General features: G+C 37.9%; 11 protein-coding genes across 11 annotated transcripts; 6 read left to right on the plus strand and 5 right to left on the minus strand.

The window, feature by feature from the left end:
* Positions 1-2,386: 2,386 nt before the first annotated feature.
* CBG14797 lies at positions 2,387-2,629 on the minus strand (the record flags this gene model as incomplete). Its single annotated transcript, XM_002644736.1, has 2 exons — positions 2,387-2,506; positions 2,576-2,629. 2 exons carry the CDS (start codon positions 2,627-2,629, stop codon positions 2,387-2,389), a joined length of 174 nt encoding a protein of 57 aa, XP_002644782.1.
* Positions 2,630-5,624: 2,995 nt separating this feature from the next.
* Positions 5,625-5,848, minus strand: CBG14798 (the record flags this gene model as incomplete). The annotated part of the gene is made up of 2 exons (XM_002644737.1): positions 5,625-5,744; positions 5,795-5,848. 2 exons carry the CDS (start codon positions 5,846-5,848, stop codon positions 5,625-5,627), a joined length of 174 nt encoding a protein of 57 aa, XP_002644783.1.
* Positions 5,849-8,365: 2,517 nt separating this feature from the next.
* CBG14799 lies at positions 8,366-10,154 on the minus strand (the record flags this gene model as incomplete). Its single annotated transcript, XM_002644738.1, has 7 exons — positions 8,366-8,659; positions 8,734-9,038; positions 9,121-9,412; positions 9,461-9,710; positions 9,756-9,833; positions 9,880-10,025; positions 10,074-10,154. 7 exons carry the CDS (start codon positions 10,152-10,154, stop codon positions 8,366-8,368), a joined length of 1,446 nt encoding a protein of 481 aa, XP_002644784.1.
* Positions 10,155-11,455: 1,301 nt separating this feature from the next.
* Positions 11,456-23,766, minus strand: Cbr-lgx-1 (the record flags this gene model as incomplete). Its single annotated transcript, XM_045239782.1, has 29 exons — positions 11,456-11,644; positions 11,692-11,919; positions 11,968-12,231; positions 12,278-12,431; positions 12,477-12,720; positions 12,770-12,907; positions 12,956-13,090; positions 13,143-13,583; positions 13,637-13,822; positions 14,351-14,770; positions 14,921-15,031; positions 15,077-15,384; positions 15,438-15,559; positions 15,607-15,695; positions 15,926-16,393; positions 16,444-16,713; positions 16,760-16,840; positions 20,799-20,930; positions 20,986-21,129; positions 21,177-21,342; positions 21,390-21,490; positions 21,659-21,805; positions 21,888-22,025; positions 22,465-22,617; positions 22,714-23,098; positions 23,145-23,353; positions 23,400-23,515; positions 23,565-23,676; positions 23,721-23,766. The coding sequence occupies 29 exons, from the start codon at positions 23,764-23,766 to the stop codon at positions 11,456-11,458; spliced, it is 5,697 nt and encodes a 1,898-aa protein (XP_045095522.1).
* A 5,109-nt stretch (positions 23,767-28,875) lies between these two features.
* Positions 28,876-30,014, plus strand: CBG14803 (the record flags this gene model as incomplete). Its single annotated transcript, XM_045239783.1, has 6 exons — positions 28,876-28,971; positions 29,051-29,130; positions 29,251-29,414; positions 29,462-29,615; positions 29,670-29,771; positions 29,825-30,014. The coding sequence occupies 6 exons, from the start codon at positions 28,876-28,878 to the stop codon at positions 30,012-30,014; spliced, it is 786 nt and encodes a 261-aa protein (XP_045095523.1).
* Positions 30,015-30,163: 149 nt separating this feature from the next.
* Positions 30,164-35,402, minus strand: Cbr-ifta-1 (the record flags this gene model as incomplete). The annotated part of the gene is made up of 24 exons (XM_045239784.1): positions 30,164-30,313; positions 30,357-30,456; positions 30,507-30,636; positions 30,681-30,767; positions 30,814-30,949; positions 30,997-31,116; positions 31,173-31,255; positions 31,311-31,509; positions 31,560-31,836; positions 31,885-32,375; positions 32,422-32,522; positions 32,567-32,705; positions 32,754-32,810; positions 32,858-32,913; positions 32,958-33,147; positions 33,191-33,295; positions 33,344-33,427; positions 33,532-33,657; positions 33,705-33,850; positions 34,105-34,392; positions 34,436-34,493; positions 34,531-34,620; positions 34,672-35,012; positions 35,090-35,402. The coding sequence occupies 24 exons, from the start codon at positions 35,400-35,402 to the stop codon at positions 30,164-30,166; spliced, it is 3,867 nt and encodes a 1,288-aa protein (XP_045095524.1).
* Positions 35,403-39,078: 3,676 nt separating this feature from the next.
* On the plus strand, positions 39,079-42,223 carry CBG14805 (the record flags this gene model as incomplete). The annotated part of the gene is made up of 6 exons (XM_002644743.1): positions 39,079-39,189; positions 39,731-39,901; positions 41,218-41,318; positions 41,467-41,577; positions 41,629-41,812; positions 42,095-42,223. The coding sequence occupies 6 exons, from the start codon at positions 39,079-39,081 to the stop codon at positions 42,221-42,223; spliced, it is 807 nt and encodes a 268-aa protein (XP_002644789.1).
* A 6,040-nt stretch (positions 42,224-48,263) lies between these two features.
* CBG14806 lies at positions 48,264-48,934 on the plus strand (the record flags this gene model as incomplete). Its single annotated transcript, XM_002644744.1, has 3 exons — positions 48,264-48,491; positions 48,638-48,731; positions 48,789-48,934. The coding sequence occupies 3 exons, from the start codon at positions 48,264-48,266 to the stop codon at positions 48,932-48,934; spliced, it is 468 nt and encodes a 155-aa protein (XP_002644790.1).
* A 3,657-nt stretch (positions 48,935-52,591) lies between these two features.
* Positions 52,592-52,861, plus strand: CBG14807 (the record flags this gene model as incomplete). The annotated part of the gene is made up of 1 exon (XM_002644745.1): positions 52,592-52,861. One exon carries the CDS (start codon positions 52,592-52,594, stop codon positions 52,859-52,861), a length of 270 nt encoding a protein of 89 aa, XP_002644791.1.
* Positions 52,862-55,845: 2,984 nt separating this feature from the next.
* CBG14808 lies at positions 55,846-58,433 on the plus strand (the record flags this gene model as incomplete). The annotated part of the gene is made up of 3 exons (XM_002644746.1): positions 55,846-56,055; positions 56,129-56,234; positions 58,264-58,433. The coding sequence occupies 3 exons, from the start codon at positions 55,846-55,848 to the stop codon at positions 58,431-58,433; spliced, it is 486 nt and encodes a 161-aa protein (XP_002644792.1).
* A 4,712-nt stretch (positions 58,434-63,145) lies between these two features.
* Positions 63,146-64,688, plus strand: Cbr-mec-2 (the record flags this gene model as incomplete). Its single annotated transcript, XM_045239786.1, has 8 exons — positions 63,146-63,242; positions 63,367-63,470; positions 63,518-63,590; positions 63,720-63,877; positions 63,975-64,103; positions 64,153-64,406; positions 64,456-64,536; positions 64,631-64,688. The coding sequence occupies 8 exons, from the start codon at positions 63,146-63,148 to the stop codon at positions 64,686-64,688; spliced, it is 954 nt and encodes a 317-aa protein (XP_045095525.1).
* Positions 64,689-65,665: the final 977 nt, after the last annotated feature.

Consider the following 65,665-nt stretch of genomic DNA (forward strand, 5'->3'; position numbering starts at 1 on the left):
TTTTTACAGATTTGAAAATAATTGAGTGAGAAAATCATTGAATAAAAAGTTGAGCTTTTTTTTCGTTTGGGAAATTTCGAAAATTGATTCATTAAAAATTATTTCCGAAAAAAATGTTTTCAGCAATTATGAACTCTCTTAGGAAAAAGAACATTTCAACTCCCAAAAAATTAATGATTTTATTTTCCAAAAAAGAACTTAGTTTTTGAAGAATACTGAAAATATCAACTAACAAGATTCGTTATTGCAAAAAAAGCGAGATAAAACGCGCCACCGCCAGGTTCACACGCAACAATGATAACAAATTGATAAACTCTGTGATGGGTGTTTTTTAAAATAATTCCTACACCAGTACACAGTTCTTTGTATAACAGTAACTTTTTGGTAAACAAGAAACTGGAAAACAGTAGAAAAGGGAAGGATGAAAGTAAATAGAAAGATACACACAGAAGAAAAGTCGTCAAAAGTTATGATGTGCATATAAGGGGAAAGCGAGTGTATTTTTTTCCGAGACGTTCTAGAAATGCAGAGAAAAACAGGCGACGTCATTCAACAAAAGAGCGAAACGAAATTTTCAAAAAACCGACGGGATAGTTCAAGCACGACTACAGTTTGACTAGTAATTCGAGCAGTAATCGTAGTGTCATGTCGATCGGGAGTAGCACAGTGTTGTGCCCCGTGGCTAATGCCGTGACAACTGGTGCGACGCGGAGAAAAACGAGACATGTACGTGGCGGTCCTTTCTTCTTTTTCTTCTTCATCAGAGCAGAGCTTCTGTGAGAAACCCCGAGGCACCAGCCACCCCGAAACATTCTTTAAACATTGGGACGGATCACCCAGACTCTCCTCATTCGTTAAAGCGAGATGAGGCCTCAACTCGTGTGTGACTTTTTTATGACGAGCGGATAGGGGGTTCGAAGAGAGAAATGAAAAAAATGGACTGTTGCAGTTTCGGGCGGTTTTTTGATAAATGTGAATTCTGCGTCTACAACTGGGGTATAGTGACACCACAGAAAAGCGGAAATAGGATAGATCGGTTTTCCGACCACCCGATGGCAATTCTATTAGGTTTTGTCTAAAAACCACAAAAAATTCGACGAGAAAGATTACCAGTGTAATTAAACTTTTGGGAGGGTTTTGCTTCGAAGAGCGAGAATTCGAAAATTATTCCAGCTAACATGTGAATAATTGAATTTGAACTTCTATTTTTTGCGCTAGAGTCGTTCGCTGTGTGGAATTAATTGATCCAGGGTTCAAGCTGTACTGGCTCAGTGCACTGTCAGTAACAGGAAAAAAGTGTCACAGTTTTATGAAGAACGCCGAACAAGGTGAACTAAGTACTTTGAGCTAAATTGCTCTGAAAATAAACTAAAAAAAGGTGCAAAAAACATTTAGCCAGAGTCTATCAATAAAAAAACAACCGTAACCAATTGAAATGAAGCTAGTAGATCTTTTTGTTATAAATTTCTACAAAAAATTAACATTGAAGGTACTATGCGATTTATATGAAGTAGGGTTAGGAAATGTTCCAAAAAACTCGAAAAATGCAAAAAATCAATAGAAATGCCGCCTGATTCTAGAATCCGCATGCTTAGAAGCCAACTGAAATTGTTGTGACCAGTGATCGAGGATGAAAAAATTGTGGATGGTCGAAAAGATCGAGAACCCGTCAGAACAGTTGTCAGGTGAGAGTGGACATGTTTTCAAGATGAGTTATTGGGTAATAATGTCTGATGAGTTTGCACAGAGAGTCGCTTTACGCTTCGATAAAAGATTAAAATTTTTTTACTGATTTAAGAATGAATCAAATTGAGCGAAAAATGTTTTTTTTTGACACTTGAATGTTCAAAATTTCAGGAAAAACGCTCAAACAAAGATCACCTGTAAAAAAATCTTTAGTAAACTTTTCAAAAAATTTCTGATCTGTTTTGATAAATTTATCTCTTGAAATTGTGGGGAAAACATTTTTTTTTGTTTTTCGGACGACAGTCTTTTTATTATTTTTTTCTCAATAAATGTATAGCGTGAACACTCTTATATAACGACCTGTTAATTTTTAGCTCGCATATCTCATTACCGGAAAAAGATTAAAAAGTGGTCTACTGAACAAACTTTTATAGCAATGTCAAGCATATTTTGTCAGTTTCCTTCAGTGGCTTACATCATTAACGGCGCTTCCTTCAGTGGCTTAAATCATTAACTAGGTGCACTTTTCAAAATAACTTTTTCTAAATCCGATTTTTTATATTTCCGATTCCGTGAAATTGAGAAAAAAATATATGCGTTCAATCATCCCAAATTTTATTGATTTAAAATTATATTATACATGGAAACATGGAAAGCAGTGTTAGGACGTCAATTATGACAGAAAAGCATTTTTCATCGTTTAATAGGCGAGGATGACGTAGCAAGCGTAGATGATTCCTGGAATGTATCCGAGAATGGTGAGAAGGATGCAGATGGCAAGATGGTAGTCGCATCCCTTCTCTAAGAAGACTCCAACTGGCTGAAAATTCAAAATATGTACTTGTTATAGTTTTCACGGTGACTATAAATAAATAAAACTAAAACTTACTGGAAGAAGAACAGCGCAGATGAACTTTGGAATGTCGGTGCAGGTAAGAGCCATGGCGAACAGTAGTTTTCAGAAGTTTTAAGAAACTGAAAAACTCAAATTTGAAAAAATTACAAAGAGAAACAAGCTATTTTTCAGAGAAAAAGATGCAAAGGTGAAGGGAAATGGAAGAAATGAAAGTGGAGGACTAAGCGAGGCGGAGAAGATGTATCCATGGGAATGTCCCGAAAACAAAATCACTATGGGTTACTGTGCATCAAGCGGAAAAAAGGTCATGCGAATTTTGTGACATGTGGCCAATTTTTGTGACATGTGGCTAGATCCACAGAGTTTGGAAATTTGTCGCATGAACTTCAACGACTTTTTATTTTACGATTTTTCTATGACTTTGAAAGTTGGAATTTGAAAAAGAGATATGTTCGAAACCCGAGTGTCATTGAAATATGAGTCAATAATACTCATTTTTCAAATAGGTATTGAAAAGGAAAATGCGTTTGGATCAGTGAGAAGAGAGGAAATCTATGAAAGAGGAACGAAAACCACCGGCGGGTCGAGTGGTGACTGACTGGTTCGAAAATGGGTGGAGTATGCCGAAAGAGGACGGCAATGTTTGCGGGAAAACATTGAAAGTGAGGAAACGATAAGAGGGAATAGTGAAGAGGACACAATGTTTCCATAGAAATGCATGACGGTTGGCAGCGGCTACCGTTAAAAGGGAAATAGTATTTTGTACTTTTGCGTATAGGAGAAATTGAGGTATTTCGTTTATAGGGGGGTTTGATTTCAGAAGACATGTGCGTATTTTAGAAACATTGTGTTCCTCTTAAAAAGAGAGAGACTGGAGTCATAGATCACAGGTCATGCATGAAACTGTTCATGTATTGAGAAGTTGCACAGATCAAGATTACTGTTGAAAATATTCGAATTTCAAATCTGTAGTGTTTCAGACTCAAATACAAATTGCCGCATTTGTTGTGATACTTTCGCTTACACAATTACCGTATTTCCACTGATTGCAGCCCCTGAAACTATCAACTTTGAGCTCAGTTATCCCGATTTTTGTGGAAGCTATAAAAAGGTTGCCAGTTGATAAAATGTTGGTAATTTTACAAAACTGTTTTATCAATAAACAAAGTTTTGATATCATTTACAGGAGTCGAAAGAAGTTAGCTCAAAGTAGACGCTTTTAACAGGCTTATACTAGAGGAAATACGGTAATTTTGTAAATGAAACGATCAGAAAAAACCTTACATTAGAAGTTGCAAAAAGTAAATTATTGAAATTAATTTGCATCAGTTCTTCATTATATGAGAAATCCCGAAGTTTAAATTTTTCGAGAAACTGTTCTAGACATCATGCAGACTTTTTTCGCATTTTGTGTTCATGGTTTTTCGTATTTTCTTCTCAGAATCAAGTTCCTTATTGTCTATTCTACCAGAGCCGTTTTTCAAATTTCCTATTTGCTTTGTTGTCCAAAAAAAACAAAAGCTCCTCGGAGTTAATTTTCTAAGAATACATTCTACCACGCTAACAGCCGTTGAATTATTCACAACAACCACAAAAAAGCAGAAGATCGAAAAGTCAAATTTTGGAAATGGAAAACGAGGAAGAAATAATTTTTCTGTAGGTTGTTGAAGACCGAAGTATGAAAACTTTCCTTGAAATTTCCCATCCAATCCTATTTATATGTTTGTGACAGGAGAAAAATCGCTGGCATAGGGATGAAAACAAGAGAAAAGAAAACAGAGAGTCAGAAGGCACCATTTCTTTTCTCATATGTGCGCTCAGCAAACACTACTGTTTCTCTAACACTGAGTAATACCTTGAAAGTAGCCGTAATTTCACAATATGTGTAGTCTCTTCTGACTGACTCACGCCTGGTTTACTGGTTCTGAAATTTTTGTTAAGAACGCAAAAGACATGGCAAGGCTGATGGGAAACGGAAAACAATTACTGAGTAACTGGACAACGCAGTTAAGATGGATGTCGACCCGGTCCTAAAAATGAAAATTTTTGGAGTTGGAAGGAAGAAAAACGAAGAATGGGCAGAGAAGAAGACAACAATAAATAAAAGACCATCGGTCAAGTGACTGGTTGTGGGAAAAGGGGCGGACTTTCTGTCCTCAGGGTCCCATGGAGTAATCTTTGATGCATGAGTTGTCATTGGTACATAGAAGTATCACACAAACGGAGTAACCATCAATAATTTCATTTCGCTGGGAACAAATCGAACCAACAAGAAAGCATACTGGTGTCTGAAACAGAAATGTCTTGTTTTTTAGGGAAAAACAAACAGTGGAAAAACGTATTTTGTTGAGTGGTCCTGGTCCCCATTCATTTTTAGCAATTTGTGAGCCATACTTGAGTAGATTGAAACCGTAAAACCGGGAAAAGGGTTTTGGCAGCCATACAAGCAATTTTGTGATCAAGGATTATAAAATAATTGTCAATGTAGTACCTTGTACGTTACTAATCTGACCAGTCCCGCAGACGAACAGTTCCCTATTTTCAGAAGTAAACAAAACTTCGAACTTTGTTCATTTGGGGAAAGATCGAACTGAAATTCTAAATTTGATAACAGCATTATTTTTCTTTTTTCAATACTCTTCAAACATCAAGCAAACTTCTTCTAGAAATTATATTTTTTCAGAGCTAATTCATTTAGTTCATTGAAACAGGCAAATTGGGGGTGTTCGAGAATTCTACTATTTCTCAATCCTCGAAAATTGACGTCCAAACTAAACAGTCAGCAGCAAACTCTTTTTCATTCCACCCCATTCATCTTCAGAAACCATTTCATTCTTACGGTTCATTTCCTGACACCTCATCTTCTTTTCTGAGTCATATTGTGGTTTCTTTTTGCTCCTTTATTCATACAAAACTGTTCACATCAACATAAAAGTGACAGAATCACATCGAGAAGATTGAAAGATGCCAATACTTTGAATAATTGGAGAGGGGAGATGATTTTTGTTGGAAAAGTAATTTTTAAAAGATGTTTGTGGTTATGGCGTCATTATGTCAAGAATTTGTGAGTTCCAAAGCAGATTTAGTAGGCGAGGATGACGTAGCAAGCGTGGATGATTCCTGGGATGTATCCGAGAATGGTGAGCAGGATGTTGATGGCCAAGTGGTAGGTGCATCCCTTCTCCATCCAGACTCCGATTGGCTAGAATACCATAACTTTAGAATCAACCACTATGTTTTAATTCAACCTACCGGAAGGAGCAGAGCGCAGAGAAACTTTGGAATGTCGGTGCAAGTGAGAGCCATAGTTGTCGAGATGAGCTGTTCTGGAATACTTCTTTTGAAAACTCGTTTGGGGTGTGGTTGAGAATAACAATATAATGAGGGCGAACGAATGAGATTAGAACCGAATGCATTATTCGGTGTCGAACTGAAGGATTTATGAGAGTGAGTGGATTGGGTATATATTATTCTGGTGGAGGGCCAGCCAGATGGGCAAAGGCGAAAAAAAAAATATATATATATATATACAGAACAGATGCATGAAGAATAAGGACGCTTCTTCTCCTTTCACAATACTGACTCACTTTTCTCAAACGAAATGTTCTGAAAGTTTTTCGCAAAGTTTTGAATCCTATGATTCAGCAAATTGAAAAGTTTTAAGAATTTCGTAATTGTAAGAACAACTAAAACATGACTACTGGAAGAAACTTTGCCAAAGACTGCTGGTTTTATATCCAAAATCCTAGAAATAAAAATAAGTGGGCGTTTCGTTTCTTGAACAATCCACAAAACGATTTTTTCGGAAATGATCTGTGACTTAAAGGCTCATTTCTGAATCCTTAAAAATCACAATTATGTCACATCTTGTATATTTATATTTGTCATGAGAAAGAGCGAGAGATGTCGCGCAAACAACTCAACAAATGGTTCATGTTTGTATTTGAAATTTGCTACCAGCAGAAGCAGCAGCAGAAATGAAGCTTCACACATACTAGACAATCGTTTGGGATTGTGTACTGCAAACAGAACGGGTAACATGAGGCCTCAAGAAGACACTTGGATTTTTAGAAACATCTTTATGTAAAAAAATGAGTTGTGCGAAATCTACCAACGTCAAAAAATGGATAGCAGAATATGCAGCAAGAAACCGATGGGAGGTAGATGACAAAGGTCGAAATTTGCCATGATCGAGTGAGGAGAGAGAGACGAAAAATCGGGTAGCGAAGATGCCAAAAAATTGTTTACAACGACAGGAAGGTACTTGAAAATCTGACCTTCTTGCAAACTTGAATTTCATAGAAAGTTGAAACAATGAATCAGCATGATTGTTTAGCATCTGAGGTTCAAAAGTCCAAAGTTGTTTCAGTGAGGTTCACAAAAGAAGAAGCTTCCAGTGTTTGAGGGTTTTCTTTCCACAGTTAATGATTTCCCTAGAGAGTTTTTGCTTAGAACTCAGGCTATGCGTCTACCCGTTTTCTCAAAACTTCTAAATATTATAACCTAACCATCACATCGTTCTGAAGTATTAACTAAATGTAAATAAGCTACATAGTCTGATTTATCAATACGTTTCTTGTAACACTAATTCCTGCATTCATAAATTTACATTGAGAATTCAAAAGATTTAAATTTCCGGTAATGCCAAAAGGAAATTGTATTTGTATTCCAGGAAGTCTGCTAGCCAGTGTGCGCGTGATGGGAAATGGATAATCCATCAAATGCATACTAATGAAAAACGAAAGAAAGAGCAAAAGGACACGAGACGCCAGACGCATCTAAAGAACCGAATAACACAAAAGCGAACGGTGGAGAAATGATGTATAGTGCCTCAAAGACCGACCAGGGGTCACCCAAAACCGAGGTCAACACAAATCCGTCCGTCACGTGGTGTGTGTGTCTAGAGAGGGCCCAACACAAGTAGGTCTGTGGGATAGAGGAGAGAGAAGAATCATCTTGTTTTTCACGCCAAATGGTGTGCTCGTCCTTCTCTCTTTTTTTTCTGCGAAATTCGATCATCTCTAAGACATCAGAGCTCGAATTTAGAAGAAGAAGATGCCTTTTCTGGAAAGCTGTTTTTTTTGAAGGGCGGAAAAAAAGAAAGAGAGGAAAGAGGAACACAAAAATAATAACAGGAAAGAAAGACAAAACGATGAACTTTTCCAGACATCAAATATTAGGGATTAGCAATACCTGATATTCTCAGGATCTTCAAATTTCCATGACATGGGTACGAAATATAATACAACCTGGTACTAGAAGTCATTTCAGTTGTAGTTCATTCTTTATACATTCATTTATTCATCAAAATTGTCACAATGTCAATAAAGAAAGTCAATTGGTGTATTTCTGAGCAGTACAAATTTAAACAAAAGAATTTTCAGCCAATGACTTCTTAGGGTTCATTTCAAAAATATTTATTCAACCAGAATCTAAAAATTCCGGATTTCAAGAAATTTTCGATTTCAATGAACTTCGAAGTGATCGCAATAGGAAATTTTTTAACTGAGAAAAGAATTCGGGAACATTCCGGTTGAAATATTAAATTTTTTGAAGTTCCGAATTCCGTTCCACACATCCCTGCATTCAACACTTCAACGAAATAGTTTATTCAGCAGGAAAAGAGACTGTAATGTACAATAATTCATCAGAAACTGCATATTGTGTAGATTTCTTTCACCGACACTTTCACACGTTCCAGATGGATGGCGGGGAACAAAAAGCGAAATAGTATAACAAAACATAAATATAAAGTTGGATACCGGTCAACAAACGAAAAAGGAATAAAAAAGCCGATTGAAACCAGCTTCGCAAAAATATGAATTATTCCTGCTTGAGTGGTTTGTCAGATATGATCTCCGGCTTCTTTTCAGAAACTGGTACTGGCTTTTTGAGTGGTTTGAAAAACTTTGGCAGGGCAAAAATGACGGCAAAAGCGACGATGTGTGGAATAAAGTAGACTCTCCACAGAACATCATAAGCTGGATACAAATGCATTGTTACGAAGGAGTAGGTAGCGTAGGCCAGAGCAATCTTGCTGATGATGAACGAGAAGATGTCGTAGGCGAACTTTTTGTTGGCATCGTCCAAGAATCGCCAGCGCATGCAGCGTCGGAACTGAAAAAAAATTCGATAATTATTGGGAAAACGATTTTTGGATTCTAAATTATATCAAAGGGTGAAAAACGCACAGTCTGAGCAGCAACAGTGAACAATCCACAGGTGAAGAAAGCCATGTAATATCCAATAGAAACTCCATGCCAGACGGCGGACAAAGTGTACGTGGCGACAGTGCGAATGGATTTTGGAGCACGCTCATATCCAACTTTTCTCAGCCAGAATCCGGTTTGGATGTTCCATCCGTCAAGGGTTTCCTTCAAACTTTGAGCCATTTCAACTTGGTATGGGAGTACATTGGTGCAGAGCTTCCATTCAGCGTTTCCTTCTTTGTCGTATCCACTGAAGCCGAATCCAGACATGTTGCAGATGGCGTCAGCTGAAATGAAGAGTTAAAGGAATCTTTGAATTTCGCATTAGCGATGACTAGTTTTCGTTGGAATTGTCGATCAAACACTTACCAAACACCCATGCGAAGTAGTAAGCACATCGAATGAAGAAAATGGTAATGAACCACCAGAAGAACCATTGCCACATTGGAAGTTTGAAGTATTCTGGAGTTCCGACGTCTTCTACTTTGTAGCTAGCTCCAAGGGTCACAACAATGGCAAGGAATCCAAGAGCTTGACAGAATTTCTTCATAGCAACTCCGGTAGAAGATGGAAGTTTTCCATGTTTGTTAGCTACGAGGTGCTTCTCATCCAGGAAATTGATGTAGTCATAGTAGTTGTTGGCTGGACCGGTCAGCACAGTCTGAAAAGATTTGTTTCTTAGAATTAGCTACTTAAAATGGCTTCTCACCTGGAAGTTGAACATGAAGGACATGTACTCAAGAAGCGATGGAATCTCTTTCAATGACTCTTTCTTTTGTTCATCAGTCAGTTTCGATTGATCCTTAGCTTTTCCATCTTTCAAATTAAACGCCATCATTGTCACTTTCTCAACAGCAACCATAATCGGCCCAGTGACGTCTAAACTGTAGGTGTCGAGAATGACCCAGCGATAGGAGTGAATGAAGAAAAGATATCCCATGGAGAACAGCAAGACTAGCCTGGAAAAATATTGTAACCATTAAATATTTGAAGAAAATACATACTTATGAACTTGAGTAGGTGGCGCGAAATACATGATGGCGTAACTTCCAAGAGCGTTTGCAAGTAGATGTTTGATGGCTCTGAAATTGTTGATTTTTAGCATCTCTTTGGTTTTTGGGATCTTACCTTCCAAAACAGAAAAACAACAATGTGATTCCAACCACTGCAGGTATTACTGTCCTCACTTGTCGATTCACTTGTTTCAGAGAGCATGTCTTTTTGTAGATGTACGAAATTCCAAAACTGGCAAACAAGCTGAGCACGAAGTTGACCTAAAAAACCGAATTTTGTTTCACAGACCTAAAAAAGAAAGAACTCACTCGATCCACTTCCAAACCAATTGATTCAGCAAGAGGTTCCAAAATTTTAGATCCATCGTAAAATGTGTGTATTCCCGGCATTTGAAAGCTGAAAAAACCAACAAATAATTATGATTAGCAAAAAGTAGACGACTATCTAGCGGAAAAAAGACTAGATAATAAATCAAAACATATTGCTTAGAAAAAAATACATAAATTTCAATGTCCTTTCCCATGATTGATGGTGATAATGAAAAAGAAATTTATCGCAAATCAGGATAAAAAACGTTTCGTCAAAGATGAGCTACTTCTGATAAGAAACAGATAGGGATGGTGAATGTCGAGAAAGAGTGGAAAAGAAAAAAAAAGACAATTGGTTGGCCTGCGAGGAGTATCACGCCACCAGCGGCGCGTTTGTGTCGTGCCTTTGGAAAAAAAACGCACTGCCGGTCAAGGTCTAATTTGAAGTCACCGACTCCTCTTCCGGAGACGACACATTTCACTCTAGTTATTCTACCAGCCTGGTTTTTCTTGTATTCGACACGCAACAACAACAATAGCACGCGGAAAAACTGTTGAGAGGAATGAAAATTTAGGAGAGAAATAGAGAAAAAGAGACATACAACATGAACTCCGCAGTTTTTCGACTGTTTACTTTTTCGAGCTGAAGGGTCACGCGGTATAATTTTGGTTAAACTGTCCGCGGAACTGTTTTTTTTTTCGAAAAGTAGAAAAAACGAGTGAAAGGGAAAAAAAGAAGGGCCACAACGCAACAATCAATAACGCAACAAAGCAATAACAATGAGTGATGACCCCTCGTTGTGTATTCAAACATTCTCTTTCATAATAGAGCGCATTTACTTCGCCTCGTACGGTTTTCCTTTGGGAAACTTGCCCATTCAACCGTTCCCGGATTCTTCACTAAATCTAACTGTGGCTGATAAGGTTTATAATGCGGGTAAAGTACACTCACGCCGATAATTATCAATAGAAAAAAGAATTCCACGAGGTTTTTCTTGTGTTTCTTTCATTAAGAAAAATGTTGCGAGAACGAAAAAAGACACACTTTGCAAAAGAGGTCATGACGCAAAAAATTGAATATGCAAAAAAAAGAAAAAGAGTGCTTTTCCCTTCTTGTTGAGAATGTTGAGTGGGTCAAAAATTTCGAAAAAAAGAAGAAACGAAAAAAAATGCATAACGTTCATTTCATAAATAAAAAGAAAACTATGAGGTTTGAAAACTACTTTTAAGTAGACGGAGGTTTCAATTCCAGTAGTATACATACACGTGAAAGACATGGTTATTATGATTTTTCGGGGATGAGAAATAGAGAAACAATAAAATAGGTATATGAAGTCATGAATAAATAAGAGAAAAATAGATTAAATAGGTTTATTAAATAATTAAACGATACCACCGGCTGGGTTTTCTAACCAAGGATACATTGTTGGACATGGCAAGCATGTCAAGAACTGATGCTCTTGGCTAGATAACGACGGCGTACTGTAGAGACATTTGTTAGGTTTGTCGCAAGTGGATAATGATGGATTGCGGTTGAAGGACAGTGTGATTGGGCAGCCAACTGCTTTGGACTGAAAGTCCAAAATTGATAAAAACAATGAAAGTCCAGGTAACTTACAGCTTTCATTTGGCTAATTGAAACTGGCCGTTTCATCCAGTCAATAAGCTGCTTGATAGTCACAATGTATACATCCTTATTAGCTGACATCTTATTCAAGAACCTCTGCACTGCCTTCATTCCCTTATTTTGTCCACCAAGTTGCAGGAAGTCAGCATTCAATGACAACACATATGGCGCTCGGTTTGCGGAGTAGCTTCGTTCGAAATTTCGCATTATGATCTCTTCCTAAAACCCTAATAATTAGTAAAAACTATTTTTTCAATGATTTGTCACCAATTCATCAACAGTATTATTCAAATCAACAGCGGCGCGAAGCATACTAGATCTTCTGAAGCTGTCGATTTGTCTCATATAGGAACCGTAGAACTGGTTCAAAGGAACAGTCCAAATTCCGGGGAATGAGCTCTTCGGGCATGATTCCTCATGACAATCCCATGCCACTTGGTAGTCCATGGTTTGAGGCCAGAATGGTTCTCCATGGATTCCCGGGTTCGCTGACATTGAGTTGTCCCACAGGAATTCAGCTCCAGACATCATCTGAATATTGTCACATTCAATAAATTAGAACATCAATAATGAAAACCTCAAACTGATTATCACCACCTAGTGCCAGCTGTGGGGAGCGAATGCCGACAATTTGCTCTTCTGGAGCACCACCAAATTTAGCCAAAATTCTTCGCTGTCCATCCATCTCGTTCAACCATCTATTCGTGTTTTCATGCTCTAATGACTCGTGACTAAAAAGATCGAATTGTCAAATGTAGTCCTTCATAAATACTCACGAAATGGAGTTTGAAGCGATTTCCATATTTTTCTGAACAAGCCAGTTAACGGCGTCATAGTTGGTCCATTCGTGGGAAATGAAGAATGTTGCTTTCACATCACAGCCGTTTGGATTTTTCAATACATCATTTTCAAATAATTTTTTGTAATCTGGGAACGTTTTTCCGTTCACAGCATCATCAAACGTCAAAACTACAAACTGTGGAGTCTCATTAGGACGGAGTCCTCCAGGAGCTTGTCTTCCTGGAAATTACATATCTTGTTTTTTTTTTCAATTATGTATGGTCTCCACCATCATCACTGCAGAAACAATTAGGAAGTTTACACTCTGCTGTATTACACGGCTGGGCTCTCTGTCTGTTTGGTACTTGCATTGATGAGAACCTCAATCCGGCTCCATTCACGAACTGCACTTTCGAACTGCGCGCTTCTGTAAACAACCGGTGCTATTTTTGAAGTGATGTCAGGAATTACTCACCAATCGGTCTACAGTAACCGTCCTCAGCAAAATGGTGATCATCGCATTGACACATTCCTTCCACACATATTGCTCCGCCGGTACACTTTTCACGCATGCTGCAAGTGTCTCCTGGAGCGGCGAAAGCCGGAGCAGCTGGAATAATTTTATATGGTGATAAGGCAGCGACAAAAAAGAGATTGTTCACATTTTTGTTTACAAATTCCTCGGATTGCCACATGCTGTGCAGCACAGATGCATCGTTTTCTGTCATAATCACAAATTGAACCGCCAGCACAGATTTCTCCATTCTTGCATGTTTCTCCAACCTTGGCAACTTTGTGTTTGCTCTCAGCTGTAAAAATATGCCTACACAACTGTTCTTTGGTTTCTCTAGTCTTACTAGAAATACATTGACCATTTTGACGAATGTAACCTTTTGGGCAATGACAGAATCCATTTGTGCAAACGCTCTCTCCAAGACAAATATCAATTGACCGACAAGCTGATCCAACAGCAGCAACTTTTGGTACTGGCTTGGTTGTTCTTCTGTCAGGAAATCCGAAAATATTGGATGGGGGAGTTGGGAAAGAATTGTCTGTGATAATTTGTTGTTGAACTGGAGCACTTGTAGTGGTTGTGGTGATCACTGAAATTTCTAGAGATTGCTGAAAAGACACTCATCGTTTTTAAAATTCGTACCATTTTGCTTTTTGGTTTGAACAACACGGTTAGCTTTTGTTGGTGGCGTTGTTTCAACTGATTGCTTATTCATCTCGATTGCCTTTGCCAAATCAAACCCTTCACACCATCCATTTGGCGCCAAAAGGAATCCTGGCGAGCACTTGCAGATCTTATCGATACACTTTGCTCCATTGATACATTTGTCTTGATAGCGATCGCAAGCCTGACCGTATTTTAACGATCTTCCTCGAATACCTTTGAACATATTTATTTATAATTCACAAAATGAAAAGAACAAACAAACGTTTTAGTGAGAAAATTCTGTGACAGAATACATGAATCCACACGTGTAATACAATTAGTGATGTGGTGGTGGTTGGGGAAAACGGAAGGAAATAAATGGGCAAAATAGGGGAAGACATTTTGAGTAGAATAAGTTCGAAACATTGAATTATATATATATATATAAAATTACAGTTAATGTTTTTTTTTAATCACCAGTCAGATTTTGAAGAAAATGAAAATAGTTGAAAAACGTAAGGGTTGGGGGAGGGATGAAAGACAAAGAGTCTCAATATAGAACATCTGGGTATTTTTCAATAAATTAGTGACACTCTGACACTCTTTTTGTGGTGGGGAAGATAACGAACATTTCTATTACCAGAAAATGCTCATTAAAAATATGGTCATGAATAACTTGTTAACTATACAAAAATATCTACCACGACTTGCAGCAGTTATACTCCTCGGTAGCGAAACCGCCAGAAGTGATATAACAGTAGGACCTAGGCGGGCAGTTGGGTTCAAGACCATTGCAGATGATTAGTTTTCCACTGTCATCTCTGGTTGGCTCATTGCCAGGCGGACAGTTTGCATTTCCGCTTCCAGTCTTGTAGCTTCTCGATCCACCACTTCCACCACTGCCTCCTCCGGATCCTCCACTATTCTTATTCTTTGGTCTTGGTCGCCGGATTGGTGGCCCCACGATTCTCGGCTTCTGCGTGATGGTTTCTTGTCTGGCTGGTGTTGCAACTGTGACAGGTTCAATGTTAGAAATTTCAATTTGCTCTCTGGGTAACATTCTTTCAGACAGAGTGGCAACCTTGTGTTTAGCATACGAGACTGGAATGGGTCGCTCGATGACGTCGATGTCTGAAATGCTCAGTTAGTACACACGGGTAGGATGAACAACAACAACAACAACAACAGCAACACTTCACAAAAAACGTGGTTGGTTTTGATAATTTTTGGGAAAGAAAGATATAAAACCACACACAAGTTGCTAGGTTCGGTTTTTCTCACCTTCCAATGGTTCACAAGTTCCGGAATTATCAACAAATCCCGGTCTACATTTGCACTTCCCAGAGACACAAATCTTGTTCTCTCCACAATTGGCATCCTGTTCACAGTCAGCTGGAAAATCAAATTTTCAAAAACATCTAAATTTCGAAAACTCACTAGAATGCAATGGTCTTAGTGTGACAACTGGAGCAGCTTTGGTTGGTACAGTAACCCGGGTGGTCAACTGTGGCTGTGTTGGTGGTGGCATACATTGCACATTGAACACAATTTGTCCTGGTGGGCACATACAAATTCCAGTGTCATAATCACAACTAGATCCTCCTTCGCAAACTTCTCCACTCTCGCAACTTTCTAATGGTTTCGCCACCACTTTCATTTTTGGAGTGGTTGACATCGGAAGGGCAACACAGTTTCCAGAAACTGCGATGTATCCAGGTTGACAACGACAGAGCCCGCTTTCACAGCTGGATATTGGTTTTTATTTAGTGAGACGTTCCAAAAGAATTCTCTAACTTACGTGCTTCCTTTAGTACATTGAGTGTTGGCATTACAGGATGCTCCTGGTACAGCTTCCATTTTTTTCGGGGTCACACATTGTCCTTGAGAAATTTCAGACTTGTCTTGTGGGCATTCACAGAGCTAGAATAACAAAAACGATTAATTAGCAATTTAAAAACATTGAAAACCTTTCTGAACGAGCAATTACTTCCACCAACACACGTTTGTCCTTGTGTACAAGCCTCACCTGGTTTCGAGTATACTCTAGCGGTTGTGGCTGAAAACAATGATGTCTAATATGGTCATTCAAATGGTGAATGGTTTTAAAAGTGCGAGCAAATAATCGGGCTCTTTGTGCTATAAGCAGCAAGTGGAGGTGTACTTTTTGAGACTTTTTGAACTTTCTAAAAACACTGCAAATTCAACCACGCAAATACACACCAAGCAGTTATGATAATACAGAAGAATAAAACTCGTCATCCATGTTTTTGTTGTCAATTTTCAAACCTTCATGTCGTGCTTTCCCACGAGCTTTTCGCCGTGCCGCCTCTTCAGGTGAGACACATCCGTCGTGATGTAGTACATAATTCTCGGGACACTGGCAGGATTTGTTTAAACACACGGTGTTACCCTTGCAAATCAGACCAATCGCCGTGCACTCATCGTCGGTCTGTATAGCAGTGGTGGTTAGAGGAACATGCGTTGGAATTTCGATGAAAGCAGGCTGTCGGCGGGTGCTCAACAAGTCGGCAATTGTAAATGAGAACACGCTAGTTGTGGCTGGTGGCGGTGCTGGCGTTGTGGTGTACGTGGTACCTTGGGTTGTCATGGTGGTCGACGGCAAAGTGGTCTGTCTCGAGGTGGACGTGGTTGTGAACTTTCCACAACGTCCGTTGTTGCTGGGCTGTTGACCCGCTGGACACAGACATAACCCTTCTATGCAGTTACTCCCACCCACACAAACATCAATAGGTCCTAGAAACAAAGGAAAGTTAATGATAGAACAGAGAAGAGACACTTCAAACCACATCTTCCTCCAGGTACGACTTTCTTGCCTTGTGGTGGGGCTTCGGTGACGAATGGTTGAGCTTTTGTGATGGTGACCTGTGGAACATGAACAGAAATTGGAAGTTGTGGTGGCAATGGAACATGGGGGATCGACGTCTGTAAATTTTGTGGGTTACAAGGAGCACAAAAAACTGTTAATACTCTTGGAGGCAATGTTGGTTTTGGTCCGGACTGGATGCAAATTCCACGGTTGACAATCATAGATGGATCTGGGCAAATGCACCATCCTGGAATATCTTGGTGAATTTAGTAAATATTGTTTTGTTTTGTTACCTTCTCTGCAAACAGATCCTCCAGTGCACTCACGGAGATTGGAGCAAGAGCCTCCCGGTGGAGATGTGATTGGCTCATTGGCTGTAATAGACTGCTTGTGTTAGAAAGTAAGTTCTGAAGATCTAGTTAATTATAATAAACGGTTAAAGGGATTCATGCTAGTAGTTAGAAAGGGGGAAATCCACTTACGATTACATTTCAAATCACCAAACTTGCACATGCAAATTCCACCAAGACATGTTAGATCCTCACGACACCTTGTCACATTACTACACTGAGAACCAAATCCGATATGCCAGTCACGAGAAACACACTGGTCATTTTCAGGCTGGTCTTCGTAACTGCACACGCAATAGTTTTTGTAGCAAATCGAATCGTTTCCACATTTCCGATTCTTGTCACATCCACTTCCCGGAGTGACTGATTCACGGAGATCCACTATGGATTCCAGGCAGTTTTCAGTGTTTCCGTCACAGACGCACACGTATTCAAGACACTTGAAATTCGGTTGGCATTCAGAATCATTAGCACAGTCGATAGAAGCAAGTTCTCGTCTGACTAGGCTTCTCAAGCTGGGCTCGTCGTCATTACTTTGTTCTTCTTCTAGATTCACAAAGTTTTGAGTTTCTTCTTCTTCCTCTTCTTCTTTCTCATTTAGCAAGAATTTATTAGAAGTTGACGTCACACAATTGCCATTATCATTTCTTGTGCCATCCGGACACTCGCAGTTCGAATCACCACAAATCGAGCCATTAATACACACCTCTCCATTTTCACATGATGTTTCTGGAAGGGCGCCAATGACACAGATGCCAAGAATCAGACGCTTATCATCCCCACATTTACACTTTCCAGAAACACACTCGCTACCAGAAAGACACATGGATTCTTGATCACAGGATCCATCAATTGGGATCAATGAATACGAGTCTTCAATTGCCAAACATTCCCCATTCCAAAGTACGGTATCTTCGACGCACTGGCAAATAAGTCCCAAACCAAGAATACTTTGACAAGTGGAATTGTTTTCACATGTCTCCTCATTCTGACAGTTTTCCAGTGGTAGAGAACTAGTTCTTCTCATTTCGATCTTTTTTCCTTGACTGAATCGAAACTCTCTGCCTAGAGGTTGTAGTCCGAGAACTCGGAGATCATCCACTTGTGGTGGACAGATACCATTTTCAGCTGCCACATCTTGAAGGCATCTACAGAAATGGTTCTCACAAACTGAGTTGCCTAGGCACACTTCTCCATTCCCACAATATTCCCCAGGAAACGCAATCTTATACTTCATCGTGCTATTGTTCTCTTCTTCGGCAACAGTTTTGGCACCGTAAGCAATGGGAAAACTGGAAAAGATTTGAGGAAAATTGGAGTTAGGTTGGTTAGTCTCGGGTGGAGGAGGGATCATTGTAAAGGAGAGAATCTCTGGAAACTTGGTAGTTGTGTGGAATAATCCATCGTTGCTCACTTCTTGAAGTCCTCGAAATTCGTTTTTCAGCGAGTTTTGAAGTGGAGTATTCTCACCGATGTTCTTGTCAAAGGGGAGAATACTGAAACTTTTGTATTCCGGAGGACTATTGAAACACATGTTATCAGCAATCTTGTGACCGTTTTTGCAGACACAATAACCATTGTCACAGTAACTGGACTTTTGACAGTTTCTTGAAGTGACGCAGTCTTTTCCAATCGACTCAAAAGTGTTTTCACATTTTTTTCCTTTTGTTGCCATACCAGATGGACATTCACAAACACCACTCATTAAACTACAGTAGCTGTTGTAACTGCAAACTGTTTTCACAGATGTGCAGTCTTCCCCAGGATGAGCCATTTTGGTATTTTTGCAATTTGCACCGGTACAAGTGCAGATTCCAAAAACACATTCTGAGTTATCAAAGCATTGATTGGAAGTGACACACGGCTCTCCAACAGCAATCGCTGGTTCACAAATTCCAGATGTTGCTCGGAATCCTGCCATACAGTTGCATGAGTTGGCAAAGCAGAATGAGAAGGATGGGCATTCGGAGTTTTGAGTGCATTGATGACCAGCAAGAATTGATGTGAATGGTCTGTGAACTGCTGGAGGTGTCATATCTGTTGGTATGGAGTTTTTGAATTCCATTTCCATTTTCTCAAGCTCGTCAATTTTCTGTTGTACATAATTATTATCCAGTGTAGTTGTGTAGACAGTGGTTGTTGTCGTTGGTGGAGCTGTTGTAGCTATCGGCTTGATTTTATTGAAGACAGAAATAACTGAATGTTTCTTAACGCACTTCTTGTTCACATCTGCCACCTCGTCATTTGGACAACGACATATTCCATCTTTGGCACAATACGATCCTCCACCACATGGCTCACCGTTAGCACACGATTTTCTAGGAATGACTAAAAGCGCCAAATGGATCGGAACACATTTCTGACCATCGCTAACAAGTCGTCGTTGACATTTACAAACTCCATACTGACAAATAGATTCTCCTACGCAGTCATATCCATTTGAAGGATCGCATGTCAATCCAGGCAAGATATGATGTATTGCTGATCGACAGGTAGATTCGATGATGGTCTCTCCTTTCTTGCACCGGCATACTCCATCAATACATTTAGTACGGAAAGAACATTCAGAAGTCGATGTGCATTGTGATCCGGGAATAGATTTACCGGGGTGAGAAGAGAAGGAAATTTTCTCTTTCTGACAGATGTCATTGTTCAGTTTGAAGCCTGGAAAGCAAATGCATTGTCCATCAACGCATTTCCCATTTACCGGGCAGAAGTCATCGGATGTGCAATCATTGTTTTTGGGAAGCGTTTCAATGCTGCCAGTGGATGAAGTGGATTCTTGAGTTGTGAGAATTGAGCACCTATCATTTTCTAGTACCAAGTCCGCATCACAAAGACAAACTCCATCCCTGCAAATCGATCCTGCCAGACAAGTGTCTTCCGGTGAACATGGCATTCCTGGTGTTTTATCCTCTCCAACAATTTTGTTATCCGATACGCTTGTTGCAACTGCATCATCTCCATTCACACATCTACCAAGTACCGCAACGGTTTTTGATACACACAAGCACATACCAAACCGACATGCGGCTCCATTCACACATGTCTGTCCCCGACGACAAGTTGATCCGATTGGCACCGCTGTTTGAACACATCTTTGGTTGTCGAGTGTACGCGAGGGATCACATCGGCATTTGCCTAGATAGCAGCTACTGCCACCGGAACACATCTCGCCGTTTGAACAATGACCGCCGGGGAACTGTTTGCATTTGCCGGTGATCTCGACAGCTCCGTCGACACATTGGCATAGCGCGTCTTTGCATTTTGATCCGCCGGCACATCGATCCTTTGACGTGCATTGATTGTTGATGTTTTTGAAGGCGCCATAGAAATGCATCGGTTGACAGTTACCATTCTAAAACGCTTCGCCGTTGAAATGTGAAATGAAACAATGTAACTTACAATGTCGAACTCTTCCGATTCACATTGACACCTTCCATTCTCACAGGAATAATGAACTGGACAGTTAGCAGAACTAGTGCAATTTGAGTCTCTTAATCTAACATCCAAGTTTTCAGGGACACAAATCCCATTCTTCTCTTGAAAGCTTGGTGGGCACTGGCAAATCCCCTCTATGCAGATTGCATTTCTACTTTTACAGATTCCTGGATTCTCCATACATCCATCAGCTTGTCTTCTGGTTCTTTTCGATTGTGGCCATGATTTGGTAATAAGGTTCACACAGTCAATATTATCAGGACAGATACAAACGTCGGTAACACAAGCATATGGGTAGAAGCATGCTTTGGAGCACTCGGTAGGCTTGGGGAAGAAGATGTCACAAGACTGGGAAGACAAGTTATAGGTATAACGATCAGGACAAATACACAGGTTTTGGTAGCACACACTTTGGTTTGAGCAAGGATTAGCCGATGAGAATCCGCAAGGTTGATTAGGGGATGAAGTACCTGGAGTTTAATTGGGAAGGTGTTATTTTCTACAATCATAGGGTTGACAGAATTGAAATTAAAGAAGTAACCTGAGACACAAGTCTGATCAATCGCTTTTTGTCCCTCCGGGCATACACAAATCCGATCGATACAGTGGGTACCGCTGTGGGCGGCATGACATTGCAAATCACTACGGCAACCAACTTGTCCCGGATAGATAACTAGAAGGAGAAGAGAACAGAAGAATAGAGAATAGAGGTTGGCCCAATCACTTACCTTTCTCACACCTTCCTTCAATGTTCACATGGGTAGAAAGGCATTGGCAAGATGGTGGATTGGTATTTCCGTTACAGTAGGCTCCAATCATACAATCTGTGTTGAGAGAGCAACGGACACCGACTCCGGCTTGTTTGCTTCCTCCTGAACGATCAAAATGTTAACTCAGCGATGTTTTTTTGTTCACTTACCAATCTTCAATGGGTTGATCTTGATGGAACTCTTTGGAATCTGTGGTGGAGCTGTGTAGATTTGTTTTGGAATGAATGGAGTTGTTGGCTGAGTGGTCATGTATGTTGGTCTTGGTGGTGCTGTGGTTTGGAAGAACACTGGCTGGGCTGGGGTCTGGATTGGTGGCTGAAACTCGCGGAATTCATTTCAAAGGGCGTTGCGGGGGGAGTTACCTGAGTTTGTTGAACTGGCGGTGGTGGTGGACGAGTCTGTGGGGGCAGAGTTTGAACTGGAACTTGGACTGGTGGGAGGGTTGGTGGTGTCATAATTTTGACTGAAAAAGAAGAGGTTAGTTTTTATATGAAAATGAATTTGAATAATGTTTTTGAACAGTTTTTTTTGACAGACAGGATTATAAAAACCACGCTTTGTATGAATATTGGAAAACTGGATTACAGCATTTCGGAACAATTGCAAATGGAGAAAAGAAACTTGTACAAACCAGGTTGTGTTGTTTGGGCGGAAGACACAGAAATGCATTCTCCGTTATTGAGATCAGTATGAGCTGGGCACACACAAACGGGAATCATCACGTCACAAACGCTTCCTTTTCCACAAATTTCGCCGTTATCGCAAAGTTCGCCAGGTCCTAAAATTGTTAAAAAAGGCATTCCAAAATGCATTCGAAATGTGAATATGAAGATCATTACAATTCTCAGAGATGGACTCACCGACAAACTTTTGTTGTTGACGGAGCACACATTTTCCTTCATGCTGGACAAGTGGAGAAACGCATGTACATCTTCCCATAACACAGGAACTTCCATGGTCGCACTCGGCAAGATCGGAGCAAAGAGCACCGATTCCGACTGGAATAGGTTTTTTTATAAATGAGAAGTTAGTGGAAGGAAATGCACGCGGAAAATTGGATTTGTGGCTCTGGGAAACCGAGTTTTTGAAGTTACTGTATTTTTCAAACAGAAGTCGCCTAAACCTTCAATTTTTAGCTTAATTATCTCGATATTTGTGAGAGACAACCCGAATTGGTCAACTGATGAAATGCTCATCATAATATCCCCAATTATTCATCATCCCCCATTATTTCTCAGTTGACAATATTCGATATCTTTCACAGGAATCGAGATAAATGTTCTCAAATTCAACCGTTTGGATAAGCTTCTATTCGAAAAAATACGTTATAGTCAACATAGTTTTGAAAACTTAAAAAGAACGAAACAGTTCAGAAATAGAAGAACCGAGGAAAAAAAAGAAAAATATAATTTTGAAAATAAGTAAAATAAAAGAGACCCTTTTGAACAGAGATAGTCGAAGCGGCAGGCAAAACACATTCTCCATCACGAGCTTCAAGATCACCAGGACAGAGACAGATGCCAATTGGAAGTGTACAAATTGAACCACCAACACAAATCTCGTTGGACTTACACGAAGCACCAGGAATAGCTAGAAAATTAAGAAGGAAACCAAAAGATACCAAAAAAAAGAGAGAAATCATAGAAAATAGGGGGTGCAAGAGAAAATGGAGTTGGTGTGACTTACCAAGTGTGGCAACTTTTGGTTTGACTTCAGGAACGTTTTGGTTATTGTTGTTATTCATATTATTCATATTATTATTGTTGTTCATGTTTCCTCCTTGGTTCTTGTTGAAATTGAAAACAAACTTTTGATTTGGATTTGGCTGGAATGGGTTGAATTCTGAGGATCCTCCGTTGTTATTGTTATTATTATTGTTCATGTTGTTCATCGGAGCTTGTTTGTTATTGTTCCAGTTGAAATTTGGATTCCAGTTGAAGTCGGAGTTTCCATTATTGTTTCCAAAGTTGTTATTGTTCTGCTGATTGTTTCCAAACTTGAAGTTATTGTTCGGTTGGAAATCTGGAACCTCTGGCTGCTGTGGGAATGGGACGAATCCATTGTTGTTTCTCTGAAAAATCCCAATTTATTAACTTGAGCTGAATCCAGCAACTAACATTTCCTTGGGCGCCATTGAACGAGTTAAAAAATTGCGCTGGCGGTCCGTCAACAGTGGCAGAGACAAATGGCGGTTGCGATGATTCACAAGACAGCGTATCCAGTTTTGGAGTCGTCCCGTATGGACACATGCATCTGAGGGTGTCCAAGTCGCACACAGAACCTCCGATACAAGTTTCTCCGTTTGCACAACTGTTGTTGAGGATGGCTGGAACAATTTTCTTGAATAGAAATGCCTTAGATAGACTACCCACCAATACTCAATGTTTGTTGTTTACGTGCTTTTTTCTTCTGCTCCTTGCATTGTTGGTTGATGAAGTCAAATACCATGTTATTCGGACACAATTTTCGCTCCCAGAAACCAATTGTTCTGAAAAAAAGCCATGAAATCAAATGATCAATTTTTGAAAAACACTCACCCTACACCAACACCCTGACAACTCATGAAAGCACGCTCGTCGCCATCCGGATCCGCTGTGAGCAGTCCATCTAGTTCTTTATTGCATGGAACATTGATTCCCACTTGTTGAGCTACAGTAATCCAATTTTTTGAAATAGAATGAAAAAACACTTACCTATAGTTGTGTGATAGATAACTGAAATAGCGAGAAGAACTCGCATCGTGTATTGGTGAAGCTGATTGTTCCCGCTAGATCTTCTGTCGTTGGCGAGCCTTAATTTTTTTTTAAATGATGAATTTCATAAAGGTCAAAATCAAATGAGTTTAATACGGAAGTGAACACAGAGCACAACTTTGAGAGGGGTGCATGGAATATCAAGTACTATTGAAGTCAATTTACGGTGGTGGGGGGTACTCAACATGTTTACAAATCTCGGTTTGAGGTCTCAAGACTTGTACTTGTGTGGAAATTTAGTGCGGATGGATTCACATTAAAAATAAAGTGCTGGTCAGTTGACTCTCCGAGAATTATGAATCATTTCAGAGGAATATCGAAGAATGTGGTATTGAAATAAAAAATAATGGATAAGATGGTGACAGCAAAAAAGAGTATCCACTGTAGGACTCTAAGATCTACCGAACAAATGTTCAAAGTCCATCTGGACCAAAACCAAATTTGTCTGAACAAGTAACACGAAAGAGCTATGACCACTTCAAAAATCGGTGTCATCATTTGTCCAGTCTCCGCAGACCCCCGAGTGATATCAATAGAGAGGATAAGAGGAATGCGAACAGAAAGAGGTGTTCTTTTTTTCGTCCATCTCCCCGATGGGTTATCGGTTTTTTCTCTAGTCTTCGATTTTAGCACCCAGTGGGGTTGGTCAACTCGGAGGAGACCTGTTGACTCAACGTAGACTCTTTTCCACAATGTCGCTGACCATATACCGGGCGACGACAAAAGTTTGGGAGAAGTGAGATAGAATGAGGGAGGGAGGAGGGTGCGTGATGTTATGACAAGGAGATTCGGGTTGAGTCTCTCTCATTCAATCTGAAGAAATGGGTGGGCTCGGTTTCGTCTCGGGTTTGCTTTTTTGGAAGCCGACAACAAGTGTTGAACTAAAGGATTAGGAACCTATACAGGTGGTTTTTCGAAACGAGGTGTGAATTTCATAGTGCAAGAGCGATTGCTTAGAATAAAAAACAATGGAGTGAACATGACTGCATTCCGAAGAAGGTTCCGGAAACCTTGGAAGGAACAACAACCCTAGAAAAATCACGATGATGACATCAGAGGGATTGGCTTCAAAAAGAACTACTCGAACTAAAATTCGTAGATCAGCACGGGATACGGATGTAAAAACTATATAGTCGTCTCAAAAGATTTGGAACATCCAGTCGGAAGGCTTGTTGAACATCTCAATTACAGGAAAACGAACGCCGACCGGTGGTCAAACAGAGAGCATACAAAACGAGTTACCCGGAGGATTTCTAAAAAGAGAAAGGGGGAAAATAAGGGGAAATCGGTAGGGCATCAAAATGCTCGAGTCGTCTCGAATTTCCAACCGATCGAACACAGGCTGCGAGCCGTTTGTCTACAAAAATTCACGCGTCTAGCATATAAGCTGCTTTTGATGATGACCGCACGCCGCGGTTATATTAATCAGCGATATAATTCGCACACGATTGGAGAGAAAAATTATAATGAGCAAAGAGTGGAGAAAGCTAGAGATGAGGAAAGTTTTTTTTGGGTTTCAAAATACTATGGGGAAAGGAATGAGAGCTGTTGAAACCATTTTACAAGTCTCAAAGCATATAAAATGTAGCCAACTTACTAAAAAGAAAGATAATGTTTAAAAAAATGATGTTAAAATATATCGTTATCTAGCTAGGGCTCACCGAAACCCCTTCTAAAGCCATAAATATAAACACAGGCCGTTTTGGGGGCGAGCACACGGCCACGGCGAGCCACTTCCAAAAAGACTTGTTTGATTGTGTATATACCCGAAATTCTTTATCTTATCCACCTCTTTGCTGACCAGCTCTCGTTGAAAGCCTGCCCTCTCCATCGGAGGTGGAGCTCGGGGAAAGCCTGTATCGGAGGCCGAAAAGCATGAGTACAAAAAATGACTAAATTTAGTGCGCGAGAGAGACAATGTGAATGAGGAAGATCAAGGAGGATATAGATATCGGAGAAATCAACCCGTTACTATATGTTTGTCAGGAGCTGCTTGCTCAAACCTGGAATGATCAAATGATCTTCTGGCAAACATGAAAATGGGATTGGCACGCGTCAAGAAAGGTTATTAAAATCTTATACAAATAAAGACAATGTCCTTATTTTGACATGTGTCAAAAGACAACTGCGCCCTTTTATCCGGGTATGTGGGTGGCAAAAGTGCAGAATGTCTCATTTTGAGATTAACAAGCTCAGTTTCTTTGGAGATTATTTTCAGGGAAAAATCAGGGGCCAAAAATCTGAGAATTGTATACTTTCCATTTTTTATTGCTGTCTACACACATTTTTACGTAACCATCTTTGTGACTGTTATAAATAAATCAATACGCAGTAAATGAATAAATCTGTCAATTTACAACAAAATGCTTCCTGAAAAGAGACTTTAGCGAGAGACTTTCTACTTTCCCACAGACTATATAATATAGATAAGAATTGATTGTTGCTCTTTGTCACAGAACTGGTCAGAACTAGTCCACTCGCGGCGTGGAAAAGTGCTCTTCTAATTTTTTCCCGTCAAAACCATGACACTTGAGATAATCATGTATTTTTCTTTTGGTCATGTTCTCGTTAACATCTTTTTTCATATTCCACCGCCACGACTCTTCCAGTTTTTGCACTGCCCAGGTCAAGCCAAAGTATTAGCGTGATAAGCATACAAGTGGATATGGCGGGAAAGGGGGGAGTAGCCCCTCTCGCCGGCTCGTCACTGAAGAGAGACGAGTAGTGTGCGGAAGATCTGGATGGAGACATATGTTGAATTGTCGTGAGCGCGCAACACTTGTTGCTGAACAGTCCGTGCTCGAGCCTATGCCCTTCTGCAACGGGATAAAGCTGTGTTTCGAAACAAAAACAAGCGCGACTGTCTGAACAAGTCTTCTCCTTCTTCTTCTTTTTCTTCATTTTTCTTCTTGTTAGATTTTGAAGGATGGATTTCGAAAATGAAGTTGACACATAACAAATGACGGAGAAGAAGCAAGTGCGGGTAAGATTTGCACTGAAAATAGAAACGAAACGAACGCACACTTGAGTGGCATAGCTCGGGTTTCAATATTAAACTATTCACAATGTGTTTGGTGGATATACGGACTGACGAATCGTGTAGATCTTATAAGGGAATGGTTTGGTATGCAGCGCCAGGCATAGCCGGAGCAATCTAAAATACCAACTCACGAAGTTTCAGTTTTAAAAAGTGCCAACATTCAAGAAAAGTTTCCAGAAAACTGTATTCATCATATTCATTGTGCCTAGCTTGAGTTACAACAGTTGTCTTTTTTCTTTTTTGTAAAAAAGCAATTTAAACCCGATCACAAATAATGATTTCAAAAACAAACGGAACAACCAAATAAATTAAAAAAATGCTATATCAAATTTTTTCCAAAAATGGAAGAAATATATGTATAAAAATTAGAAAGCTCTCACAAGGCAGTTTTTCCAAAAATTAGCACTTTTCGAGTTTTCGAGAAATTCACATTGAGTCATTTTGTTATGTAGAATTGGGAGGAAATATAGATCGTCATGAAATGGAAAGTGGCTCCGATGGGATTTCAAAAACTGAACTTATCATGAAATCTTCAATTTTAATAGAGAAAAAATTCTATTAAAATGGGAGTCCAAACTAATAGATACGGTAAATTCCGGAATGATTTTCAATATTAGCCGCAGACGAGTTCCAGATCCTCCGTTTTCCCTTTAAACTTTTCAGACTCACTTTTCATATTTTTTTAGATGGTATTTCAGAGTTCTCCGTCAATCACAGATTCATTACAAACAGCAGTGTATAATCAATTTGAAAATATATATTTCAAAACTTTGATATTGAATTGAGTTGACATGTTCGTACATTTTCTAGTCTGACTTCTTCTTCGCAACATATTTTTCCAAATACATGTTTTACAGAATCAATTTAGGTTTTACTCTAAATTAACAAAACGATTCTCATAGTTTTCTGTTTTGGAGTTTTTTTTCCCAAATGATGAATCTTATTAGTTTACTCAAACAGTTTTTCATTAATATGAGAAAAAAGATTTTACATTTTTTGTACGAAATCGTTCATCAATGTTAGTTTTTTCCAAGTTTGCCTAATTTCAAGCATTCCTTGACTATCCTTCTAATTGCGCCAATAATTTTCATTTTGCCTTCCATCTGCAAATAACAAATGGAACGTGTTGTTCGATTCTTTATTTCCGGAACGAGTTGCTGCTTGGCTATGTTCTTCTCTGTTTTATCCTTTGCTCGACCTCTTCCTACCCAGCTCTGACCATGCAATTAATTTGAATATTCAGTCGGTTTTTCCGGGAAGCGAAGACATCGCTGAGTGAGTGACAGGTCTCGACCCCGAAAACTTGACTAATTTTACTTTCTTCTTTTGCTGTGATGTTCTGTGCCTCACCTTCAAGCTCTGGGCACCACTGACTTCTTTTTTTTTTCTTCTTCTCGCTCTCCAACCCCTTCCATCTTCCCTTCCTCATTCATTTTTTTGGGATGGAGCAGCACTCACCACCATCACCAAACCCACCCCAAATACGCCCAATGCTTTCGACTTTTTGACTTCAATCATATATTACCCAAGATTTAGGGGGAAGCACAAGGTTGCGTGTGATAAATTATCAAGAATCTCGTTTCCGGACTGACCACTGCCGAATACTATTTATGGATACGTGTTTTTGGGATAGAATGCAATGTGCATCTGTGTCTTCTTCTTCTGTTTATGTGTTGGGCTGCGGTGCTTCAAAGTTTTTTTTCCACACTACTCGTCCTAACCCGGGGTGGCTCGACCCTTTGCGCGTGCTCCCTAAAACTTCAAGTTCCCGCTAATTGTTCCCCTGAGCATCAGATTCAATTGTGCTCCTCATGCTTATTCACAACATTCTATTCTTTCCACTTCTTCTTCTTCCCTCTTTATTTTTTCCACTCCGTGTTCAAATTTCAATTTTGTTCATAACGTTTTTTCTTCAAGAAAATTTTTCCATTTTTTCTGTTGGGTTGTCCCAAACAGTCAACAAACCGATTAACTTTATTACTTGTATCCATCGGTTCCGAATATGTGGTTTTCCAACCGAACGCTTTTGAAAACACCTTTTTTTGGTTCCAGAGTATGAAGTTGGAACTGGGTATATCTGTGATCCTCTCAATTCTCAATCTCAGTGATGAGCTCCAAGAACCTTGTTTCTTAAAGTGCAAAGACAATTATGTGAGTGCTTTAGAAAATAGAAGATTCTTTTATAATATATTGGAGCAATTTCAACAATTCTAAAATTAGACATTTTTAGATGAATGGAATGCAGTTTGATATGGGAGATTATCACGAGTGGTCAGTGGATATGGTCACACCTATGAACAGTCTTTTGAAGTGAGTTATATATATATATATTGTTTTTGTTGTTATATTCTCATTTGAAATTCATTCATTATATACTTTTTCTTTTTTTCATGAGTTTTCTTTTCACTTTAATTTTTTATTGTTTTTCAGATTTGCACATGGAAAAATGGCACTAAGATTGACGCGAGCTTGCAAGAGAAATGACGAGTATCATAGTTGCTTACAAAAGTGTCCCAATGTTCCAGCAAAGGATATCTTGATCAAGGGGCAAAATGTGTGGATGATTTTGTGTCATGATTTTAGAAACGATACTGGTTAGATATAGCATGACAACAGATTAATCAATCGATTTTTTTTTCAGATTTCCGTGTAAACATTGTGCCATGTTGGTCAGATTACGGCCATCAAATATCTACAAGATGCGAAAACCTCGCCACATTTTTGCAATCCGAGGTTCTCCAGCTCCTTCAAGGTGGTCCCACTGGAATTCAAGAGTCACTGGATAGTTTATGCAAGTAGGCCAAAAAAAAAACTCAAAAGGTTTGCCGTTTTGCATATTCTTATTCCAGAAGCGTTTACGACTACGACAAATGCTTTGTCAATGAGAACTACGACTTTTGTGGGTCTTCAGCGGCTCGGTTCCTTGTAAAACTCAACCATCAAACATCACAGCGAGTTTTTTGAGATTTCCTTCTCGAAAACCAACTTTATTTGTGTTTTTCAGTACAATTTTGGAACTATTGGACCAGACGAATACAATCGGCAAGTTGCCAAAAAGTTGCAAAGATTGGCTAAACCAAAAAGGAATGACTGGGTGGCAGAAAACAAAAACCGTGCAACGAAAATTACGAAATTGTGCGCAACTTCCATTTTTTGCTTTTTCACTGATAGCCGCGTTTTTTGTGAGGACTTGAGTTATTTTTTCACTTTTTGAATTTTTTTATTTTTCGAAACTCAACTTTCAGATTGAACATAACTGTGCTTTCATTGTTTACGTGTATAAATTTATTTATTTTTCTTTAAACTTTTTTTTCAAAAATAAAGTAAGAAATGTCTTGAGTAGCTAGTTTGATTTAAACGATTCGGTATCATGACACAACGGACAGTAGCTGTATTTCATTATTTCGTGCTGGTGGGCGCGGTGTTTGCATCTTGGACATAGCCAGAAGACGTGATCCAGAATCAGTCTTCCTGAAGCGATGCAAACAGGGAACTAAAAATGTTGGTTTCATTATAATGCAAAAATATTACAATACCTTTGTATGGCAATCTGGACACTGTAAATCGTATGGGTCGATTCTTGCTTCACAAGCTGTGCAGGTAATTTTAGCGCCATTTGGATTCACTGGTGGATATCTGAATATTTTCATTGCATCCCACCAAATTTCACTTCCAATTTGTCTTACTCTGAGAATAATCTAAAAGATAAATTCTGCATTTCTGTCCTCTCTTCCTCATCGAACTCTTCAAATGCCTCCAGACGCATCATAGCTTTTGAACAAATTCCAAACTGGTGAACGTTGGCAGCAGCCAATGCTAAAATACTTCAAACTTAAAAAGACGAAAGAAACAAAACTCACCGATCATTGAATAAACTTCAGCGGGGTCAAGAAATTCTTCATAGTCGGATAGTATGACAGATGTCTGAAGTGCATCCTCAATTCGGTCTGAAAGAAGATCGAGAGCATGAAAACACACATTTCCGGTGCTAACTATCAAAAAAGTGTCCCTGTGCGAGCATCATAAAATGAAAAGCCTCTGCTCCTCGCCAAGTGTTCTCCATGATTCTAGATTGTTCTGCAGTTAGTCCAGATTCATCATCTAACGCGTCTTCTAAAATGTTGTGCTTCTGAAATAATTGTTGAATTCATTTACCACCGTTTCAAAAAAACTCACATCAATTTTTTTCAATTCTTTAATTGTCTGCCGATGATTCTCCACTAGAATCGCTCCAAGCACATAGCACTGCTTCAACTCTTCATACGGCACGTACTTGTCTTTTCTGTCGTTTGCAATCTGAATAAAAGAAATTTAGAGAGAAGTCTATGAAAAAATTGAGTGCAGAAACTTGCATCGAACGCAATTTTCGCGGCGTCCAAGTATCTTCCGGCTCGCATGTAGAGAGAAAGTGCGTTGATAGACTTTTCGTCGCTTTCTGGAAACACTTCGAAGTATTCAAAAGTCATCAAGAGATGAAGAAAAATGTATACCTGCTTTCATCTCAACTGCATATCTTCCCAACAATCCTTCAACATTCTCCATGTGGTTTGCATCGGCGATAAATTGTGCTTTGTGCCATTGGTTCAATTGCATACAAGTATTTAGAGCTTTCTTTGGATTATTCTGTCTCAGAAAGCATTCAACAGCTTGGTCACACATACCACGAGTAGTAAATGCGTCTCCAATAATCTGAAATGAGAAAAAAAAACTATCAAATTAAAAAGTATAGAGTGTCTCACCTCCATAAATTCACTGTCATCTTCCAGAGATCTTGCAAGCACCTCAAGTTCTCCGAAGTTATTACCTCTGATCAAACAATCAATATGAAGAGCCATTTCGTTGCACAATGAGAACCATTTTCCAGCTTCGTCCCATTCCATATTTTCGTAGTTATGTCGTCCGATCTCTTTGTACACTTCATGCTGCAACTCCTCGTCAACAGTCTCATCGTGTCTTATCATCTCATAAATTGCGTTATAGTCCCCAAGTTTGCGATACATTTCGATGGCCAAGTCTCTGAAATGACACTATTTTAATTAAACTATAAGGATAATGTTAACTTACTTTCTATCACATTGCATGAAAAGCGCTTTAGCTTCTTCCAACTGATCTCTCCATGCAAAAATTTCGGCGTTTCTTAAATCGTTCGATGGAATCGTTCTAACTTTCTTTACAAATTGCACTCCAGCATAGTCGCCGAGTTTCACAAATGCGTGCTCTGCACAGTCGAATTTATGCTTGAAAACTGCATATGCAGAAATCATGGCCCATAATTCTGCATGAGGACTTCTCTCTGCATAGTCAATAGCTTCATCCAATTTCATCGCATTCAAAAGATTGGTGACTTCCTGTTTGGCTCTAATCATCACTTCTTGTACACAAGACTTCACTGGATTTTCAGGTGTAATAAGCATTCTCTCCAGATTCACAGTGGTCACAACCAAATTTCGGAAACAAACGATACCACCAGTAATTGTTGATTGCTCGAAAATTGAGCTACCATCGCAAATGAACAGTTTATGTTTGTCTTTGAATGCGAGAAGAGCCGGGTCGTTCTGAATTTATTTTCATTAAGAAAAGAAGATTTCCTTGTGAACATACGTGGTCCCAGCTATAATCCCAGACATCTTTCTTCTCGCAGGAATACGTTTTTCTTAGCTCATCACCAGCAAAATCGAATATTATCATGGAGAATGGAGTTTCTGGAACCCATAACATAAAAAAGAGCAATTTTTTTGCAACTCACGCTCCACAAGCTTCACAACTGCGAGTCGTGTATAATCGCAATTTATTTTCATAGAATCCACACTTGCAGAAACCGGATAACTTGTAGTGATAACACCATCCGAGAGGTTTACTCTATAGATGCCACCAGCTTCAAGGGCCTAAAATTCAATGATTTTTTTTTCTCTGTTCATTACATTAATATTCACCATCAAAAAGAACGTGTCGCCAATACAAATTGCACAAATCGTATCACTGCTACCCAACTGAAGAAATAAGTTTTTTGAAAATACAAATTGATTTTACGACCTACCAAACGTTTAGTTCCATACTCAATTGCTCTTTGTTGTTCTTCAAGAAGATACTCGGCTGAAAACACATATTTGACAGTGATAGTTTTTTACTTAGCTTACCAGATTTTCCTGGAATATGAATTCCAGCCTGAACCGTGTTGGTTTTTGGAAGTACAAAATGCCAAATGAAGTAACGATCCTCGCAGGCAATCACTGCACACATTCCGTTGACACATACAAACATCGGCTTCACAGTTGTTACACTGTAGTCTAGTGAAGTGCCAATGTTGTTGCAGAGTTGACAGAAGTACTAAAAAATAAAATCATGGTGTTCCAACAAATAAAAAGTGTACCGTTGGTATTCCTGGTTCCTCCTGACGATTGATTAAAACACAGTGGTCTTTGAAGAATGCCATATGCTCGAAATAGGTGAGAGTTTTGATAGTTCTTTCATCAATCTGTATACAAAATTTTAAGAATGCATATTACTCCAATAACTATCTTACTGCGTAATCATAGAACATGATTCCATACTGATACAACTCTTCCTTTTGATATGCGTAGACAATCGTCTCTTCCATTGCGCCCCACTGAATTATTCGTTTATATAATTTCATAATGAAAGAAATATACGATTTATAAATTTCAGTATGACGTTTGTACTATTTTTGAAATTGCGCTTATCAATTTTTACCTTAAACTCTGGTCGAATATGACCGATGAATAGATTCCCATCAGCAGCAATTGACATTCTGAGGCCAGTAGACTCCCAGGAGATTCCAGTGATTCTAGTTTCAAAGTGTTGGAAAAATCCAACTTTCTAAAAAAATCAAATTAAAACAATTATAATCTGAAAGTGTCTGTTACATGTCCATAAGCAGATAAGAAGTGAATATTCGAATGACGTGGATCGTCTTTATCAGCTTCAGACCCACAAATTGCAATGAACGCTCCGTTGGGTGACCATTTAGCGCCAGTGATGCGCACGTTTGTGAGACGAACAACGATCGGCTCTAAAAATCAAGCATAGAGCAGGTGCGTTAAATTTTTAAATGCTAATAGTAACATAGCAACGTTTTTTCTAGAGAGAGAGTTGAGCAGAACAGCTCATCGCCACTATACAAAAACATTGAAGCCCTTTTTTAATTTTGTCTTTTCAACGTTTTAGAAAGCTAGCCTCGTCAGATCCGTTAAAAACACTTTGGCTACATTAGATTTAGATAGTTCAAAATAAATATGAAACTACATAAAAGTAAGAAGATTATACCTGGATCGGCTAAATTTCTCATCAATTGAATCATTCCTCTTGCATACGCGACCATAAATCGCGGACGATCCGGTGGTACTGGCTGGTAAGGCTCCGGGCTCCGTTCCGGCTCCACATACTCCTTGGCTGGTTTTCTGGGATAATTAGTGAACACATCAGTGCCAGTGACCTCCTTCTCTTTTTCCAATTCTCTTTCCCATTCTCTTTCCAACTCATCCATAATTGCTTTGGATTTTAAAGTTGGACTCCAGTATTTCATGCAAACGATTTCCTCTTTTTGGTTCTCTTCTGGAATTTCAAGCTTAATATTTTTGATATCAAAGCCCCTTACTCTTTGCCAATGCTTGCTCCAAATCCTCGCTTTCCAAACAGTGCATTGTGATATCCAACTTAAAATCATCAGTAAAATATAGAGAAAAATAAGACAACACTCACATAGTGATTTCCATTTTCATCAAACACGCACACTTTTCCTTCTGCAGTGCCAAATATGAGCATGTCGCCATCGGGCGCCCACTGAAAATTGATTAAAATTGTTTTTCTCTACTCTGTCCTCCACTATCTCACTTCACAAGACGCCAAAGTTATCTCCAACTCTTTGTTCCATATGCGGTTGCCCTCCAGTGTGCCAACTATCACATTTCCGTCGGCATATGCTATCGCGATTTTTGTTCCGTCGCAATTCCAGCATATTCCAACGACGACACTTTTATTTCTGGAATATTTCTCATTGTTATCAAACGTTTTAACAATTGGAGCCAACCTATTATTGATCATTTCCTCGACCCATTGCTCATTGAACAATCCCCAAACGATTATAAGACCAGAGGTGTCGCTCGTGGTCAGTTTTTGGTTGTTCTCGTTCCATGTCGCATTCATGACAGTAGCTGAGAAAAAGAGCTTGCCTACTGGTAGAAATTTGATTTTCAAACTTTTGTCTAACTAGTTTACGTTACTTTCGCACAACACTAGTACCCACCATTACCTTGATGCCCTTCCAAGGTCTGATTGACGTTCAACACAGTGTTGCTAGGATGCTGTTTTGGTTCCGTGGCGTCTAAACTTATTTTGACGACTCTCAATGTGCCCAATGCCCCTCCACACGCAATATAATTACTGTTGTGATTCCATTCCGAAAAATGAAGTTGTGCGTTTTCGGGAAGACCCATATTGAACTGAAAAGAAAACAATTTTGAAAAAAGCAGATGAATAAAACATACCTTCCGAAAAACACACATGTACAATTTGGATATCGTCTTTTCATTATAGTTTGCCATTGCATTCAGAAGCAGAGTCATTTTTAACCGACAGAAAACCGGCAACAGCCGATAAACAAAACAGAAAAGGAGATGTGTGGGTGGAAGAGCACTTGCTTAATAAGCGACGCAGTGCGCTGTTGTCATAGTGACGTGAGAGACATTCTTCGGAACAGATGAGAGAGAAGGCGGAAGATGGAGAAATAGAGAAAAAGAGGTAAACCATATGGAGACACATCTAAACAAATTATTGATTCAAAGAGCAGGTGGTTATTTATAAGAACTTTTATTTCGAAAAAAAAAAACAATTGGGAAATGAATGAAACATTTACACATAAGAAAATTTTTTTGAAAGAGTATACAATCAAGAAAATTAACTAAAAATTTATTATAATAAGAAACACTTCTCTCATAACATCTAAAAGTTTTGAATTGAATTTTAAAAAAATGAAAAAGGAAATATGAAATTGGTAGTTTTCCTTTCGATTAACAAAAATATGCGAACAGAAAAATATACTACAAAACTCATCACATTCAAAAACTGTGAAAAAGCACATTGAAAAAAGTAAATTAAGCCAGAAAGTAACAAAATTTGAAAAAAAAACAGTTTTTGTTAAAGGTGGAAAACATTAATAAATTTAATTTCCCTAAAGTTTTGTTTGTATATGCCTCTTTAGGATTGAAAACTGAATAATTGCATACCGGTACTTCAAAAAAAAACAATAGAAAATCAACTCTAAATAAGCTTTTTAAATTGCTTTGTACATTCTAGCAAATATAGTTCAGTTAATTCTAGTAAAAATAGACAATTTTGAATGAAAATCAAATACAGGTTCCTGATCATTTGTAAAGTATCCGTTCAACATCACCACAAGATGAAAGATGGAGTTTCGATTTCAGTCTCTGATAATACAATTTATTTGTTTTTTTATTTGAAAAATATTATCCTCTGTTTGTTAATGAAATGTTTGAGTATTCATTTTCATTTTTTCACAGTGAATCGTCCCAAAATCACAGGTTGAGCTGGAAACACACATGCTCTTCAAAATTCAAAAGTTGGCATAAACAGTTCTAAACTTCATAAATATCATTTTCGCTGAGATTTCATTTAAAACTTCACTAGTCAGTAGAAAAAATGTCTCGAGGTTCGATGCAGAAAAAAAAGAGCCAAATAAATGAAAGACGCTCGGAAAACAAAGAAACGGCATTGAACGAAAAATCCGGTAGCAACAAAAAATGTGGTTCGGCCGTTTTTTTCTTCTCCAAAGTTTTTTTCGCTTTTGTGTCCCGGTCAATGAGTGTTTTTCTGGTTGGTTTTTTACATTAGCAGGGCAGGTTTAAAGAATATAGTGTTCTGTTCCAGGCAAGAAGTTTTTACAAATTTACCAATACTGTGTCGTATGCAGTTGAATCTTTCTCTAACTGTTGTGAAACTATTTCAGAAAATTCATGAATTAGTTTCTCTTCTGGCTTTAACGGAAAAAATGCTAATTGTGCTTTCCAACAAAATACGACGATTTTTTGGGGACGCTTTTAGAATCAATTTTTCGTGTTTTTTATAGTGTATAGGCACCGATAGCTTGGTAGTTCATTTTTCAGGTTTTTAGTTCATCGTTTTCTTTTACGATATTTAAAATTTTCAGATCCAAAGGCATTTATTTCACGTCCTGAAAAATTCATCGTGTTAGAACTAGGTTTTTTTCTGTTTTCGCAATCCTGTCGTTCGAAAAAACAATTAAAATCATTGAATCCACTGGAACCACCTATTTGTCATAATTTTTTCAAATTTCAACAATTCAACGGAAATTCTCATTTTCAATATTTTCAATATGTATGCAATCAAAGCTTAAAATTCTGAATTTTGATTTTGTAGAGCATCGTATTACCAACAGGCTCATCCAATTGTCTCAACGTTTGAGATGAAGCCAATAGCAGGAAATTGGAATCAAGTTCGATGCGATTTTCAAACATAATTAGTTTTTTTGTTCTGTGACATTCTATATTTTCTCCAAACCTAGCAGACGTAATTTGCAGTTTTACTCTTTCATTGTTCTTCCATTCCATTTCCTACTCTCATTCAAACTCATGAACCTTATGTACATTTGGCTCCGAAGCCTTTCGACGCATGTGCCGCAGATGTTGCACTTTTTGTCGGGCGGCGGTAGTTTGCCAAAACACACGTTTCTCCTCAATCGGAAGGATAAATGTACTCAATTTGCTTAAGCTCTTCTGCACCAAAATTTTTTCAAGAGAAAAGAAGATTTAGTGGGAATGGATTGGAACAAAACACATTTGATGCATGTCAGATTAACTCATTTTTCCTAGCATGACCTCGACAACCTAACAAATAACCATAATCTGTTATTTTCTGTATTTCTCATGTTTTAACCACAACTTTTCCGATTCTTCTTCTCCTCCTAATCTGACATCAATTGATAGTCGAGAGCCTTATCCGGCGCTTTCATCTTTCTTGGAAATTTATTTAGCTTTTTAGATATAAATTTTCATTAATCCTCAAAAAATAAAGATTTGTGCAAAGAATCTCGACAATTAATGAGTGTTTAGTGGTTTCTGTTTTTGTTTCTGTGCTTATTACAATTTCTTTTAAATTTCGAAGCCGGGTTAAGTGATAATTTTTTTATGTAGAAGTTGATAAAAGATCAGACTGGGGAAGAAGATACACTTGAAGATTATGTTCTACATCTTCTGGCTTTCCGATGAATCACAACGATAAATCTTTCACATTTTATTTTCAAAGCCTATCAAGGACACCCCTCGATTTCTCAACAAGTGTGAGAAGAATTCTCGTTGCTCCGCTATCAGCGCCTCTATTATCATATCACAAGATCATAGGAAATAAGCCAATTCCGGTTGAGATAGAAATCCCGAAAGTCCGTTTGGCACATACACACAAATTTGTAGTTTTCACTGACTGATGACGTTTATGAGGCAGTGTTGAGTTGAAATTTGAGAAACATCAGATGAACGTACATGACGAAAGTTTTTTGGTTTTTTCATTCTTTGTGTTTCACCAATTTTGTGTTCTTCGCTCCTCTCGACTTGCTAATTGTAGATGAACATGCTATCCTCCAAAAAAAAACCTGAATTCTCTTCACTCTACATAATCAGTGTCTATTCAGTTTTTCGAAATTCTTTGAAAACTCCTTATCTTACATTCAGAAAATAAAGTTTTTTTCCTCCAATCCCAACACTTCCGTAAAAAATTAACGAGTGCTTGTGTGATGTGCGACGTGTGAGAGTGAGATAGAGAGCGAGTGAGGATTAATCTTGCCTGGAATCGATATGGCAACGGCGACACTGGTCTGTTTTTAAAGCATCCTGCCCACTCTTCGGAAATGCCATAACTTCTCATTTGACACATTTTTCCGCATCTCGCAATTTTTTTCTTGGGATTAAAAGCTTCACTGCTGTTTCTTCATTTTTGAATTTTAGACTGAAAAACTGAAAATGATAACTAAAAACTGGGCGTTACCAATCAATGACTACAGTAGTTTCAATCGAGATGAACTGAGATTTTAGTGGTACCTTTAAAACGGACCAAAAAACAAATTCTCATTCCCATTTTTTCTCCTCCCACTTTTTTCTATTTTTTTCTTCATTTTCCCATTTTCTTCCTTCACATTGTCTTCCCATACGCTACTTGGCTTTGTAAAAAAAAGACAACACAAAACAACAAAAAACAAATTGAAATCCCAGAATGACTTCACCACCGAGCTCACCGTCTCATTTGCATGTTCGAAAGTTGAGCACGACGAATGAGGATGAAGCGAAAACGACTACGGCTTGCCCGCGAAAACCCGGTCGAAAGGTATTGCTATTTGTCTTGAGGTTTTTGTAAGTGAATTTGTTTTGTGGAAAAGGTGTGGTTTGGAATATATGACGTCGTACTTACACCATATTCGTATTCTTTCTTTTTTCTTCAATATCTTCTATTCTTTTCTATACCGATATAATCCTTTTTCGTGGTCTTCGTTGATATCAACCAAGTTCTGACAATGTGCACTTTCTGAGGCGACAAGGATTTGCTCCGAGACTGAAAACATAATGCTTCATTCGATTATAAAATTCAAATCCAGACTGGAACGCTGGCAAAGCTCTGCTACGAAGTTCTAGGAATTCTTGATAAGCTTTTTTCAGTTTCGAAGGATTTTGTATTTGTTTTGAGAATGTTGTTACATCTTTGGTCATGCAATTGTTTGTGAAATCAGTAATTTGTATTTAGCATATTGCACTGTTGTGCTGTGTATGTTATCCATCAAAACAAACATCACACCTTTGTTCCTTCTTTTATTCTCAATATTGCAGTTTTTCCTTTTATTTCACTTGCTACAGTAACCCAAAGTTTTCAGCTCGTCGCTCTCTCTGGCGAAGAAGATATTATGAGTGGAGGACCACCACCTGTTCAACAACCTAAACGTTTTCGTAATGGTCACGCTTCGTTCCGTCTTCGGATGCTCCAAGAGCAACATGGTCCGGCTGGAGGACCTCCTGCTGCACAGTCAGGTTCGGGATTTGAGCCGGTGAGTTATTAACAAATTGGGTGAAAATACGATTTATGATATAATCGTGAAATTTTTTATTATTCTATTTTGAAACCGTTTTTTCGAATTATTTTTTGAGTTTTAATATATTCAATCGTTTTCCTTGTTTTCTCATTTATATTACACATGTTTTTCCTACTGACCATTACTACAATTGTATCGCACTTGTTCGCACATTAATTTGTGTTCAGGACCACATTATATTGTTGTCGGCAAACTACTACTGGAATTTCAAAATTCTATTCTTTTCTCGTTCTCATTAATGAGTACAAACACACGGTCCTGGGACTCCAGTTGGTTTATTGCTCAAAATAGGAAGCTTTCTTTGTATCGGTGTTTTTTCTTGTATTATTTATTCTTTCACAAAACACACATTCATTTGTCTTCGATTTTGACGACGTCTTCAACTAGACATATTGTGTACAAATTTCGTAGAAATTTGTGACTTTGGGATGAAATTCAACGTCGTTTTCGCGATGTGAATCGAAGTATGATCCTTATCACGCGTAGTTGTCGTCGGCAACGGATTAACACATTCTATTGGCGAGTGAGACGAGAGTGCGGCTCGTGTGTGTGTGCTTCTTGTTGTATCAAATCTGGATTATCACCCCATGAATCCGAAAGAAGAGAATGGCAGAAGAAGAGAGAGGGATAGATATATATGGCATAGTGGCGGCATTAGCAGAAATGGATTGCTAGAGACCGATAATCTTCGCCATGCGCGGCATAGTTCATTTTTCTTATTTCTAGGAAGACTATGGTGTCTTAGACTACAATTATTGATTTGTGTAGTCATAAGTTTAATAGCACTTAGTTTCATTCCTTTTTCCTATGTATATTACGCATAATTTCCGATTGTGTAGGGCTGATAATATAATTCCCTTCTCTATAGAAATTTCTAGAATTCATTTCCTCCCCATAATCTCTTTTGTAGTTTTTTCTCCAAACGCGCTTCCGATTTATAGCGGATATCACCCGACCGCCGCCACCAACAGCTCACTAAATTCAAGTCCAGTTTTGTTTGCGATCGTATTGCACTAGTCCAATTGTAATCCAACCAAATCCAGGGGAGAAGAGGAGCCTATTCGGAAATCTTCCCTCTGCCTCATACTCTCCTTTTCGAAATCTTCATATTTGTCTGTTTTCACCCCTTTATCTCTATACTCAAATTTTCGATTCAACCAGACGTTTCATAAAAAATGTCATGGACAGCAGCAGGAGACAGCTCTTCATGGGTGTCTTCCAAAATAAAGGTACGCGACTCTTGAATGATCTCCTAATTTCGAGACATTCAGGCGGAAAAGCATAAGCTCAAACCTCAATCTGTTCCTACATCGCCAGCGGCTTCCGGACGAGGAGAATCAACGTTATCACCACTTGATTCGGCACTCCAAGGGTTGGTAGTTTATCATGTGCCTGCTACTAAAACATTCTTTGGAAACGCCGAGAAGCCTTAAAAAAGATTTTCGAATCGAGATTCGTGCCCCGGCATAGTTTCATTTAGCTAATTTGTTTTGCAAATCATTTGAATCTTCTACATTTAGACTAAGAATGAAAAAGCCGTCTACGTCAAAAAGTTCATCGCCACCTGGAACACCAGTTTCCAAAGACCATCGAGACTCGTTTAGAGACTCTTTCAAAAAAACTCTATTCCGGTAAGGTTACAATTTTATCAATTTGGTATTTTTCGATTATCAACATGTCAGCTCGTTCAGTACAAGTTCGGATAAACGGAAACCAACAACTTCAGCAGCGGGAGACATTGAACTAGGACACGGCAGCCATGAGCACGCAGAGAATCCGGCGATTCGAGCAGTTCGACAGTTTAAATCGGCGCATGAATCCTTCCGTCTCCGCATGTTCCAGGAGCAGCACGGATTTGAGCCGGTAGTATGTGCCTGATGCAGATCTGTCCTATCTATAAAATAATACTTCTCCACTAACGGATTTGACTTAAAAATCCTTTTCCCTTTTCGATAACCACCTCAACTCACCTTTCTCAAATTTTATTGTCCGTTTGGTGGTACACAGTTACAGTAGCACTTTTAGCACTTTCAAAACATATAAATCATTTCAAATTGCATTAAGTTTCACAAACCCAAATATACTCTGTTCATGTTACAATGGAATAACTTGTGATCTCTGGAATAGTTCTAACTTTGCATTTTTCAGGTTTTCATGACCAAGAAGCGGACCCGTGACAACAAATCGGTCATGAGCGAGTTCAAGGGGGGCGATTTGAACAAGTACACCGCGAAGACTTATGCCATTCAAAATGGAAACGAGGTTTTTGGAGGTTAGTTCTGGTTGTGGGCAACGGTAGAAATTATCAGTGTGAAGGTATTGATCAGAACACAGAAAATGTGAACGTGCAGGTTTAATATTAGTTCAGGAGCAATTGAGCATAAATAATATGAAGGAAATAGTTTTTGAAGGAAGTGTTTTACCACACTGGGAAATAAAGATTTGAACTTTTGATTTTTCATACCCAGGTATAGTTTTTTATCGTAATTTCTTATCTTAATTTCTAAAAGAGGTATTGAAAATCTGTCAATTGATGAAATGTCATAATATCATCAAAATTATATCAGTTTACAGATTTTTAGTACCTCTTATAGAAATTAAGATAATTGATCTCAAAGCGCAGGTGGCCTTCGATTAGAGAGTTTACGGTATTTGTTTTGCCAAACTTCAAGAATCATTGAGATTGCTCAGTGGAGAAATAAAAAAAACACACGTTGCATTTGGAAGAAAAACAATTTTGTGGTCTGGATTTTATGATTTTCACGGGGGATATAAAAAGAAAAACACTTTGTAACATTCTTTTTGCTTCGAGAATACACTGGAAACTGGAACATTATGCTTTGAAACTTCAAGAATCCCTCACAGGTTTTTAAAAAATTCACTCAATCCGCCTGATGTTTCATATTTTCATTAATTTGTTCTACTTGGTTTCTCATTTATCATCTAGAATTCTTATTGTCATCCGCACGTCATTGGCCAATAGATGGACACCAACCGCCACCACCTTCGCTTCGTTTTTCTTCATTGTATCTGCTAACTTCCGTATGCAATTCATTGAATGAATAATTCAAAAAGGACCAATCGGATTTTTATGCCTCATGTGAAGATAGTTGGGATTTTTGTCTTGACAATGTATGAAAAGACGACAAATGGAGAAAATATTGAGAAATCTGATAGTGTCGGAACGGAAATGTTGTCTTCCGCAGGAGAGACTTCTAAGGTCCACCGCTTGTTTGCATTTGTTTCCTAGTTTTATTGAATTTGCTTTCTTCAGAAATTCATTCCTTAATTTTTTTAGTTTCTTGATTCCTCATGTTAAATCCTCATGCCAGTCATTGCTCATCTTTGCACTTTTTTTTCTATTCTTAAACGAACTTTATCCTCTTTGTTCTCAAGAATATCTTACATTGATGGATATGCCAACTAGAGATGACAACTCCATGTCAAAAATCGGGGTCACGAAACCCAAGGAGCAGCCAAAAAAAAATTCTCCAAAAAATTTGTTGTCATTTTTTGATGATTTCGGGGTCAAAAAAGTGTGAGTCGAGGAGGAGCAAGCGACGCCCGATGATTGAATTTGTGGTGTTTCTAGTGTCTGTGTGTGAAGAGTCCTGTTGAAACTGAATCAGGGGGGGGGGGGGTTGGAGAAAATTTTGGAAGGGGTCACACATCCCTCCGAAAAATGTTTCCATTTCCATGTTATGGATTGACTTCTCCTCGTCACATTTTTCCTCACAATTCCATTTTTCCATAGATCCTTCATAACCCAATTGTACCTTGTTATGGGGTTGAGGGGCGTTCATATCTTCTAGAACTTACGAGCCGTCAGTCAGTCGTCTGCAGTCAGCAACCAAAGTCAATCAACCAAAGAACCCCCCTTTGCTGTCCAAATATCCTTCTTAAGTCTCATTTTTTCCTCCCATTTTCATAATGATTCTTTTCTTAAGAGGCCCTGACACTTTCTTCACTTTCTCCGAACTGAGGTGTCTACCACCCACCACCCTGTGCTAAGAAAATAGCAGGAAATAGATAAGTGAGCACCAATGACCATTTGGTGCTCAAGAAAAAGGTGTGTAGCACTTGTGGGAAAATTTGTCTTCGAAAACCCTCAAATTAGGATTTAGTGATATACTAGCATACGAATTATCTTATAACTTTTCAAGTTTTCGAAGAATGTTCAATTTTTTAAGTTTAGAATCATCATCAGTGCTCGATGCTCACTTGAATGAATTTTATAAAAACTCATCCTACCTATCTAATTAGCCTCTTTAAGAGCAAGTAAGTTAACAAATTGGCCTTACAATGTAAATCACAACTATGCGTAAAATGTCAAAATGATGGTTAGGATTCTTGCTCTAGAACAAGAATAACCGAGTGTTCATCCTCCACTTTGAACTGCCGAAGCGTAAAGGATTTGATCGTTGTCTCTGGGTTGGACCTTCTCTCGCTCTCATCCTTCCACCCATTCTGTCCTTTTTTGGAGTATTCATCTGTTTTTTTTTATTCGAGACTGGGTTGTTTAGTTTTTTCTCTATATTTTTATTTTTTGAATTTTTCTAACACCGGTGTGGTCCAAAATTTTGAGAGGATGCTTCTTTCTTCTTTTTACTTTCCTACTTTGCTTTCTTCGCTACCAGAAAAAGCATAAGTGAATTAAGTCAGTGTACAGATTCGATTACTTTCCTTTCTACCACCCCTCCGCACTCACTTCCATTTCCACTACGCTCATTTCTACAAACCAAACACAAATCCACTTCATTTTTCCTCTCAGTCCACCACACTATCAACACCAACTTTTGCAATTTGTTCACCCTGGGTCCAGTGGGCAGCATCATCGCACATGGAACATGGCTGATTCGGCCAGCTACTTACCCTCTCATAATCTTTGTTTCTTGTTTTCCGTTTCCTTCTTTTTTTTGGAGCGCCAACAATATTTGGTTTTCAACATGCGCTTCGGTTTTTCCTGATATGAAAGAGGATTTAGGAGCGGGTGCTTCGGAGCGCCACCCAAAATGGAAAATAATGTATTTCTGCTTCAGAGACATTTGATAAAAAAATTTAGTTCCCTTTTAGAAGCTTATTGAAAACTTATCCTAACGTTTAGATCCCTTTCCGAGTTGTTTCTTGTTCCAGTTTCAAAAAATACAAATCGAAGAAAAACAATAATACCATTGGAAATATTTTTAAGCCCAAAAAATTTACTTAGTAAGCAAATTTTGTTTTCAAAGTTTTTTTCCCTAATCACCCAGTAGCTGGAAATTCAGAAACTTTGTTAATTTTTTTCAGAACAAAGTAAAACCATTCTGCTAAAATCCTTGAACACTGAAACTTCTTTTGGGTACTCTTTTTCTTTTTGAACTGCTTTTTTAGGGTCAAAATAGTTGTTTTGGGCCTTTCCGAAAAAAAACCTAAACAAGGTTATCTTCTCAGAATAGCATTATTTTTTGCTCCTGACCTTCCGAGCTTTGGAATTTTTTTCCGAAAACCTTTTACGTTTTAAAAAAATCTATACACTTTCTTTTTTTCCCAAAACATTCCAATTTCATCGTCCCATCATCTTCCCATCTATCTGATGTGCCAGATTTTGAGACCTCAAAAGGTGACTTGACTATTTTTCATATGCCATCCTCTCCTCCCCAAATAGGGCATCCTGCTCATAAATATGTAGATTTTCTTCTTTTCCGGTGGAAGGAGACCGGAGAAAAAGCAGATGGAATTCAGTAGAGCACGATGAACTGTGATTCTTTCCGTGGCGTCCCCCAACAGTGTCTCAAACATATGTTTTGCGTGTTCCGGAAAACGAGACAACGACACCATGTGTTTCAAGACTCATCAGAAGAAAATACTCTTTTCAAAATGCGCTGATTTATGTCGAATTAGTTTTGTTTTGTTTTGTTTCTAAGCCGGTGCAATGTCAGTCTCTGTTTTTCCTTACGCGTTCCCAGTAACAAAAAAGGCTACTTGATGATGTTTTTTCTGGAAGCGCTTCACTTATCGTAATTTTTTGGAGAGGAAGAGTAGCAAAAGAATCTCACGAGCTCATGATTTATTCAATCAGTACCACACTTCTCTTTTGCTTTTGAGATGTAGACGAAAAAATAAGGAAACATGATAAGAAACCGCATCCCACTAAATTATTTTCTTTCCTCTTTTCTCATCAGTGCGGAGCAATTTGTCACAGCATTCACGGAACACTTTCAAGTATCCGTAACCATTTGAAATAATTAATGTCGGAGAAGATCATATTTCCGGATAGCGTCTTCGGAGGCGGTAGCCCCTCCGAGCCGTGTGTATAAGTGTTGTGTGTAAAGTGGAGAAGCACTTCTTCATCCCTTACTCATTTTTATCAGGTTAACTCATCAAACATTTTTCGGTGCATCGGAAGGATGTGAAGAGGACGGACGCTACTCACTTTTCCCTAGATTTAGCACATCGAATCGTAGTGTGTTCATATGTTAGAGGGATCTTCTTTTCACTATGCTGATCCAGTTATCTTTTTTTTTCCACTGACTGTGAAACGAGTCGTCTTGGTGTAAATGCTATTATCAACACAAAACGCACAAATTTCTTCGAGTGATTTTTGTTTTGCCTATTTTTTTTCAAGATAGACCAAAAAAAGTTAGCAGTTTCTTAGAAATATAATTTTAACACTCCGAATCTTAGAATTCAGCGAAATTTGAATTTTACGAGTTAGATCAAAAATTTCGTCGTATACCTTTTGTGCCACGCTGAGAAAACTGTAAAACCTGTATTAGAAGGGTCCCCAAGCTGTCAAGTTTGAGCTAATTTTTCTCGGTTCCTTTGCAAGATATCTGAAATCTGTTAAAAAACAAAAAACTCATGGTTCAATGATAAACAGTTTATCAGCTGACAACTGTTTGATAAGAACCTTATCACATATTCTTATCCCAACATATGAGAAATTTCAAATAAAAATAATCTTGAAATTGGCATAGAAACCGAGTTTTCCCACCGTCAAAGTTTTGATAGAAGATACCTATACTTGCATTTTGAGTTTAATTATCTCAATTCTCAGATGTCAAAAAATGTGTCGACTGATAAAAATTATTTTTTATTTGAATAATTTATCAATTGTCAAATTTTTGATATTTTTGACAGAAACTGAAAAACGTTGGTTCGAAACTAACAGTTAGGGAGGTCCTCCTATTACGGTTTTTACGGCTATTTTCTTTTTTTTTCAATTGTTCTTATAGAAATACTTTGAAAATAGTCGAATAGTCTAATTACCGATTCTTGTCTTTCAATCATACTTGTGGAAAAGATGGCCGGCCCGCGGTCCGGGCCGGGCTGAGATATTTCTGAAAGCGTGCCGGGCCGGGCCGGAGAAAATTACCCATGGCCGGCCCGATTTTTGAAAATTTTGAAATCTTAGAGCGAATCATGATTTTTCAAAATGGTTTTTCTTCTTAGTGAATGAACATCCACACTAGAGGCCGATACTGTCAACATAAACTGTTTTGAAGTCGTAATTAGAAAAAAAAGTTTCATCTTTGGCTTAATGAAGTTTGATTTTTTCTTTTGCTAAAAATTCAATTAAATTGACTTTTTCGGATGTTTGTATGCATTTAGATCAATATTTGTGCCATTATAAATATTTTGGCACATTCGAAAAATAACAATTTCGAAAAGTTGTCCTAGGCGGGCCGGGCCGAAAGTTTTGAGGCAAGCGGGCCGGCCCGTCCATCCACATGTATGCTTTCAATACACTATTGAAAATCTTTCAAAACAATTCAACTCTAGACAATCGTTCATTCATGAACTTTTTCTCAAAATTAAAAACAGCAAAAAAAAACAATAGAGAGAAAAAATTAACCTATACCTGCCATAGATTTTGCTCGAAATCTCACCTCTTCAAATCCTTCTCCAAAGGAATTTTTTTGCCATCCACTTAGAAAAAGTTAGTCCACACTCGAATTGCTCTCTTACTCCATGATGTGTCCTTATTTTTGCCCGCAGTGGATGAGGGTGTCGAGTTTTGTCATAGAGTGGAAGACAAGCCGACTCGAGGGTCTGTGACTGAATGACAAGAATGTTTCCTTTTTTGCCGATGCTCCTTTTCTCTTTCTCCTTTTTTCGACGACGTGATAGTGTGGTACACTGACTGTGGAGCCCTTGAGCCCTGAGCCTCTTCACGACCGGAGAGGGCCGCTCCCCGGGGACGATCCGGAAATAAGCGCAAGCAATGTGTCAATTCTTTTCTTTTATGCCTTACCACAAAAAGTCTTGGACTCCTCATCTCGGTTCGATTCTCACCACACGTCTTAATATTCTAACTGTCATCGTCTGATTCCTCACCATGAGGCAGCTGATAGAACCAAATGCTGCGGCTTCACGAAGACCGTCAACATTTGATCCGGAGGTGTTGGCTCATCACAACTCACCTCCACACTGGGCGCCAAGTAGTAGTGTACCCGGGGAACAGACGACATCAACTACAACCGGTACAAGAACCTCTTTCTCGGGACCATCTCCATTCTCTTCCCTGTGTCTTTCCGTACTAGCAGCCACTCCCCAACCCAGGATGGTATGTTTATATTCGTTAATTCTGCTTTGTGCCTTTGTGTCCATTTTATGGTCTCTCTTCCTTTCAAACTTTACTCTTTTGTTCCTTGATTCGCCATTTCCGTTCTTTCCAAATTTCTTGAAAAACTATAACTATACACATATCAGATCAATGCGAGAATTGCGATGACAGTAGACGCTCCAAGTATTCGAACAGAGAATATCCGATATTTTCCGAAAAAGGGAAAAGCTCCCAAAAAACGTAAGTCGTTTCGATACTATGTTCAATTAAAGAAATCCAGAAAAAAAGAAAAATCAGAAAAAGAAATCCCGGTTGTCTTGGTTCAAATCTCAAATGGTTTAATTTTTCACCGGCGAGTGGAAACCATTAATCAGCCCCGCGTTTGGGAAGTGAGTGCTTTGGTAGAGCAAGGAGTGAAAAATGGGATTCATGGCGAGAAGTAGGTTTTGTGTTCACAAGAGTTAAAGCTGGAAAACAAACATTCAGAAAACAATGAAAACCTGAAAAGGAAACGGCAAGAAGGAGGATAATAATAGTCTTCTCTTGAAAATGTATAACTCAATTGCTCACTCAACCTTTTCCGAAATTCACGTCATATGTTGGGATGAGAATCCGTGATGGGACTCTTCTTTTCGTGTGTTTTGTTTTTTTATTCCTAACTCACACTTCCATTTTTATTTTTACTTTGTTCTTATTTTTGTTGTTTTTGACGCGTGCGCGTACTTGTTATGCAAGAAGACGATATTGACAAGCGATCAAAAAATGGACGACTAGTGCGAAATGGGAATAAATTTTGAAAATGGGAAGCAATTTGAAACTTTTAATTTGTTTCCATGGGACCGGAATATATTTTTCTTTCATTCGGGAAAATTATACCGTATCTATAAAATATAACTCCACTTCATCCAAAATATTCAATCCACTTTATTTTCGATGAATTGTCAACTGCTGTCACACCTCATTTGGTAAATAGAAAATTGCTAATGTAAGTTTGTCAAAAACGAAATAAGGTTAAATTCTGTAATAGAAGAGCTCTCCGCCCGTTCAAAGTTCAAAAAATAACAAAATTTTGTTGACTAGCAAATTGTTTGTCATAATATCACAAATTATTTATTAATTGACACGTTTTTTATATCTTTCGTAGGAGCGGAGATAACTCAGCTCAAAACTGAGATTGTGGGGTCTCTTCTAATACAGGTCTTACATTATTTCAGAATGTACCATTAGCTCCAGAAAATACAAAATTAACAGCAGTATTTGATAATAAAGAGAAATTGATCTTTTCAAGCTCTGAAATTAACCAAAAAGTATTTTCGAACGTTTTTTCTCATTCAAACTGTTCTCAGAAAATGAGCGATTTCTGATGGTTCCATAATTAATTCCGCAGCTTTAGAACGTTTGCCATCATTATGTTTTTTTTCCAACAATGCCACATGTTCCAAGTAAAATGTCACTTTAAAAAAACAAGGTTATTTTTCCAACAATCAAGAATTAAGAATTCACTGCTCCTTTGAACTTTTAGAATATGCACCTAGAAAAACCTGAATAGATTTTTTCACCTGGAAAAAGTCGGGAAAAAAGCTACCTCTACATTTTTCAACAAAAAAAAAAAATTCCTAGTCAACAAGTTGTAACAAGAGCCCGTTTATCTTATTGATGGAATAATTGGAATGTAGTAGTCGGTTCCATTCCAACAAAAAGCGGATTCCCGTACTTTTCTTCTTTTTTGGAAAAGTACCCGTTCTTTTTGAAACATCAATCTCCTCTAGGAAAACTCTTCAGAAGTCTCCTGATTTTTTTTTCTTGCTTAGTTCCACTTTTTCATTGCAGCAAGGATTCCTTGCATTCCTTCTTTTGAGAGCTGTGAATTATTGCCTCTTTTTTTGGCAGTTTATTGTTTTACCACGGGACACTGTTCATTCTTCCTTTTGCAAGGGCATAAGTCATTATCTTAAAACTCCCTATCGATCAGTATTTAGTTCCAGGAACAATGTTAGCGTTTTTTCCCTCAAAAATTATTCCTCAAAATTTTTTCGACTTATTAATAAGAAAAACATGCCAATTCCATTCACTGAAAATTTTTTGTTGCTCTTCTTTTTTGGAGCCCTTCTAATATTTTCTCAAAGTTTATAATAGGTCCTCTTCGCTCTCCACAAACTAATTCCTTGGGTCCACAAAGTCGCCCAGATTGGAAATGAGACGAAGAATCATCACATGTTTCATTGTTTCTTTTTCGAAAAGAATTTTGAGAAAGTTGCAACTTCTTTTTTGGCCTAAATCAGCGTCATTTGAAAGAATTACTGTTGTAGAAAATAAGAAAATATTTACCCGGATTTGAATTTTTCCAGACTTGGAAATTGTTTTTTCCTTTTATTTTTATTTTTGTGTCTTTTGTCTTATCGCCCCAAGTATTTGAAACGATTTTGAGAAGAAGAAGAAGAAGACACTTCTCTTTAGCTACACTCAATCCTTGATTTTCATTTTGGTAATTTAATTCTTTTGGAAGTTGGAAATATTTCACCCTCAATTTATCCGAATTTCCGGTATGGAGAACTATTCCAAGTGCCTTTTGCTTTGCTAAATTTTGAACCTGACTGTTGCCTCTTCTAACTTTTTGCATATTTTCTCCCTTCCTTCGTTGTTTTTTTTTGAGAACAGAAAACATAGCGATTTGAGACGGGTGAGTTAGAGACATTTGAGATCCTGAAATAAGCAAAAAATGGGTCCGATTTCCATTCGAAATGCGTTTTTCCTGTGTGTTACACTAAACCAGAAATGTATATGTGTTTGATCTGGAGGACGAAGATTCAAAATGGGAACATTTCGACATCAGAAAAAGCAATTCAAAAACAAAGAAGCACCCTCATTTTGATATAATGGTTCCCCTTTTTTCCTGGATGCTCCTTTTTCTTTTTTTCCCGGGGTACCTACAATTGCTAACAACAAATTTCAAAAGAGAAAGTTTTTTCTTCGAGAATTTTCAATCAGTTCACATAAATTTGAAACTATTCAATCCACCATGTCATGTGCGTTGTGGTGATGAGAATTTCTAATTTCAGTGAGAACATTTGCGAGAAATACTTCTTTCGTTTTCTTCTCTGCAATATAAAATGAGAGTAGTTCGTAGGGTTGGTGCTCTAGATAACATAGGGGAAGTGGACTCAAAAAGGTCCATTTTGTTGATTAGAATGTGCAGTATCAACCGGTAGTAGTGGAGAGAAGAAGTGCACAATTCGGAAACCGGAACCAAAGAGAGGACAGGTGGATTAAGGAAATGAGAAAAAGTTTTGAAGCTTGGATCTTTTCCATTTGAAAATTTTCAAAAATCTGAGCTATTTTCTCAATTTCCCAGATTTCTTAAAAATTTGCAATTCAGATCTACTCAGTAGCTGTCACTAAAAAGATCAGACCATCTGCCACCAGTGGTACGGAATATGGCGAAATATGGCGAAATATGCAATTCTGTCACTTATAGGATTAGGATTATAAGAATAACAACAAGCCTGTTATTATCTTATAAATCACAAAACCTTGTTTTCTTTTGTTTTTCTCTGTTTTCAAAAAAAAAACAAAAAGGGTCAAAGAGAAAATGATCGAAAAGTTGAGATTTTTCCGTTCAGATTTGAAAAAAATATGATGTTCAATGAAGTTCCTTCGAATCCCGTTCTGCGCTAGAAGTGAGAAATGCCGCCGCGGCAGAAAATTCAACAAGTTAATTAATTAGTCGGAGTGAGAGGCCCTATGTCCCTCTAGTCAGTCAACTGCCCCGAAAAACAGCTTCCTATACATCCGTTCTTGTCTTTTTGCGGCAAAAGCGCCAATTGCTTTCGGGGTGCGAATTGAGCCATTAGCCGATTCGGCTCCACCCCTCAGCGCTAAGAAACGTGTGCTCGCGCGAGAGTGTCGCACAGCGCAGGGCGGAGAGGCCTCAATAACTCATCTTTAGACACCTTCTGTTCAACAACTCCCACCCCACGCAGAGAGTATTGCACATCCTAGGATATTCATACATCGTACTGTATTCTAATATTATCTATATTTTTCTATCATCATCAATCTTTTCCTTTTCTACTTGTACCTTCTTCTAATCCTATATAATTATGGAGTCGAATCTTGACGTTGGGAGTTGTCTGCTCGACGAGTGTTCCAGTGCCGGATCCTTCCGAAAACTTTCGGCACTATCCGCAACATCAAGTCTACACGCGCCCTCAGAATCATCGATGAGTCGAAAACGAAGTATTAGAGAACGTATGGCCGAGCTGGCTGATAGTAGGAGAAATCCCAAAAAGCCAACACCACCAAGCATATTTGAAGCAGCACAGTTGATTGGCAAATTTTCAGGCCAACGCATAGATTTATTATCAGGTTAGTCAATTTTCTTATTTTATTACTCTTTCTCTTTTTTGATCCAATACACTATCCTAACCAGATGTTTTTTAAGACGGCAATAACATATCAAGTTTATTATGTGTTGATTAGCTTGGTGGCCACTCTGAAGCCACACAAAAATCTGTAGCTCTTCTTTTTAGTCTCGAGCACTAGTGAGCCGCTGTAGTGAAAAGAATCTAAGCATCTACAAAAAACAAGTCTAACCGATAATCATTGCTATTTTTTCGAAACCATTAATTTGGTACGGTGCCCTCAATTAGTTGTCAAAAATTGTGACTGAACTTACCTAACTCACAACTGGGAAAATTAATTCTCATCATCTTTTGTACCCATGCCGTCACCAGCATCCGTAATAGAACTTTCTTTTTTTAACAAGAAGAAAAAAGAAAAACGACGGCACAAAAAAAGGGTACGCTTCCTTTCCGCTGTCAAGAAAAAAGTCTGTTTTATTCATCAAATCCGTCGAGGAGTTACTTTTCTCGTCTATTTTTCCTGCTTTCCTTGAGATGTGATAGCGTGATGGGATAACAATTTCAAGACGTTGTAGCAGTGCCCTTTTAGGAGAAAGATCTGTGTTGCTTACTCTGCAGAAGACGGGGAAAGGATGAGAAGATGGGAATAAGTTAATGAGGCTAGGAAGAAGCAACTCAAGAGGATAAGGGTACTTTCTTTCTGTGTTGTGAAAAATCCAGAAGAAGTTCACATGGAAAAACATTCTGCAAAACGTCATTATCCATTTCCTCTTCAGTCATTTGAAAATAGTACATATTTTATTTTTCAAACTTCTTCCAACTTTTCCTGAGCTCTCCCGCAAGGTTGATTCAATTGGTGTACATCCTTTTTTCCATAACGCACAACTAACACATGAAACACATCCTTCACGCGTTATGTGTTTTTGCAACTCGCGCCCCGTAAGTTTTCATCCTTCGCACACCTTCTCTTTCCATGCGTTTTCCAACCGGAACGGCCCGTTTCCGCACTCTCAGGTAGCAAAAACAAGAGCACGTTGGGATGTTTACCACAAGGAAGAAAAAAAAATAGAAAGAGTAGCATAAGCTGAAGATGAGTTCAAAGGAATTGCTCAGTTGATTTTCAAGAATCGCAAGGGAAAAATTAGCTCGGGTTTCGTTAAATCCCACTTGGCACTTCTTCCTCTCCGTTTTCCTTCGAAAGTTATTCTGGAGACAAAGGCGTGGGAAACACAAAAACAATACAACAAAGTAGGAAGTCTTAGAGAGTGGAAATGAGAGAGTACAATTGATGAAAGTTCAATGAATCGAAAGAGACAGGGAGAATGTTTCAAAACAACTCGCTTGATGTCTACTGGTGAGCAAGAAGGCAATTGTTATAGAATCATGAAGACACGTCATTGTCATTTGATGAGGAACAGAAAGACTGAAGCTGAAAAAATAGCAAAAGTTATAGTCACTAAACGCTACAAATTTTTATATTGCACAAAACCACGTTTGTATGAAAACGCGCTGAAAAAATGAGACAAATTTAAAACATATATTGAGATTCAACATTTAGATAAAAACTCAAAATTGTGTCTAGCAAAAATTTTATCTAGACTCTAAATTCACTACCGATCATAATTGTCGCGGCCCGGGCTTTTTTCCAAATTTCCAAAAATATGACAACTACACAAATATTGGTGATATTATGATGAATAATTTATCAATTCAAAATTTGAAGATACCTTTCAAAAAAACCGGGATCATTGAGCTGAAAGTGTACGTAAAGGGTGGGTTTCCACTTGAGCAAATACGGTACATTAACCATCATGATGATCTATGAACAAACCGCAAATATCGTTTGAGGTATTCTTTCAGTTAGCCACATTTTTCTATCTTTTGTAGCAAGCCGATGAAAATTCATAGGTGGAATATTTCAAAAAAAAACCTGCATATCATTCAGTCGTGTTCCAATATAAATATAAATTAAGATGGAAATTAAGGTATTTTGTCTCTGGCGAGATGAACCACTCAAAACTGACATATTTGATAGGATATAGCTTTTCATTATTCCGTATTTGAAATGTTTTAAACCTTAATTAAAAACCCCTTGATTGACTATATTCGTCCTGGTTTCTGTAAGTGAGAACACAAATTTTCAACTTGAAATGTTATTGAAACTATGATAATCTTTCTGTCTTTGTGGACCCTATATCTCGATATATTTCATAGGAAACAAAAATACTTGACTCTAGTTGACAACGATTGAGACTTTATATTCCGTAATAACTCTCATAGAAGCCCACCCTATACATGCACTTTGAACTCATTTTTCTCGGTTCATTCATAAGATATCCAAGTTTTTTAACTGACAATATTTTTGAATAAAATTACCAACAATTTATTAGTTGACATATTTTTTATATCTCTGGAAGGAACCAAGATAATTGAATCTGGCTCGTTATCAAGTTGATCATCTTTTTTCCTTTTTTAAACCTTGCAAAACTCTTTTCTATAAGAACCTAAAACAGAAAATCCCCTCTTTTCCCCCACTCCACATATACTATTCTAACCGAAAAGTATCATTGACCTTTTTCCAAGAAACTACTCTACTCCAAAGACCGTCCTAGTCTATGCATAAAAGTTTCAAGCTCTCTTTCCTAAAAATGGAAATTGCATTTTCTCATCCGGACGGAAAACTCTTGCATTCCAATCGAGAGCATCCTCATCCAGTCCGTCAACAGACCAGTTCTTCTTCTGCAATATGTGTCTGCGAGTGTGCACTGTAACCGTTTTCCTTTGCATTTCTGAATAGGGACGTCATTAAACGAGCCGGAGGATAGGATGAGAGTTTTCTTCGCTTTTCTCGGCCACAAGCCAAATCGACCAAAAAATCCCATACATTCGAGAGTACATCCCACTATTTTGCCAAGGTTTTATGTGTCATTCGCGAATCGTGGTAGTGGTTCTGTAGCGCTGAATGGTCACACATTCAATCTATGAGCACCACAATGTCGTCGGCTCGCAATTCGGTCGTTTCGTTGTCTTCCAACGGTTCAGTCAAAGTTGAGACACGTCTTGTTAGCAACGAACGGCAGTCTAGTATTCAACAAGAAGGCGCTATGCTTCCTTCATCAAGCTCTAAAGACGATGACCTATTGTCAACGTCTTCAGATGAAGTTGAGAATATGGCAACGCGGACGTTACAACAACTAGAAGAGGTGTGTGCGATTTTTTGATTAGTTTTTTATCGTTTCATTGGTTTCCGGATTAACCTTGTTTCCGCTTTCTTAGAGTACATCAATCATCTCGGCCAACAGCGATGATGATTCGGTTAAAAAGGAAAAACAAGACGAGAAGGATGTGGAGAAGGGCGAAGGAAATAGCGACGATGAAAAAGGTTTATACTTTGGCACTTTTTGGTTTCTTATTAATCGTTCATCATGACTTACACCTGTATGAGATATATGGTCTAGAAGGAAATTTTGCTCCCGTGGTTATCCTCAATTGTTCCTAAATCCGTAATTTGTGTTACGTCGGAGTAGTCATTCAAAAAAAATCAGTCTGTGTTAAAGTTTTTCTGCTTCAAATTTTGCTGTGTCAATCAGAGTCAAAAAAAACTTAGAAGATGAAAATTTTGGCTCTAGTTGGTTATGTTGAATTTTAAAAAAGTGGGTTTAAAAAACTTGGATTTTAAAGAACTTGGGAACCATTAAAGTTCAAAATTTCCTTTTAAACCCAATTGTTTAAGGTCCAAAAACTTTTAATAAATCCAAGTTTTTTTGATCCAAAAATTGTTTTTAAGTCCAAAATATCCAACCAGACTCAAAATTTCTATATTTTTAAACATCTTTATAAGGTTGGTTTGCTTTGGTGCTACGTCGAAAAATATTGCAAAAAAAATTGAGTCGAATTTCATATTTTAAGTAACTTCTTTCTGTATGTTTTACCGTTCAAAATCATCGATACTTTACTAAATTATAAGAATGGATGTTAATTACCAGCAAAAAGTTTGACGCCATGACATATCCGTCTGGTGCGTTTCTAGTACCTATAACAATTTCCATATTGTTTCAACTTGTTCTTAACTGTGGTGCAAATTTTCTAGTCAATCCGTTGACTTTGAGACAAATGGCATCGTCCAATCCAAACCTACTTTCTTCATCGTCCTTTTCTAACAAGGGCAGAGCCCTATTTAATCTTTATAGTCTACAAACCAATTTTACGTACAGTACCCTCTTATAACCTTTTTGTCTTATTTTGATGTGTGCCTTTCGGAAGGTCCAACACTTTGACACAAAATAGGAAAAATTTGACAGAAAGGGCTGAATAATGTATGTTTTAATTTGTCAATGTATTTCGGGTTTTCTGAATTCCTAATTTCATTCACACCACATTTGATGAGTATTCTTCAACTCTAATTCTTACCCATTGGCCAAAACAAGTTTTCAACGATCACTGAACATGCTAAATTTTTGCTTCACTGATTACAGTTTATGATCAACCAGAGTTACAAGGTTCTGCGTTAGTATTTATATTTTTCAATTCTATGATCTGTTTGAAGAAACCAATATTCTAGTTTTTTTTTCACTCTGCCTGTAATGTTCCCAGAGCTTCTTAATTGATAGCTTCATTATAACAACGAAATCCCGAGGGTCATTCCAACACTGAAAAACAAAAATCTAAGTTTGTTAAATGGGTGGCCCTGCTCCATTTCCTGAGTTCTTCTATTCTCTTTGTGTATTGCGGAAGGAAATAATTTTATTTTTTTTTTCGGTTAGAACACTGAAGTACTTAGTAGTCGTCCCATCAAAACGTCAGAAGGCGTATGGCTTATGTAAGCGTTAGGTGAATTAAGTTGAATCCGGTTGGAAGCAATGATAAAAAGGAGAAAAAGCGTGAAGGAACTCATGAATAGTAATTGAATATTAGTACGATTGTTTACCACTTATCTAGTGAACAACGATTGAGCGTTCCTTTTTTTCATTTTATGCCGCTTTTGAATTTGCACAAAGAACTTTTCTTGCTCGATTTTTCTATTTTGTCATGCTTTTTTTTAGAGCTGGAGCACTGTGTTTTTCATGCAACGTTCCATGAATCGGTTCCATCAGTTAACTAGCCTAGAAAAATATTAAAAATACTTTAAGCAAGTAGCTAAGTAATGAGAATTTCACTTGTTATTTTTTCTGTTTTTTTCTCTTTTTTTCCCAGAAGAATCCTAGTTTATGTCTGGAAAAAATAGTTTACTCACCTCTCCTTTTCATAAGCCTCATGTAAAGCGCCTCTGGAAAAGGAGCTTCTTTTTTTTAGGGGACGAGCCCGGTTATTTGTATGTTTTTCAACTTAGTTGTTTTTTTTCCGAGACCTCTTCTTTTTTTCGTCTGTAAGTGAGATAGGAAAAAAAATTTAAAAAATAGGATGTGTTTTAGACATATCTTTCGGAATATCTAGACTCGAACGCTTTATTTTTGTTTTTTTTTGTCTTGTCTTGACTGGAGTGTCAAATTTTCATTTTCAGAACGATCCTGAATTGATGAGTGATCACTTTCAGATAAGAATATTTTTCCGAATTTTCAAAAAAGGGACTTTTTGTTGCTAAATCCGCTCCCATTTTGTTGGCTATATATTTTACAAATCTATGCCAATCCTTGTCATTTTTCCCGAAAAAGTCTTACAGTATCTTCTAAGCTCAAAAACAAGAATTTCATTTCAGAAACGATGTTTTCGCGTTTCTTTCTCCGGCCCTGAGAAGTAATTTGCCGAAGTGAAAAAGTTTATCACTGCCAGCAAAAACCAAACGCTGGTTGCAACAAAAACATAGTTGGAAGAAGTTAGTCACACTGAAAACTCGTTTCGATTCTTTTTTTTCATGCAAAAAACAAGATTTAGTAAAAAAAAAATACTAAGTTCCATTTCTTTATTCGTTTTCATTTTTTTCATATCCTCACAGTATTTACTGTTAATGTAGACAGCAAACATGCCCTATTTTCGATGCTTCCACTTTGAAAATCTTTAATTAAGACTAATAGTGCCAATGTCCTTTGTGTGTTTTCGATTCCAGATTCTTCTAGATAAAACAACCGTGTGAGTTGGAAAAAGGGCATTGTGCTTCCTACCAAACCCACATTTGCAACATTAAAAGACGTGGTCCACGAATAGGCGACACCCGACGCCTCTAGTTTTTAATAGACGTCACGCATCGGTGGCAAATTTCGAACCGAAATGAAATTTTTGAAGTGAAGAAAATAGAAAAGAGGAGATGAGCAATGTGGAAAATGAAATGAATTCCATTATTTTTTTTCCTTCACCCTTATTTGTCTTACTTACCCCCAAATAGTTTGTTCTTTTTTGTTTTGTTCCATGTTGACGGGGGTAAAAAACCTCTCAGAAGAGTCACTTCATTGATCATGGCTTAACAGTTAACCCCTGGAAATTTCTTTTTTGAAACTATTTTGAAAACTTCATTACCCCACTCCTTTTTTCCGGAAGAAAAGACAACAAACAAGTTATAAATCAAGCCACTTCGTGTTATTCGTTTCAATCCAACTAGGCCTTGAAGAATTTGTTTATAAAAGTCAGAAGATCTCATTTGAAGCTTTTCTGATTGGAAATTTGTTTTGTTTTTTGTTTTGCTTAAGATTGAGCTCAAGATTTTCTACGAAAGCGAGTTTTAGATCTCCAGACATTGAATTCGAATTTTTTTTGTTTTGAATTCCCAATCAGATAAACATGAATGCAAAACTGTGTAGGAGACAAACATTAACACTTGGTGTTGCGTTTATATGATTGTTATTAGGTTTTTTAAATGAGAATGATTCACATCTTATTTAGTGTCTTATTCGTCATTTTTTACGCGTCTTCTATCTTTTTTTTTGTTTATGCAGCGAAAACGCCGTTCAAGGTTCTTACGACTTAATATAACTAATATTTCTTTCCATGTTTATGAATCCAACAACAACCCGACATACCTAAAAAGCTATGTATGACGATCCGGTGGAACGCAAGTTCTCCGTTCCACCACCACGAGAATTCAAATTCTCACCGTACATTCCACGAATTACTACTGATGTGAAAAGGCCACCGATTGAGCCGCTTGGAGGTAAGAAATATACTTGAAAACGAAAAATGAGGGAAATTATTTTTCCTATTTTTCCATTGTTTCAAGTTGCCCTCTTACAAAGAAACCAACTCCCAAAGGTCCCTCAAAAGGACTTCCCACCCACTGTGTTATGTTTTTTTCTCTATCTTTTGTCTTTGGCTGACATGTTTTCATAACTATATTCTGGTTGTGCAATTCAATTTGGTCACAGAGTGAAACTTTCAAAAAGTTTCCGCCATATATATGATTGCACCATCCTCGTTAGTCCCAAAAATATCCCAAAAATGCTCTACCAAGAGATATTCTTTACACCTATTATTCACATGCGACGCAGAGATGATCAAAAGATGGAAAGAAAAGCTGGTAATGGTTAAAACATTTCTGAGCAGGAGAAATATTATCGTGATTCGAGAAAAAGTGGGAAGAGAAAAAAAACGCTAAATTCAAACAATACGCGTAAAAACTAAAACCAAAACATGTGTGGATCTGGGGTGTGTGGACTTACTCAATGAGCAGACAATGACTGCTATTATATGCCGAGTTGGTTTTTATGTGCTTTGAAAAATGCAAAAAAGTGAGTTTCTGAGGCTGGGTAACGCTCTGGCTGTGGTTTCAAACGTTTTTCTCTTGCTCGGTTTTGTTCTAGGTTTTGGAATTTTAGAACAAACTCAAACTTTTCAATTCTGTAAATAACTAATAACTGCCGACAGCAGAAAATAGGCCAAACTGTTATTTTCTTACCAAAAAAAATTCCGTGTCTCCAAATTTTGCATTTTATTTTTTTAAACAGTTTCTAATGTCAGACTGAATATTATTCAAATCTGAAAACCTGCTTAACGGATTTGTGTAACACAAGGGCTCCTTTAACTGTCATTTTGGATTTTATTGTTCTCGGTTCCTACTAGACGTGTCAAAAATATTCCAGTCATAAACTCAGCTGACCAATTTTTGATATCTACAACAGGAAATGAGAAAACTCAACTCAATTTCCTGCAATTTTTTTAGTTCAATTGCATTTCAATTTAATTAATCTTCCGGAATATATTTCAAAAGCCATTATATCTGAAAAAAAACGACTTACGTTACTCATCTGGATTATCCCTTCTCTCTTTCGCCCTGTTTTTTGTTTTTCCTCCCTCCATCTTCAATGGAACCGCAAATCTATAATATCACCATGACACGTGTGTTCAATTTTTCTCTCATCACGTTCCCCCCGTTTATTCATTCATGAGTCGTGTTGCCTGACCATCTGTACTAAATTGAGCAAGAACCACCAAAAGTGTTGGCGACAGCCAGCTAGCATCACATTTGTTTTGAAGAAAAATTTTAAAGGTTTTGACAGAAGCACAAAAACTCCACAGCCCCTTTAAAACCCAAAACGCGAAAACCAAACCTTCTGCCTAATAATCCATTCTTTTTCTCATAAGTACCCAATCAACGCCCCAAACCGACGAACCCATAAAAAAGTCAGGAAACTCAGACCCCAAAAAAAGAGAGGGTCCCACCGCCAAACTTTTTTCAATTTTACTTTCGTTTCTTTTCTAAAGTCTGCTCGTTGTTGCACTTTTTCCAATTTTTTCAAATTTGCTTTCAACACAACCAGAGGCAAAATTCGTCAGAGTTTCCTCATTTCATGGTATTTTTTTTTAATTCTAGAACTTCACAGGAAATTTCGTGAAAAACCCACTCAGTTTGCTTTTCTTTTCTTTTGTCGTTTCTAGAAACTCAAAGAAAAGAGATATTTTGAGAAAAAAAAACTATATATTTATTCTCATAAATTTCCGTTCCAAAGCCACTGGCACTCTATTTTATTACATTTGAAAGTTCTTTTATTGCCGAAAAATACGGAACGAAGTATTTTTTCTCTCATTTAATTTCAACTTGTTGAAACCTATCTCTTTTTTCATCTCGACCACTCCATTCGGTATTCGACTAGTCATTCATACTTTAAATACACTCATAAAAGCTTCCCGAAATACACAAAGTCTGAATTCGTTCAGTGAAGCGTAGATGAAGTATAGAACAAATTTTTAGACTTGGCTAGTGCCCAAATTACTGGTCCCATATCCCGAACCGACACATTCCGAATTTTAGCTTTGTGCAAACTGATTTTCAAAACAAATACGAAAATAGGCATTAGTCATTTTCTAGCTTGCTGAGATCTTCGCTCATTTTTTAAAAAGATTATCATGTTTTTATCATGTCAGCTGTTATGAAACCAAGTAATGAACGCTATTTTGTTAAACTAAAACAAGTGTTCTCTAGATTTCTTGGTCTTAGAGAAAATTTTTAGGAAAATCCAACAAAATGCCTTTGTTCGTTTTTAATTTTCAGAAAAAAACTTCGGAAAAAGCTTTTTTTTTAATTAAAAAAAATTTTCAAACTTTTTAGAAATTATTTAATTAAAAAATTTCAAATAAGAAAATTCGAGAATTCCTAATTTTGAGATTGTCGAATATTTAGAAAGAAAAAATAGAAACTCCACAAAACTTAAATAGTTTATTTCCCAAATTATTCAAAATCATCACCTCTGTTTTTCACCAACAATCCACATTTTCCACATAAATTCAATTGGGAAGAAATCCTCACTTTCCAGACAAATTTTCGTAAAGTTTTGCTTAAAAACGTTCGAATCCAAAATTCCTCCACCATGAACACCTATTTTCAGGAAAATGTTAATTTTAACTAGCTTATCTTTACATTGTCATGTAACTCGAAAATTTTTGATTTCCGATTTAATTTCCAATAAAATTATTTCATCAACTTCCTGGTACAAAATTCTGGCAATCCTCAATACTCAGCGGCATCCACTGATCTCTAGTTTCTTTCCTTTCACGACCTAATCTGTCTGCTGATCGCCAGAATGTTATTTTCTTAATATTCGTTTGCCTTTTCCTTTTTTCTGTCACTCCTCCCAAAAATCCCTTATTCTTATTATTTTTCTTTGGACACATGTTCTGGATGTCATGTCCAATTTGAACAAACAAAACAAACACTGACACAGAAATATAGGTGCAACAAAACCTAGGTGCCTGTCATTTGATATCAACGTCGCTTTATGCCCGCTGGCGGCTCTTCGGAAGCTAAGAAAAAAAAAATAAGAGGAAAAGAAGCAACAGTAGAAAAAGCAGAAGCTGTGTTGCCTTCTTCTTTTACAAATCCATCGCATCCGGTCTATTCTTCTCGCGGGTCGAGTTCATATTTCGAACTGAATGAAAACACGAGAAACAGTGACCACGACAAGTGGTTCTGAGTCGTCACCGAAGACAACGATATTGCCAGCAAAAAAGGATTATTTCCATGTTGAAGGTTTGATGGTTGAAAACTGTGTTTTTGGGGTTCATTAAAACTAAATTATGTTCAAAGATCAATACTTCCTAGGGTTTCAGGGTTCTATAGTTCTTTCTGATGACTAATATTCCCCTTTTTTCAGCCAATATCCAAAATGAATTTGGAGTCTGTGGATGGATCCTCACCATTCTCTCCTATCTCCTCATCTTCTTCACTCTCCCGATTTCGGCATGCATGTGTATCAAGGTAAATTGGCAACAGCATTAGGAAAATACTGATATTCTTAATTTCAGGTGGTCCAAGAGTATGAAAGAGCTGTTATTTTCCGTCTTGGTCGTCTCATGCCAGGTGGCGCCAAAGGACCAGGTTAGTGGGGAAGTCGCTAATGCACTAATCAAAGTTTGAATCATCTGGGGAAATCCGGAAATGAAAATTCGTTTGGGATTTAGTTTGAAAAAGTGCAAAAAACTCGAAATATCAAAAATCACATTCTAGGAATCTTCTTCATTGTCCCTTGCATCGATACCTACCGAAAAGTTGATCTTCGTGTTTTGTCTTTCGAAGTCCCACCCCAAGAAATTCTGTCCAAGGATTCTGTGACTGTCGCTGTCGATGCTGTTGTCTATTTTCGAATCTCCAATGCTACAATCTCGGTGAGAACTTTTTTAGATGCAAAACCTTTGAGTTCAATAACATCATTATTTCAAAAAAAAACGCAGTATTTTCAAATTCCAACTCATTGTGTTTTAGGTCACCAATGTCGAAGACGCCGCTCGCTCCACGAAACTCCTCGCTCAAACCACCCTTCGCAACATTCTCGGAACCAAGACTCTCGCCGAAATGTTGTCCGACAGAGAAGCCATCTCTCATCAGATGCAGGTAATTATGCGTGTCAGGTACAGTACTCTCCTACCACTACATTTTTCAGACAACTTTGGACGAGGCTACTGAGCCATGGGGAGTGAAAGTCGAGAGAGTCGAAGTCAAGGATGTTCGTTTGCCAGTTCAACTTCAGAGAGCGATGGCTGCCGAAGCTGAAGCCGCTCGTGAAGCTAGAGCCAAGGTTATTGTTGCCGAGGGAGAACAGAAAGCTTCCAGAGCTTTGAAGGAAGCTGCTGAAGTTATTGCCGAGAGCCCATCTGCTCTCCAACTCCGCTATCTACAAACCTTGAACAGTATCTCGTAAGAATCTATTAAATTCTTGATTGCTAAAAAATGAAAAATATTTCAGTGCTGAGAAAAACTCAACCATCATCTTCCCATTCCCAATCGACCTTCTGAGTGCCTTCCTTCAACGTACCCCACCAAAAGTGTAAGCTTAACTTTTCTTCTTAATTGTTTGAGTGATTCGTTGGCTTTCATTTTGAATTCGAAAATAATGAAAAGAATATCAAATCCAATTGCAGTGATAACAATTTCGCATTTCCAACACAAAAATCCGGCGGAATCCCGTCCACTTCCTGAACACTTCACCAGCTTCACACACGTGTGATCAATTGATGCTTTCTTTCTTGTACTTTCCAATTTTTTTCCATTTCAACTTTTCCACATCGCTTTGACCCTCAAATTCTCACCTCCATCCAGCATTTTGAGTGTTCCAAAGACGCACTGGTACTATAAAACCTACAAATTCGACCTTTCCTCTAAAAACACATAGTCAATATCGTTCACTGAGTAATCTCGGTGAAATCATCCTACCACCCATTATAATTTTTTTCCTGTCCTGTCCATTTTATATTACCTTTTCCTGACAGTAACATTTCATGTTTTTTAAATGTGATATGAGTTTTCGATCCCTCATCTTTCCGTCGAAAAAAAACAATAATCTGCTTTCAAAGTCATTTAGCTTGCTTTATACCATCCACCGAATCTCATCATAGCTTCAATATGTTCTGTTCATTTTTTTTATAACAATTTCCGATAATCCCTTTCGCCACACATTTTTTCTCCAATGAACAGTCTCATATCATTTTGCACTGAATCACTGTTTTGGATTGGCTTACAACTTGAAATTCGACACCTACACGGAGTACTACAGCGTTTGAAGTCATGTGTTGTCTTTGGAGATTCAAAAGCACTGATGCTTCCTTAGATATACACAATGGATTGAATGGGTTGACCAAATTTGAATGACTGAAAATTTTTTTTAAAAAATCGCATATCTTGAAATCTGTAATAGGCGGGACCGCACGTTAACTTTTACAGTGTTTACCTTAGAAATATAAAAAAGATAAAAGTATTTTCAGTTGACCACTTTTTTTATATTTTCGGCAGAAAACCAGAGACAGAAATTGGCAGTTAGAGGACCCTTCCATAATAGATTTTACGATATATTAAACTTCACGGTCTCCCACAGAACATATCCGAACTGCAAATTAATCTTTGATCTACAGAAAAAAGTTTGGCGCGATCACAATTGCAGGATTAAATCCATAATTTCA

This window comes from Caenorhabditis briggsae, assembly GCF_000004555.2.
Source record: "Caenorhabditis briggsae complete genome, chrX, whole genome shotgun sequence".
NCBI classification, from domain to species: domain Eukaryota; kingdom Metazoa; phylum Nematoda; class Chromadorea; order Rhabditida; family Rhabditidae; genus Caenorhabditis; species Caenorhabditis briggsae.